Source organism: Nymphaea colorata, chromosome 6 (assembly GCF_008831285.2).
Source record: "Nymphaea colorata isolate Beijing-Zhang1983 chromosome 6, ASM883128v2, whole genome shotgun sequence".
NCBI lineage: Eukaryota > Viridiplantae > Streptophyta > Magnoliopsida > Nymphaeales > Nymphaeaceae > Nymphaea > Nymphaea colorata.
Window position 1 is genome coordinate 21,734,985 of NC_045143.1, and position 72,089 is coordinate 21,807,073.

The following is a 72,089-nucleotide window of genomic DNA, read 5'->3' on the forward strand; positions in this document are numbered from 1 at the left end:
TAGGCATTTTCATCATACGTGATGTAGCAAAATCACTTTCTCACCGTGGGATTCTCTCATGGTAGGGAGTTCAAAATGGTATTAAGTTGGTTCCTTTGAAAGGGACGTGGCCTTGGGGCCCATTTCGAAATTTGATACTTGGGTTCATATTTAAGAAAAACCGACATATGCATGCATTATGCATTAACATGTACATTGAAGCGTAGGTTTCCCTTAGCTGGACATCATTCCCAGCCGTAAGCAAATGAAAATAAACCCTCCCACGAATTGTTGGAATTAAAATAAATCAACAATAAGCTAAAGTAGAAGAGAAGTGAGTTAAGATCACCTACCTTGCGGTCGGTCTTGATGTTTGTCTTTCGTCTTCACTTGTTTTCTAACCCAAGCAATCCTAAGCAAGAATCCAACCGTGGATTCAAGCTTAGCAAAGCTAGAATAAGAAATAGCTTGCTTGCTGGAATTTGGAGTGGTAAAGAGGGCTTCTCACCACGAAAATCCTAAGTAAGGGTTCACTTAAGCACCCTAACTTAGCAAAATCAATGGGGAGAATAGAAGAAAGTGAAGAAGAGAATGGGAGAAAAAGGGGAAGGGGGCTTGGACGAACCTCTTCTCTCTTTCTTGGCTTCTCCCTCCTAGCTCCTTGGCTGCAGCAATTTGATAGAATGCTCCAAAATTTCGTCCTCCCCCTTAGTGGCCAAGGGGAGGTTTATATAGAGGAGGAGGTGGGTTCAACCACCTTCTTAACTCACCTTGGGAACTTACTTAAGACCTTGGGGACTTGTAAAATGAGTTAAATAGACTTTAAAGGCTCTAATTGACCATTTCTCAGCCCATTTCCACGAGCTAGGTGGGCTGGGCTAGGTTTGGTCAACTTGGGTTCAGACCTAGGTGACCATTTTGACCAAAATTTTGGACGAAAATGCCCTTACACAGGGTTTTGCCCTTATTTTATACTATTTATTTTTTTTTTGTTTGAAATCGAGCTTATAAGGTTAAAACCTAGTTACTAAGCTCCAAATGCCATTGAATTATGATAATTAAATTTAAATTTTAATAAAATTTAAAAATTTTATCAAATTTGGTTCGAAAAGGGTATTTTCGTCCAAAACTTGATTGAAAATGGATTTCAACTGAATCAAACTTTCACTTGAGAAATTCAATTTAAATTTGGTATTTGATTCAAGCATTTGACAAATTCAAATGTTTATTTGCCTTTCATAAACCATTTTAGGCTTTTTAATCTTAAGTTGACCGCAGAAGGGCAAAATTGTCCAAATTGATCAATTTCGATCAATTGACCAAAGTCAAAGCTCATTTGCAAGTAGTTTGACTTTATTTGAGGTAATTTGATAAATTTGGGTCAAGAAAGCTCTTAATTGAGCTAAATTGTACTTTGACTGAGTTTAGTCAAAGTGGGTTTGGTTCGGTCAAAGTCTATTTTCGTCCATTAATTGGATCATGAGACAGACTTACGTTTTGACTATGTTGAGCCCATTGTGACCGAACCTAGCTGGAATTGGCACCACATTTGAGTGCACCCGGGTCAAACCTACTTGGATTAAGTAGGTTAGGTGAGTTTGACCAGTCTAGTAATTGCTTCCTTGGAAATGATTTTTTTCTTTAAGGAGGATCTGGTTAAAGAAGAGAGAGAGACATAAATGTCTCTCTTTTCCTAGGTTTCTCCTTTATTTCTTCTTGAAAATGACTTTTCTTCAATTAATTTGAGAGAAAATATTTATTTATTATTTTTTTTTTGACATGGAGGGGGGCATGGCCCCTGGGGAGGGCTCTTGACCACACGGGCTAGGTGGGGCCCACACGTGGGTCCCACGTAGCATTTTAGACTGAATTAGATCCAATTCTTGGATCTAAGTCAAAATTTGCATTTTGCAATTGGATTTGGATTTCAAATGACATTTGCAATTGAATTTGGACTCGTAATCCTGCATTGGGATTCGTGTATCGGGTTAAATTCACGATTTGAATCTAATTGTTCTTTAGATTCGAAATTGGCTTTGAAATTGCAAATTTTCACAATTCTTTTGTGAAATTTTCACATTGCTTCAATTTTGATGTGGAAAAATTTGGGGTGTTAACAAAGAGTTTAAGCTAAGTCCCTAAGGCCATGTTAGAAGGTTCATTTTGAAAATGTTTTGAAAAATAGGATTTATATAAGCATAGAATGTTATTATTTAGTTTGTTGTAAGGGATATATTTCTTCCACCGTTGGGTATGGAAGAAAACAAGCAACATAACGAGACACTCGTTAGGGTTCCTAATGGGATGATTAAGAAGGAAACTAGTGCAAAATGACATGCAAATGCATATTAACATGTACATTTTCGTGAGGGTATATCCTGGGTTGAATAAATCCCAACCACAAAAATTAATATAAAAATAAAGAGTCCTCAAACCATACTCTCATTCCCACCATACATTCACATATAAGTAGCAAAACCAAGCAACTATGCATGGATAATATATAGACAACATTCAAGAAAGGAAAGAGAGAAAGAGGATGATGGAAAGTGTAAGGTTCAATTAGAAGGGAGGACATAATGTAACTATGAAATGATATGTCACCTCATTTTCTCATGTTCCCGGTGCACTTGAGTATAGCCTCTTGACTCTAAAATAGAGATTGAGAGCTATGTCCTTTGGCCATGGAGAAATAAGAAATAGAGGAAAATAAAAGAAAGCAAAATAACAACAAGAATGTATTCATGAAAAGAAAGAACATGATTAAAATGAAAGATCATCTCATCTTTCCATGCTCCCGGTACACTTGAGCATAGCCTTTTGTCTTTAAAAAGAGATTGAGTGCTACCTCCTTTAGTCATAGGGAGATGAAGATGATGAGAAAATGTAGAAAGAAAAACAATGCTATATTTAATAAAAGAGGAAACATGATTCAATCATGAAATGAAAGATCCTCTCATCTTTTCTGTTCCCAATGCACTTGAGCATAGCCTCTTGTCTCTAAAAAGAGATTGAGTGCTATCTCCTTTGGCCATGGGAAGAGGAGGAAGAGAGAAAAGAAAAATAACAAGAACAAGGCTATATTGAAGAAAGGAAATAACAATAACAACAATAATATATTCATGAAGGGAAAGAACAACAACAACAAGAATGCTTAAAAGAACATGATTTAATCATAAAATAAAATATCATCTCATCTTCTCATTGCTCCCGGTGCACTTGAGCATAGCCTCTTGTCTCTAAAAAGAGGTTGAGTGCTATATCTCCTTTGGCAATAGGGAGATGAAGATGAGAAGAGAAAATGAAAGAGAAATGAGAGGGATGATGGTTACATACCTCTAATGAGAAATAACCTAAGGAAGATGAGCACTTTCACTTGAAGATCCCCTTTGAGTGGAGCTCTAAGATGATGCCTCCAAGAGAGTTGTAGCTTGCTCCAAGTTGGAGAGAAAAATGGAGAATGGAAAAGAGGGAGAGAGAGAGCTCAAGAGAAACTCTAAGTCTTCAAGTGAGAATACACTAGAGTTTCTCCCAAGGACCAATCTTGCCCAAGAGGGGGGGGGAGGGGAATGAGAGGTATTTATAAAAGATTTTGGAGCCAAAACCCTAAATTTGAATTTTTTGACTCAAAAAGACTAAAATCACCCTCAGAAGGTTTTTGGTAAAAAGGAGGGGCAAATGAGTCTTGTTTACCCAAAAAGACTAAAATCACCCTCTAAAAGGAGGTTTTTGGTCAAAAAGAAGGGCAAATTGGTCTTGTTTACCCAAAAAAACTAAAATCACTCTCTAAAAGGAGGTTTTTGGTCAAAAGGAGGGGCAAATCGGTCTTGTTTATCCAAAAAGACTAAAATCACCCTCTAAAAGGAGGTTTTTTGTCAAAAAGAAGGGCAAATTGGTCTTGTTTACCCAAAAAGACTAAAATCACCCTCTAAGAGAAAGTTTTTGGCCAAAAAGAGGGGCAAATCAGTCTTGTTTATCCAAAAAGACTACAATCACCTTCTAAAAGGAGGTTTTTGGTCAAAAAGATGGGCAAATTGGTCTTAAATGCTTGATTTGGATCTGAACTTGGGTTTTGGATCTAATTTAGAACTGAAAGTTGTATTTTGAATTTCATTTGGATCTAAGAGTTGTATTTTGGATTTGAATCTTGTGCTTAAATTTGAGTTTCGCACTTGGATAAAACATCATAATATTTTAGAAAAAAATTTGGGGTGATTACAGACTGGCACATTGCGAATTTGGAGGTTTGTGGACTGGCACATTGCGAATTTGCCTGTTGCATTCTCAAATGTAAATATCTATTTTAAATGTAAATTATGATTTGTCTTTTTGACCTCGAGGTTTTCGCAACCTCAAATGTAAAAAATACAAGGTGACGTTGTTTGTGTTCATAGTCACCAAGATTCTGTTGATAAAAAATTGTGAAGAATTGCTCAAGAAATGAACGTATAGCGAAAACGTATAGGGAAACAATTTGACCGGCCCGGCTAAATGGGCCGGGCTGGGCCTCAGACATGGTGGACCTGGCCCGGAACCCGGCCCGGCCCGTCAATAATCGGGCCAGACCCTTACCAATGACTCTCCCAAAATTGCCCAGAATGTGAATGAATCTATCAGTAACACCATTATTGTGACCGCATTTTTTGGTCGTGTCATCTAAATTAATGAGTTAAGTTAGTTACTGTGGCGGTGAGACCGCAACTAGAAGCTGGACTTGAAAGGATTAGTAAATGCAGTGGCCGGATCTGATCTGCAGATTGAAGCAAGACGTTGCACTTTCTATGTCAGGTACAATCAACTCTAGAAATTTTGGGCAAACCTCACAAAATGTAATTTAACATCCATAAAGAGGGTTTGAAGCTTGGAGCTTTGGGCTTTGGCAGCAGAAAATCCAGGTGAGGTGTACAAGTTGTGGAGTTTTTTCCCACAGACATTTTGTGGAATCTCGTCTTCCTATTGTGGGTTCCTCATGTTATAGAAAAATTCAAACAGAAAAAAAAAAAGATTGTGAAGGATGGGGAGCATAAAAGAAAACAAAAGTATGTAAGTTCTTAAACATGATCAAACATGATTATCTTATTTTTAAAGAAAAATTCATCCCTGGCTTTGTCGCTGGTCTGTTGAGATTACACTGAATCAAACCTCCTGCTCTGCCCATTTTAGACTCTGAGGTAAGCCAGTGGCAGTGTCATCATAAAAGCATGGTGATCGTAGACCATGGCAGGTTGGTTTAACTCTGGCGCCTGTCTGTTTCAGACATTCTCTTGTCAGCATTTACCATTTTGGAGGAAAAAATAGTGATGGACGAGTGAAATAAAAAGGAAAAGTGCATTTTTTGTGTGGGGGCTAATGGGTTGAAACGACGATTTTGATGGAAAAATCATGTTCCACCATCCTTTGGCTTGGCTATTGTCTTCTCGAAAACATCTTTCTTCTCCCTTGCACATGCTGATGCGTTCTGTCTTCAATTTGTTTCAGCACACGGAGAAACAGGGGAGAACAAAGTTACTGCAGCATGAGAACAGAGTAATTAGGACACTTCATTACTTTCAATTCTTACAGAGCAAGTATTTACATGGAGTCTCAAAGCATTATTACAAGTTCACCGATGTAATCTAACTGAGCGCCCCTTATTTACAAAGCAAGAATCAATCAGATAAATAAATTGACAAAATGGTTCAGGTATCGAGTTTGGGTATTTTAACACTGCCCCTCAAACTGGTTGGTGCACATCATTCACGTGTAGTTTGGACTTCAGATAAACAAACTGTGGTTTATTGATACCTTTGGTAAAAATGTCTATCACCTGGTTCCTTGGGGGCAACAAGTAGACGATGAGTGGCATGACTGTCACAATAGTGTTGTAGGATTCATTGAAGCCCATGAGAAACTGAATTATTCTATTTTCTTGTTGCTTTTCTGCCAATAATTTCATAGCTTCAGATGTGCAAGTTCATATGTTGCCAATTCTTCCCATAGTGCCTTTAATTTGGTCTAATAGGATACTACCAAACTGATGCAGAGCAGGACCAAACCCGACACATTCCTGGTTCTAGTTCCCTGCCTCAGGTCCACCTCTGCGCTTCAGTACAGATCATGAGTCTTCAGCCATGGAATCACCTACAGATCTGGAGCATAGTTGTTATGAGGTGCCCCTGCGTAGACAATCGAGGCACACCAAGGGTTGAATTGTGATTTTGGTTTTTATATATATATATATATATATATATATATATATATTGTTTTGAGATTCATTTTGTAATTATGTTCAGTTTTTGTAATTATGTTCAGTTTGTATATGTGTAGATCCATTCAGATTCGGAGTACTTGTTTGGGACCCGACCCGTTACTTTCTCTCATCCATATAAATGGGCGATGACTTATTTTGTGAAGACTTTTGAAGTTATCGAAAAAGTAAATTGTTCCTTCATTGTTTCTCTTTTCTTTCACTTTGTTGCTTAGCATATTTACTTTTAGCTACCGTAAGTTCTCATTGTCGCTTTTGCAAGTTGAGCTTGCACCAGTTGGTATCAAAGCCAAATTTCATCATCGCTATGGTGTGTCCCTACTGTGCGCATGGCTGCAAGAGATGCATAAGACAAGGAAAAAGCAAAAGACTGTGCTGCTACCAAAAAAATTGCAGCATAGAATGCAAACAAGGAAAATCTAGCAAAAATCATGCAGTCTTAAAAAGAAAGTCAATAAAACTTACAACAGACGTGGCCAAGCACGATTCTGAGATCACATCAGACAGGATCTTGCTACTGCAATAAGGAAAGTCGAATTCGTCGCTCAAAGGTTCGATGAGTTTAGGGACGAGTTCAGAGGAATGCTCTGCTTGGATTTGCAGAATGCACAAAAAAATGCACAAAATGAGGCACTTCCTGCTATAAATGACTTTCCCAACATTTGCGCATTGGAAGCTGAAGGGGGTGACCAATTGTGGGATCACTCTGCGAGAGGCGCCAGGGCTTTGGGGGGATCTGGAATCATGATTATGCATCAATGGAAGGGATTCCCACCAAAGCTCCATTGCCAGCAGGCATACCAAATCCAGCGTCAAGGCTCCTCTCCAGAGTTCCCTTGCTTTCGTCCAGAGAAGGTGGAGAATATGCCACTGCGTCTTCCTCCCATCGTCAAGCGAAAGTTTCGGCTGTTGTTGGACTACCCACCGGTGAGTAGACGAAGGTGCCATGTCCAGCGAAGGGGAGCGTCGGTAGTGTCATGTCTTCCCGTCAGTTTGGGTGGGCATGGAAAAGCACGACATACATCACCGTTCCTGTCATTGGCCGGTAGCGGTGCAGGGAACACCGCCAGCAGCCACAAAACCCACGCTCCTTCTGCAATCGGCGGGCGAACTCAGGAGACACCACCGTCCGACTGGCCACTACCCGTGGCTCTGCCACCCGCTGTTTGCCCACCATCATTACGACTGGGAGGCGATGGGTGCCCCACCCTCCGCCGATGGTTTCCCTTCTCTGCCTCAGGCAGAAATAGGGAACCCTGACCCCAACCACTCGAATTCTTTTGAGAGGCTCGACGGTTCGGGCCGGTCTCTCATGAGATCCGTTCAAACCGAGTCAGGCTGTGGACCCAATTCAAATCTGTATTGCCCGATTCATGGTTATATAGGTTCGAATCGGGGTCCAACTACATAAATGTCCATTTTTAGCCCAGCTTGGATCCGTTGGTGTTGCCTAATTTGATCCAAACCTATATTTCTAGCCTCAAACCTATCCCAAGGCCTAACCTAGACCATAATCGGACCCGGAACCCACCCACATTGTTTCTTGGATCGGGTTAAAACCAGACCCATCCTCTTATGGATTCTGGATTGAGTTGAAATCTAGCCTACTATTCACAAAACCCGATCCAGAATCCAACCCAAACTACTCTGGGTCCAGTGAATAGTTTAGGAGCAAACCTGATCCAAAACCAAACCAGCCCGAACCCTTATCCAAACCCCTATCCAAATCCATCCCTAAACCATTATTCAAATCCTCACGTGAATCCTTATCACACCCTATGCCCATTCCCAAATCCATATCCATATCTTCATCCGATTGCTCGTGTGACCCAAGCCCCAGATCTAGTTCCATTTCATGTAGGTACAATTATGGAGAGGCCACCTCCTCAGGCTCCTCAGCAAAAGTATCAGCAAACGGGTCCCCTCATAGATCAGGCCCTCCCGAGGCCACCTCCAATTAAGCCACACCGATACTATGTGCAGGCCGTGAACGATAGTGACTCAGCCTATTAAGATAAACACGATGATGATGAGTTTTGGTGCGTGCACCCAGTAGGATCGATTGACCATCGACACAGACATACTACAGATCATCTAGATTGTCCCACCAGATATGGGGTGAAGCTGGACCTCCTAGAGTTTCTTGGGAAATTCGATGCACATGAGTAGTTTGACTAAGCGTATGCAGTCCAGTTCTTTTTCGACTATTATCTGGTGGAGGAGCGTCACAAGGTACCGCTAGCTGCGACCAGGTTGCATGAACTTGCTCAGACTTGGTGGTTGGAGCTATGGAAGTTCAAAGCATTATTACATGATCAAGAAATCAAGACCCTCCAATGAAAATTAACTAATCACCCTTATTTGCAAAGCAAGAATATATGAGATAAATAATTTGATTAAATGGATCAAATATTGAGTCTGGGTCTCTTAACACCTGCCAAAGAAAAATCATTTTGATTAGTGCTCTGAAAATACCTACTCAATGCTCTCTATCCTCTTTTCTCATGATTCATGACAAGACTTTCTTCACAAATATCTTATTATACTTTTTTTTTGTTTTTTATCAGTCTATTTTTTCAGACCCCTTTAGGATTACACCCTCAAAGGTTGTTTCGGAGGCACAATTACTTTCATTAGTGTTTGATGGCCCAGAAATCCACTCTAACCCAAGAAAAAAATTTCATATTTTCAAAATATTTTTGGTTTATCAAATGCTGAATTTTTTTTTTACCGTTAATGTCGAAACCGGAATTTTTTTTTATGAAAATATGTTTCCACCACCAGAGGTGGAAACATATTTCCGAGTATTTTTTTTGCCCGTTAGGGCACCCACGCATCGCCTCCCTCTGCCGCAGGCCCATAGCTGCCTCCCTTCGTCGCCCCTCCTGCCTTCTGCTCGCCGTCTCTGTCGCCCTCTCACTCTCCTCCCCTCGTCGTCTAGCTCATCCTCTCACTCTTCTAGCTCATCCTCTCACTCTTCTGCTCCCCTCGTCGTCTCCCTCGCCCTCTCACTCTCCTGCTCCCCTTGTCCTCTCTCTCGCCCTCTCACTCTCCCGCTCCCCTCGTCGTCTATCTCACCCTCTCACTCTCCTGCTCTCCTCGTCGTCCATCTTCGGTCTCTTCCTCTCTCGGTCGTGCAGCAAATCCGTGTGGGGAAACACTGATTTCGGCAATTTAAACCGATTCTGAAAGTATCTTGTGGCTCGCCTGTTACGGCAGGTCAGGAAAGAGAAAAGGAAATAGAAAGAGAGAGGACGACGATCCCGGAGGGAAGGAAAATCGCATGGCTTTCTCTCTAGGTGAGAGAAATTTTGAATTTCTTTTCCCTCTTGTGAATAATCTGGATTCATTTCCCTTTCCAAGTGAAAACCATTACTTGCTTTCCCAAAGTTTCCACTTTTGCTTCTATTAGCTTAGCGTTTCATTATCTGCAATAGCGGAACGATTGCTTGTTTCTGAGCATCTTCTTAGTCGATTTGAACTAACCGACAAGAAATTTAGGGATAGGTTCGATGTTCTCTTGACCTTCTTGTCTTGCTGTCGATCTGCTTATCGTTTAGTCGTTTGCGTTTTTTTCGCACTTTGTCATTCTCTGGAGCTTTCTTTGAAGGGTTCATATGGCTGCGAGGGATGGTCCATGGACTCGAGTTTTTTCTGGAGTTCTCTGTTGCATACATCTGTTAGTTGCTTTGTAATTGTAATTTCTGTGCGTCTTTTTGCACAAAACGTCTGGAAGTACTTCTAATAGCTTAGTGCTCTTGTAGAGCGTTTAGAATCAGGTGTTTCTGTAGTAACTGATGCTCGTTTCGGGGTTAGGATGATGGGTTATGCGGAGTATTTGGTGAAAGACAACCGGGATGTAGTAGAAGTAGGGAAAAGGTAACGATGCTTGGTTCCCTGTTATGATGATAGTGTATGAGGAGAATTTGGTAAGTAGACTACGTAATAGCAGCTCGATTGGCGGAGAGAGTGGAGAAAAGACAAACTCTATTTCGGTCGTTATCTTGTACTTAGGAGCATCTGTATTGTGTTTTTTGCTAGCTGTGTTTATCCTCAAGAATGTGATTGTATGATCACCTCTATGTGATAGAAACTGGGACTTTATTCAGTTCTTTTTAGGTTTGTACCTGTTCCTGATCTTTTAATACTCCCTCATAGATGTAATACTCCCTCATAGATGTACATTCTTTCCAGCAGAAAGAGTATTAAATGTAGCCTGATAAACAATCCGATTGTTCATTGGTTGAGAGTTTAAAAAAGAAAAATATATATCTGCAATCTTCATTTCCAATAGCTTACATAAGTGTATGTTTCTTTACTGTAAATGGAACATTAGAAGCACAAAAAGTTATACCGTTCACTGTTGGTTTCTAGAACTTTATAAAATCCTAGATGTAGAAATGAAAAATTATATTTTTGGTTATAATTTTCACATACGTTCAAGGAATTGTGTTTTGCAAAAGGCAGATTTGATGATGGCATTCGTGAGAATGAGTTACATCATAAGTAGATACTGGTACATGATCTTTTGTTTGTCTCTTTAGTCCATATTTCTAACAAAAGCAAATATCATTGGATTTTTCTGTCGTCAATGTCATTAGTTACTGATTTCTACTTCAGCAATTGCTATGCCCTTATGCTTGTTGATAGAAAAATCTGTTTGTTGATACGAAAATCTGCGTCAAAGTGGATATGGGCCAGTCACAGGATTATTATTGAGGGTTAATTGTGACTGGTGCACATTCTGGAAACAGCGATTCACATTAATTTGCCTACATGGAAGATTAGGGTAGACTGCTTTGCTCTCTGTTGGGATAGGAAGGCTTAAGTGGGAGACTGAGAATGCTCTGATGTGCTCTTTGTTCTTCTTTCATTCATTTCTTTCATGAAATATTCTCCCTTGTCATCTTCCTATTGAACTAATTAATGACATAGTGGCCATGCTTTTGTCTTGCCTTCATATGTCTGTTCCTGCACTCTTCCTCTTCAGCCTCCTCTCCATCAGCTTTTTTTCCTGCTTTACTTGTTTGCAATTATTGGTTCTATTATATTCTCAACAGCTATGTATTTCATGGAAATAAAAAGAAGGTTTGAAACTTTTCATGTTCTGCAATTTTTTCTTCATATGTAAATCTGGAAATATATTTCTCAGTTATCACACACACATCAAAATGGGAATCAGAAAGATTTTTCTCATTCCATTTTTTCAAGAAATATATTTTCAGAAATATATTTCCAATTCTAGATTTCCAGGCCATCTAACACTACCTTAGGTATTTCATGCCAAAATGATGCTTTGGCAACGAGGTGTCCTCGAGTTGAATATGGAGAGAATATAGATAGAGACGAAGATGTGGAGTCATGCTCTTTTGGTTGACCGGCACTCAAGTCACCGGCTCAGGTAGGTCTGATGTGGGCAACCTATGTAATTTTAATTCATCACAATGTCATGTTTAAATTTTAATTTTTCCAATTAAATTTTTGATAGGCACCAGCCCCCATGTATCCTTACCACTACGATGGGCCCCTAAGAAAACGTGGATGAACAACTTGGCAAAACTTACGGTGGATGTTGATGAGAAGTCTGATTAATGTGAAGCGAAGATCCATGTTGGTGGTGATGGACCATCAGCGCTTTCAGAGACCTCCAGCTGAGTAGACGATAGATTGGGGAAGCTTCCTTGGACAGGTTGGCTGGGGTTAGCAGCAGGATCTGCAGAGATGGAAAAAGGGAAAAGGAAGTGATGATTTTGAAAAAAAATAAACTGATAGACCACATTCTGGAGAATGAGAAGGCCTTGAAGTTGCATACCAAAAAATAACTTGATCGATGGCCGCTCTGTCGGGGTTTTTTCTTTATCTCTGCTGCATTGAAGAAACAAATTACATCGACAATGTAGAAAAATTTGTAGACATGAGAGAGAGAGAGAGAAAGAGAGAGAGAGAGAGAGAGAGAGAGAGGGATATTCAATTCCAGGCATCTCTTGATCATATGCTTATACTAATTGAGCCCATAAAATAACTTTCTCATAAAATGAACAAAACTAGTTTGGTACCCATTTTTAGTACCCGAAATGGTGTATTAAGTCAGAAGGTTGTCCTTATGACTGCCAACAACAACATGAAAAAGGAGGTGAAGAGACCAATCGCCAAACAAATGTCTTTCAACGGCAAAGAAAATGAAATTTCATAACAGCGTTACAGTATTCATTGATTACCTTCTGAAATATCAGCTGCAATTACAGCAACTTTAGCAAGTATTCATAAGGAGTAATTCACAAATCTTGCACTCATCCCTGCAATGCTCATCCAGTGCTTTGTCTTCATTGTTTAATTCACCAAAAAGCAGAAACATAAAGCAACCGACATTAGAAAATTTGATTGCAAGCCAAGGAGTGTGTTTGATCACTTCTTGGTACTCCTCCCCATCCCAACCACCCTCTGCACAGCAAAGATTGAGCCAATTCCTGAATGCCTTTAACTTTTAAGAAAAGAATACCAAAGTGCTGTTTGATTACCTCAGGTCTTAGATCGGAGGTGCTAAGACCTTAGAATCGTAGGCCTAAGATTTCAGATCCTTAATTATAGATAGAAAGTGCAAATCAGATCAGAACTATAGAGGATAAAGAATAGATATGGTAAATATTCATGACAAAGGATAAAAAACAGCCTGAACATATTAATCTCTATTACTTTATATGAGCATGTAGTTGCCCTTATGAGCGTTAAATTGTTTTGTCATTTTATAAGTCGTAAAAATCAAATTTCAGGCCAAAGCAGGACAACCTTTTATAAAACCTTCCTAATTTTGTCAACTTTGGGCCGAATGCATGAGATTATTGCAACCCTGGTAATCTTCCCAACCTTTTTTCTTTTTGGATGAAACAATAATAATCTCGTCGTTATATTTTCATATGTTTTCACTTTATAAAACGTTCAAGTATATTAAGAAACATTTCTGTTTCATTCAAAGGGAAAACACATACTTGAAATTAGACTAATACTTTTCTCATTTTGAACTTGCTCAAATTTCACAACCGGTGGATAAGTTGAAAGGTAGAACTGAAAAAAAAAAAAGAGAGAGAAACTGCAAACAGAAAGAGATATCAACCGACTGCGGAGAGAGAAAACCAAAGTATTCTCATCAGCAAATGCATAGTTTCTTAAAGGTCATCAGTAGTTTTTTACTAACTAATTAGTTCCTTCTCCTTTGGTCCAATGGACGGTAGGGAATAGCAAGGAAATCAATGTTTGTCTGGACATAGAGGCTGGGTTGCTCTATCACTTCAAAGCGTGGTACGATTTCTGCAGCTCCCCCATGCTGGATGCTTTCGTGGAAGAGACAGCACTAAGAACTCTATTGGAGAAAGTTCTGGAGTCTATGGCGAAGTCCTGTCTCAAAAAGCTTTTGCTAATTGATAGTAATCTAGCATTGAAGGCAATAATGCTGGAAGGCAATAGACATCTTAAATATTTGACTTCATGTCTCCTCTGTTAGGGGAGTGTCGACTTCATAATTTGTTGAAATCCTTTGGTTCTTTGCAATTTTTAGGTGTTGACTTTCACCGGAACTAATTAATTCCTTAGACAGAGGTTCAAATCTAACAAACTAATTAAACCCAACTTTTCCAACTTAAATTGCTTAGAAATGCTAAATCTACCTGAAATTAGGCGTGAAGAAACAGTTTCTATGGGAACAATCTAACCAACGAAGAAGAAGAAGAAGAAACAGATGAAGAAGAAGAAGAACCTGATCAACGATGCCAGCGGTATAATTGTTGCGCTTCTAGTTGGCATAGATGCTGGCGCCTTCCCCGTCGGTGCCCAGATTGAACCAGCACTTGGTTCTGAACCTGAAATTTGCACTCTTCACAAAACCGAAGTTCCTGAACCCCAATCCAAAGCTTGGCTTGGTCCGGGGAGAGGGTACAGAAGAAAGGGAAGAGGAAGGGAAGATGACGCAGAGTGCAAGGGTGATAAAGCCCATGAACCGCATTTTTAATGGAGTTACGAGGTGCCCTCTCTTTCATTTTCTTCAATGGCGTTTCCATGGTGCCCCAAAGATTACTCCTTTTCAATGGCGCGTGAGGAGCGTCAAGTGCTTCAACAACATCAGCCACTCAAACGGCAGATAACATTATCTACAATGGCACTTTGTCGCTCGCGTCATAAAAAGTAGCTCTTCAATGGCTTCCCTGCTTTGCCGCGTCACAGAACACCAAATATGTATAGTGGTGGGCCTGGTGGCACAATTATGAGATCTTCCACTATAGACATATTCTCATATATTAGAGGCACTGGTTCTGTTGTTGAAGAGAGAGTTCTGAAATTTGAAGAAAGGCTCAATGTCAGTTATAGAATATATAGGCCGCATGAAACGGATCGCAAACCAGTTGATCATCATAGGAAGTGTCATTACCAATAAAGATAAAGTGCAGCAACTCATCAATGGTTTAGAGCTTGAGTTTGATATGCTAACTACAATGCTGCAATGCCTTTCGAAGGTGCCCTATTTTGAAGAACTAAAGGCAAAGCTCCTCCAACATGAAAACAATATAGAACAAAGGGCAGAAGGGAATGAAGTTGTCAATTCTCATTTAGTTCTTGCTACAGAGACTTCCTCAGGCTTTGGGCGATGGAGTGGTGGAAATCAGGGAGGCCGAGGCCCTGATCGATTTGTGCAGAGAGGACGTAGAATTCTTTCTACACCCAACATATTAGGATCCAATCCAATAGTACATGGCATCAAAGAAGAGTAGCAGTACATGGCATCAAAGAAGAGTAGCTATTTCTTTCCACTGCAACAAACAGGGACATGTTAAGGCTGATTGTTGGCTCAATCCTCAAAACAAAGCAAAAGTAAATAAGGTAGAGAGTAAATCAGCCAGTCTTCAAGCTGTCAAAACGCCACTTGCAGAAGTACACCAATTCCTATTGTCAGCTTTATCAAAAAGGACCATTTGCAGAAATACAAGAGCTCTTATTGTTCGGCTTTATTGCAAATGATGATCAAGCAAGGTGAACAGAAAGAGTGGTATGTTGATTCAGGTCACACTTATTTTCATATTCTAAAAGGAGTAGTATTGTTACAGGAGATGGGAGCCCACCACCGTGTTGGTTGTGCCTATATTCCAATGTCCAAGTCTTCACTTCCTTTATCTAATGTCCTTGCTCCTAATATTAACAAGAATATTGTTTCTATTGCTAAACTTGTTAGTGATATGCATTATTTTATCAAATTCACTCATTTTTTTGTTTATGTTAAGGATCTTCAAACGAAGGAGACGTTCATTGAGGGAGGGCAACGAGGAAACATGGACGTCTTCAAGGAAACTTCATCTTCAATTGGAGCTGTCTAAGTAGCCATTAGTGTCTTCGTCTTGAGAATCTTTGTCATGCAACCCTTGTTCTTCTTCAAACTCATTTCATTGTAATAAGCCAAACGTTTCACACAGTCTTTTAGGTCATTGTAGTCGGGAATTCATTGAAAAACTCGTGTTCAATGGTCTTATCCCAAAATCTAGTTTGAATTTTCCTCCTAAGAATAAGGAGTGTTCAAGTTGTGAACTATGCAAGTCACATACTTTCCAAACCATTTGAAATCATATATTCTGATGTTTGGGGCGTGCCCCTGTTCCTCTTTATTTGGGAGTCGGTACTATGTGGTTTTCATTGATTCTGATTCTTACTATACATGGATATATTTCATGAAGCATAAGCATGAGGCATTTCAGATTTTTCGAGCCTTCTATTTTATGTTCAAGACCAAGTTTTCTTGTAACATTGTGCACTTGCAATGTGATGGTGTTGGAGAGTTCTCGTCGCATGTCTTTATTTCCTTTCTTCGGGATAATGAGGTAAGTAGAGAAGTTTCTTGCCTGCATACTTCACAAGAAAATAGGGTTACAGAGAGGAAACATAGGCATATTATAGAGAGCGCTATGACATGTTACATGATAGCCATGTACCTTTGGTTCTTTGCACAAAGGCTTTTCATACCTTGGTTCATGTTATAAATCGCTTGCCTGTGTCAAGTTAGGATCATAAAGCCCCTTATTATATTTTATTTAGAGAACATCCATCTTATGATGAATTCTGTGTTTTTTGTTGTGTTTGCTATGTGCATATTGATTTGTCATTGAGGAATAAATTTCTCAGGATAAGATTGCAAAATGCAAGTTTGTAGGATATGTTGGTGACTATAAAGGATATAAATGATATAATTTGGCTACCAGGTGCATCAAGACTTCGAGAAATGCTATTTTTAATGAGAATAATTTTGAGATGAATGCATCCTTTAGTATAATAGAATTGTATGACCCATGGATGAGTGCTGATCTTTTTGCTGGAATAGGGGCAGAATGTCATAAGACTTTTGATGATTTCAATGATAACATGGATGAGGGTGACAACCAATTAAATGAATCACCACACTAAATATAACACTTTTCTAGACAGGTATACACTAGGAGAGGCAATGATGGAAAGCAGGCAAATACAAAGACTACAACTAGTGATTCTTCTCGGAGATCAGTGTAGGTTAAACAACCTATTCAATGATGGGTGAGTTATGATGTTTTTTCTCTTGACTTCAAGCTATTCATGTCTTAACTCATAAAGCAGAGTGAGCCCACTTACTTCAATCAAGATGATCAATCCAACTGTTGGATTGAAAGAATGAATGATGAAATAGAAGCTCTTCATGAGGCACTTGGGAAGTTGTTCCATGCCCCAAATGGAAGAATGTTGTTGCTCTAAATGGGTTTATAAAATAAGGTATAAACCCGACAGTAGTATTGACAAATGTAAGGCTCGTCTTGTGGCTCTTAAATTCACCCAATAGTATGGTAAAAGCTATGATGAAACTTTTAGTTCAATGGTGAAGATGGCTATCATTCATGTGATTATATCTTTGATAGTCAATCATGGATAAAAACTTAGTTAAATGGATATTAAAAATGCTTTTTTACATGGAGATTTAAAAGAGGAAGTCTATATGAAACAACTCCTTGGATGTATTGAAAACGATCCTAAAGCTTGAGCATGGAAATGGAGAGTTTTTGTATGGATTAAAATAGGCATGCCATTCTTGGTTTTGGAGCTTCTCCTCACAAGTTTAGAGTCATAGCTTTAGAAGGCTCTCTCTAGTTCATTCTCTTTTCGTTTATTAGAAGGCCAACATTCTTACTTTTCTCCTCATACATGTGGATGATATAGTAATCACTGGGAGTTCTAATGACCATGTGCATAAAGTTGAACAATTATTAATAAATACTTTCAAAATGAAGGATCTAAGAGACTTAAGGTTTTTTTGTGGTGTGAAAGTTGATAGGCAATGGGAGACATGGATTCTTGGACAACAAAAGTATACTCTGGACCTCTTAGAGAAAATAGGAATGTCTAATTGTGAACCAGTTAACACCCTGAGCATATTGCATCAGAGGTTGAGTTCAAAAGATGGAGAGCTTTGTACCAATCCTACACGATATCACAGTATGGTTGGCATGTAGTACCTGACTTTCACTAGACCCAATATTGTTTATATTGTGAATCAGGTCTTAGTTTATGCATGTTGGGCGGGCTACATGGAGGTATTGTTTATATTGTGAATCAGGTCTTAGTTTATGCATGTTGGGCGGGCTACATGGAGGTTGTGAAGCATATTTTATGTTATTTAAAAAGAATCGCAAGAGTTGATGGTTAGATCAAGGTCATGAACTCCTTACCTATACAAATGTAGATCGGGTTGGAGGTCATGATGAGAAACGATTTGTATCTGGTTATTGTGTTTTCATTAGAAATAATTTAGTATCTTGGAGTAGTAGGAAGCAAACGGTAGTTGCATCAAATATAGAGGGAGAGTATAGATCATTGGTAGCAGGAACAACAGAAGCAACTTGGATTAGGCATTTATTGAATGATTTAGGAGAAGCTATAGCTCAGTCTACACTCCTATGTGAGTGCGATGAATATTGCCTTCAATCCTATCCAACGCAGCACAATGAAACATATTGAGATTGAGCAGGGATCAACATTTTGTTCGTCAAAATGGTGAATTAAAAGAGAGAGAACTCTGTCACCTGAAGAAAGAAGATCAAACAACAAATGTATTTATAAAAGGACTGATAGAGCGACAATTTTAGTTATTGAAGAGCAAGTTGTATATGCTCAAAGACCCTATACAACTTGAGAGAGCGTATTAAAATAGACAGCATTTTGGATCTGGGTCTGATCCAAAACATGTGCCGAAACACTTATTAACGGCATACACTGTAATTTTTCTATTGTGTTATTATACTTTAATCATCAATGTATTTTTTATGGTTCTTAATACAAGTTTAGGGGCAGCAGGCATGCCCTAAGTACAGCCTCATATTATCGTGCGCTTTCTTCTCCCTTATTCTGTATTTTCTGCACAAGTTGAACTGTGGTGAAATCAACGAGTGGCTCATACCAGAATTCTCACACATGGAAGGGCAACCAAATATGATTGTTTTCACGGTTATGTGCCAGCTGCAACACGATCCTAAAAATACGAATACTCTACCGTTGATGTGCCTAAGTCAGAAAACCTCAACATCAAATGGCACGAAATCATAAACAAGATCAATACCCGCAATATCTAGAGAACTAGTTGAATCAAGTATAATCACGACCACAACCTGTTCACCGTCAATCAAAATAGAAGCAAATCTATGTGGGGAATCACACCCGACTTATAGGAATACACAATGAGTAAGCTGAGCTCGAGCTGGACTCATACTTGAGTCGAGCTTTTTGAGGTGAGCTCAAGCTTGACTCAGCAAACCGAGTCTTCACTCGCACTCAACTAGTTTAAGCTCGTGTCACATGATTCATGTATACTTTTTTTCTTTAAATGAAAGTGAATACTTTTTTTCTTCATGGTAGTATGTGCCATGCAAAATCATACACTATGATGAGAAGACACCACGCAAAACGTAGTCTATCATTACAAGTTTAAAAAAGGGTAAACAAATTGCCTTGGGGTTTGCTCAAGAAAATGAATGCTCTCTAGCTTGACCTGCAACATCACCTCTCGATAGAACTTATTGAAGTATCCTCCCTGCACCGGTCTCCATGAAAGATCGTGGGGTCTTGGGTGAAGAGGAAATAATGAAAGAGAATGGGGTCTCCTTCTCCAAAGAGGGAAAACAAGGAATCACTCCACAGGCCTTCAAGATCAAGAGCATGAAATGTTACAAGAATCCCCAAGATACAGCCCAAACCCTGGGCTTTATACCCGGAAGAGGCTGAAGACCCTCCTCCTTTCCCGCTGCTATGGGATCCAGGGCTGCTCTGTTCTGAGACCTAGGTGAGGAGCGTAGGCTTGGGCCCTTGAAACTTGGATCCGAGTTAGATCCAAGTTAAGGATCAAATTTGCGGCAAAATCCAAGCTTGGTTATAAATGAAAATGATTATTTTGCTACCATGACTATCTTTTCATTCTATTTCACCTGTTCGAGCCCCATTTTGGGGCAAAGTTGGACCAAAATTTCATGAGGACTATTTCAACATATTATTGGAAGTTTAAACAATAAAAACAAAAGTACATGAAAAAGAAGTTAAAATAATAATGCATTTCATGCTTTATCAACGAATATCCAATTGAGACCCAGTAAAGATATGACCTGATTAAATATGGATGATGGGTCTTATGTTAGTTGGGTGTGAAGCAAGCTTTAAAAAATAGAGTTCCTCATCCAAGATATAATGATGCAAAAATAAAATCTGATTAAGTCAAATTTGGTAAAAACTAAACCCAACCTGAACCTGAACCTTTCATTTATATCGCCACCTCCACTCTACCAAGCTGGATTAAGCATATGTTGGTCAACATAACTAATTTGAAAAGAAGAAAAGTAATTGAAACTCAATACTTGTCTGAAATATGACCACAGCTTGGATAACATTTTCAATTTGGATCGCATAGTTCTTTCATCTATACTTGCTTCTATACATGCTTCCAAGTCTGGCGCCGAAAACCCTTCACGTTTACCTTTTCTTGCAAAACTAGGACCAAACTATGTAAGCCCCGGAACAATATGACTTTTCCCCATAACTTCAAGGCCATGAATAGAATAAAGCCGTCTGTTCTGCGAAGATCCAATTATTCCAGCCAAATGTATAAAAAGTGCAGTCGAAGATTATTAAAAAATGACAAAATACTCTAAATACCAAATTCTACTGGCGTTTAGTTCTGTCCATTACTTCTTTTTGTTTTAAAAGCATATCCACTTTCCAGAAATTTGCCACATAGTTGATCAGACTGACAGGCTAGGAAAAGTTCGATTGTTAGTTCGATTCTTGTGGGTGCTATTTTAACACAAAAAATGATGGATGAATAACACTTTAGTTGATGAGTGTTTCAATCTCCACCCAGCTTTCAAAACAGCTCACTTCATGACATTGGCCTTTTTGGGGTATTATCTCCCCCTTCCTTTGACATATATGAAGCAGAGTCCAAAGCAATGATTGGCCTCCTAAAACCCTTAACTATTCGAGATTCACAACAGCTCAGCTCAAGGAGAAGATAAGTTCTGCACACCTTCCACATCATTCTTCCCATCAACTCTTTTTTTTTTTTAGTAGTTGGCAGCCAGTCTTAACTAACGAGCCATTGGTTTCGTTAAGTAGGTAGCTTAGGCAAGCATGCATGCACGCACTTACAAATGACGTCTGCCTCCGTCATGTAAAGGGAAAGATCACAAACAGAGGAAAACTGAATGGGGCCAAGTTTTGAGAAAGCTCGCATATGGTGCTACCGATAACGATGCTTTTACGGCAATCAGAAGTCAAACATGTTTGGCAAATGCTGGCACGATATAATCCGCAAAGTTAGACTCACAGGTCCAACCCTAGCATGCATCCTTAACAAGGTGCTCTTCTTTAGTACTAAATCAACGGCGGCACAAAGGATCAGAAGACGATCTTGGCAGAATCACCAAATAAACAAACAAATGAAGTACAAAACTTCTCAACTTCACTGCAGGCCAACCTCGATCGCCGGTTCATGTGCTCATGGAACAGAATTGGAGAGACACCTGCACCGGAGATTGGACACCTTAGAACCCTCGTCGGCCACAGCCAAGGGTTTTTCACTTGGTTAACTGAGCAGGCTGTGCAGTGTGTATTACTTGCATCCTTGGTTGATTATCTGGATCACTGTAACCACAACCGTCCTTGACATTAATGTGGCTGCCCAACATACCACTCTCTCACTCTCTCTCTCTCGCTCTCTGAGGAGGCAAGCAGGCGATTCAGCTGGTTCCCACTAGCTGTACCGCCCTCCTAAAACCATTGAGTTTTCCCTTTTGAAGATTCCAAAGCCATGGTTTTAAAATCCAAAATTTCCTAAAATCCTGGATTTATCAGCAAATCTAACCGCCCCTGCCTTAAATCCACGGCTACTAAACGCAGTCATAATGATATCCAGAGAACTCACATTATAACTTTTCTATTTCACATTTAATCTTTTATAATCCTGTATATACCACGAAACTACATTAAAAGAGCAACGCCATATTCCATCCACTACAGGAGTTACATAATCAAAACATCTGACTGGAAGTATTCATGCACAAGCGCATCATGAAACAGAGATGATCATCAAGGATTATAGTTCCAAAGGCGGTGGGAATCAACTCCAGAGCTGTAATGAATTTTCAAGTTCCTGTCGTAGAGAGAGTAGGAAGAAAAGAACATTTCAAATGAATTGGATATTCTAGGACTCCCATTTCCAGAAATGGCCTACAGCAGAACTCAATATGCACTCAATCCCTAAAACAAGCAAATTTATTTCAATAATAAAGGAAATCAAAGCGAAGAGAAGCAGAACTCTGTCGAGTATTACTAAATCCCAGTCTTCCTAACACTAGCAGCAACAACTAAGACATTCACATAGGACCATCACAAACCATATGAACTAAAAGGCAACGTTAATTTGGCATGGGGAATAAAGTCTTCCAAGATGGGAGGGAAGTTGATTTCTTTGACGAAGAATTTGGCTTCTACTTTAGCCACCAACCGTTCACTCGATCTACATCTCAATTCTATGCAGTATGCAGTATGCAACAAGTACATGCAGAGGACAGGGTTAAGGACAAACAGCAGAAAACACAATAGCAGACGGCAGAAAGCACAACGGCAGATGCAGAGAGAGAAAGGGTCAACGTTAGCTCTTTCATAAGAGGGTGATCAAACTACACATAACCTACATTCCAAATTTTTACAATTTCTCCCTATCCCAAAACAAGCAAGAGAAATCCTAATACTTCTTCTGTTTCAGGAGAAGTGGGGTGTGATTTCCATGTTTCCTCCTAATCACAGACCACACCTCGCTTACAAAGTTGCGTGAAATGGAAAACGGGAAATTTAGCCTTCCGCCGTCGCCTCTAGAAGGAATTCATCTCCAAGCAATAGGTCCGGCGTTTTGCCAAGGAGGCGGCCGCAGTCCGGAACGGCTCCTCGAACGCCATGGATATCCAACCATCGCTCTCCTTCCCAACATGGTCGCTCGGACGGATGGCCATAAGAGTCGCTCCTTTCAACACCATTCCACCGGCCAATTCCACATAGGGGGCGTACCAGAGCTTCATGTTCAACGCAGGGACCTGCGTGCGGTTAGAAGACGCAGAGACGTTCAGCGGCTTCACCCTCAATTCCTGCATCTGCTCCTTGTTCATGCAGAGAACCCCCTGCCCGTCGGAGTCCGTCAGGACCAGCCGCTCCAGAGTAGGGTGCTGGCAGATGATCTGTTGGAGAAGAAAATGCCTGGCAGAGGCGGCGATTAGGGCACTAATCGTCCATACGACCCTCAATTTAAGCCCGCCATTAGTGAAGAAACTCTCTGGGATGCTGCCACCATCGTCGGAAGACGGCACCGGCGATTCGCCCGAGTCGTCTTGCGGGACAACCCTGCTGGTCAGTTTCTTGGAGGAGGATGATGAGAAGGAGGAAGCTCCGAGGATGACACAGCTGTCAAGGGTGGAGCCGAAATCAGCCTTCCATTTGAGGAGGACGCCATCCTCGACGCCCAATTCGCCGCCAGGGAGGACGATACTGAGGGACTGGATCTCGTTAAAGTTCTTGAGCACCTCCGTCGGAGAGTGGTGGGAGATCTCGGATAGGCTGCCAGCAGCGCTTGTGGCGGAAGAGGGCTTCTTTGGAGAGGAGGAAGAGGCGAGGATCTGAGTGAAGGTCTGGAAGGGCTTGAGGAAGAGAGGAACGAGGAGGAACTTTATCAAGTTGGAGAGCACGCCTTTGCCTTTGGGAGAGATGCAGGAGGAGTCATCGTCGGAGATCACGCAGTCGACCTTTATGAGGACGTTGTCGACCTGGCAGGCGAGAAGTTGGAAGCGCTTAGAGACGACGCAGCAGCGACCGAGGGCCTTGACATCGCCGATCTTGTTGAAGATGAGGAGGAGAAGCGAGTCTGGAAGGCGGTCGAAGTGGTCGGTGGCGTCGCCGCTACTGGAGTAGGCGGCCGCCTTCCCCAATTGGTGTTTCCCGCCCGAGACGGGCAGATCTGCTCGGTAAGACATCTGCGGACGAGGTGGGTGCTGCTCAAAACCCCCTCTGTAGGTAACAGCAGTGATGCTGGTGGTAGAAACCAGAGGGAGAGAGAGAGATCCGCAATCTAGGGTTTGGAAGGATGTGGGAATCGAAATATGGAAGAGGTTTTCTGATCTTTTTCCCTTGTCCAGTTGCTTTTCTTCAGAAAATTGAGAGAGAGAGAGAAAGGGGCAGAAAGGGGGAGGAAGAGGGCTGGTGAGACGATTCTCTCTAGGGTTTCTTATACGTAAAGGAGAATAAATAAGAAAAAGTGGTTTTTAAAGGGGTGAAAGGGAGAACCACAAAGGAGTCTTCATTTTCCTTTTAATTTCCTTATCCCCAGTTCCTTCTTTTCGCGTGTTGTGCAATAGGAAAGGAAGGACATAGGGACATCGGACACGCATCATATTGATCACTTGCTGGATCTGAAGATAAAAGACACGGTGATCATTGGCGATCCCCTTTTGCTATAAATTAAACATCTTTTTTAGAGAGAGGGAGAGAGAGAATGGCAGTCCACTGCAAAAGTCAAGCTTGATCTGGTGGTGTATAAGACAAACATTTATACACCGTTCTGTCATAAATAAGGTTCTTGGAAACATCACAACTAAGAAATCTTTTGATATCTTTTTCAAAACAGTATTTTTCCTTAGAAATACTTGGAATATGATTGCATGAAGATCCTAAGAACATATATAGAGGTAAAAAGGGACATCTACCATTTGGTGATTTAATTAGGTTCAAGGTCTTCCAGCTAGGAAAACTTCGAGTGCGAAGTTAAGTAGATGGGACGTTATCAGATATCACACTAAATTTTAAATTAGATTTCTAGGCGATAAAAGAAATTCATGAATAGTTTAGTAAACAAATTTAATTTCAGGGCTGAATCTTCTTCCCAACAAATTTGATAGATATTTGTATTTGATTGCACGTAAAAATTTGAATTAGTATTTCGTATCTCAACAACTGAATTCGAACGACTCTCAACACGATATCCGGTATACGAGTTTGATATGATTGTACCAGAATCCAATTCATTTACATTCCCTAGGTCCAATGCTAGAGAATATATCTCTTGGCATAATTGGCAGAGAATCTACCAGAGCCAGCCCATGCGAAAAAAAAAACTATGAAATTCATAAAACAATTTACACATTAGAAGCCTCTTTCGTTGCAAATCCAGAAAAATATTTTTCTGATTTTTTAGTTCCTCAGTTTTCAAAAAGCTGATTTTCCATTTTTCAGGAAAGTGTAGTGTTCGATAAATCTTGAAAATCTAGAAAATAAAATCTGACTTTTATTTTCCTTCTATTTGGATGAACCTATGGAATTTGAAAATAAATCTCACTCTATCTCTCCCTCTCTCTCCAAATAATAAGACGAGACTTGAGATGCATTTCTTCTTCCTTCACAAAAGCCAAAATCCATGAAAAAAGACAACAAACAATAAAACATATAACCACACATCCACATGGCACCAAATCCTGCGACGAGCGATCTTAATAGAGGGCGAGCACCAAATTTTGCATGATGCCCACATTTCAAACTATGACGTGATTTCTTGACTTTATTGAATCACATGTAACACAGAACTCTGGTAGCATAAAAAAGAAAACCATCAAAGTGGAATACTCAGATGGCACTGTTTGCTAAATCTCAATTTCAAACTAAACCATGCTAATATGCTACAGCTTGCACAGAAAAATGCCATCATCATCGCTAGCTTCTGCTCAATAATGAAAATATGGAACCAACATGCAAGTCATAACAGTAAAAAGATTGTAGTAATGTCATCATAACAGTAACAGTAAGGCAGCATATAGATTTGCATTAATTGTAATCGTTTCATCAACAAGACTTCTTTCAAATGGAACTGTAACAGTCAATTACTGCTAGAAGGCACAATCTTCTGCGCATCAAAATGGAGGTCACAAAAGGAAAAACAAAATATCCATCGGAACTACTGGTTCGAGAGAAAGAAAGCCAGAGTTTCATCACAGAATGAATCTCTACCTGCAAAGTATGGAAAAATGATTTAGTCTCATACCAAATAAGAACAAAAAAATAAAGAATTGAAAGTATGCTTGACTCAGTTGCAGCAACACCAAAAATTCAAATTTCAAAAAAGTCAAGAATAGACCATAATTAAGAATTTTGACAGAAAAAGGATCCCTGGAAACTGTTAGCCATTTTCGTGCGCTTATGGAATATTATATCATGACTATTCAAACTTTAAACAAGAAAGTGCCTGTGTTGTTTGTTAAAATCACTTGAAGCAATAACTTGCCTCGCAGCAATATATTGACTTAAAAATGAATGTTTATCGAGTTTTTTTTTTTTTTTTAAGTCCCTTTGGATCAGCGGTGAAGGAAAAACAATGCACTTTGATGCAGAAGACAGAAGGTACATTCAATTTCAGGCCACAACAGCTCCTACAAATTGTGGTTAGGTACAATATTTACCTCTTGAACCCTTGCCTGTTACAACATAAATTCCACCATAAATTCTTGTTAAAAATGCAGATTTGGGTTAAATGGTGTTAATGTGTTGGAGAATGCGACCTATGCTAGATCTTATGATACTGATCATCAATCAAGGCTTCTTACAAAAGCAACCACAGCGACGGCAGAAATCAGGTGATACCAGCCACTGTTAGGAGTAGAGTGAACATTGAACTACATGTAAATTAGGACAATTCATTTTACATGTATGAACAGAAAAATGAAGGTTGACAGCTGCATGGCCTTAGCCTATGTCACATGGGTGCGGGTACGGTACTGATTCGGACACGGTAATTTTGAAAATTGTGAGTACGCGGGTACGGCAAATTTTATATTCTCAAAAATGATAAAATGAAAAAAAAAAAGAATTAATGGTTCACACTTATAATGCCATAAGAAAGTCTCATACAAAACACAAACAAAACATTGTTTATCATAAAATGGGGAGAAAATATAGAATCTCAGTGGAAGGGAAATATAAAAGAAGGGAAAAATCAAAATTAGAGACAAAATTAAGTTTGAAAATATGATTCTAAATGTTTCAAAATGCAGCCGTACCCACGCACCCATGTCGCCGTACCCACGTACCAACACCGGTACCTAGGCAAATTACATGTACCCATGTCACATAGACCTTAGCATGGTGATCAATTTACTGACTCCAGCTTGTGCTGATTAAGTTCGTAAAAAAAACAGACGTGTCATATAAAGACTTTGATACGGGCCTACATCCTACCAGACTTCCTGATCCAATCCAAGTAGAAATAGTGCCGGTATTGATTAGCAACTGGTGGAGCAGAGCTGATTTTGCTTGACGAAATAAACAATTAAGTCCATGGTCCAATTGATTCATTGACATAAAAAGATGCCTGGCATGGTCTGCAAGGTCCTCAGTCTGTAATTCTTACTGCTCCTTTCTGTCTTCAATTCTTTTCGCTGGAAGTATGAACATGCTAGTCTTGCTTGTGATTGCAGACTTATACCACAATACATTTGATCACATAAAAGTTGCTATATGGAATGCCACTCACGCTGTCGATTCCTTGTGTTACTTTCATTATCTCTAACCACAAGCCTATCTTTGAACTAACTTGTTAAGCAGGTGCATTCCCACTTGGCTCAGTGTAATGCTCGACTATATGATGAACTTGGGATGAAATGTGCAAATATATCTTCTCATCGTCTAAACTGAGCCACAGAGCTTGACATCCTGAGGACCTGAAATGCTCATGAGCTTTCCACATCGTATCAGTGAACTCAGGAAGCAGACATAGTTCCTTCTACCAAGACCTAGTTATGAAGTTATAGTGCAACGATGCTGAATATCTCTTGCAACTTTTCTTGGCTATAGTTTGGTGTAGCAGTCATGCTAAACTAATCAGTTTTTTGCACAGGTCTCTCTTAAAAGCCTTTATATTATGAAATATATTATGGCAAGGTTCAAATGAGTAAATGAGTTACCTCGCCTAAGCACGCATATTCAGAATTTATTGAAACAAGGTAACAGATGGGGAAAAATCATAGCAACAGAGAAAGTAACACAAATATTTCTTAATAGCTCCTGGTCAAATTAACATCGTAAATTTTAGTCACAGTGGAAACTAAATGCATTCATGTTGGAACCTGATTCCTTCCTTGACACTGCAAAATTCTGCAGAAACAACCTCAAAAATAAAAAAAGGCTCATCTAATATTAGCACAAATTTCTGTTCAAGCTTCGTATATAATATCATCAAATCATGACTATTGAAACCATTTTAAACAAAAGGAAGACTCAAACACATGCACAGGAATTAGATGCGTTTTTTAAAAAAAAACGCCAGAAAATAAAAAACGTGAAAAAAAAGGTATTATATGCTTTTTTTTGCATTTTTATTAATTTTTATACGGGTATTATATGCGTATTATATGCATATTTTCATATTTTTATTAATTTTTATTTTTTTATAATTTTCAGGATTTTTTATCCAAAGATTTTCCCAAATAGCACTACCCATGACTGCACTTCTGAAGAAGGGAATAAAATTTGAACAGGGAGAAAAATGTAAACAAGGTTTTCAAACTTTAAAACAAGAGCTAACTACAGCACCAGTTTTTTTACTATCCCATCTGGAAAGAAGGGTTTGCTGTTTATATTGATGCTTCTAAGTATGGGTATGGAGCAGTCTTAATGCAAAATGGGCGAGTCATCACTTATGTGTCACGAAAACTTTGTCCACATGAGTGTAATTACCTGACCCACGACTTAGAACTTGGTGCAGTGGTTCATGCCTTGAAGATGTGGCGACACTACTTATATGGAGCACAATTTGAACTATTTACAGATCATAAGTCATTTATCTGTTTTCACAAAAAACTTGAACCTTCAACAGCGTCGTTGGGTGGAGTATCTAATAGACTATGATTTTAAGATGTCATACGGTCATACCACCCTCGTATGTTGTAGCAGATGCCCTTAGTCGCAAGGGTACTGTGACTGCAGGAAGTTTGATAGCTCAAAGATAGAAACTAATTGAGGAATTAACTTCCTTGAACCCCTTCCAACCCACTCCCAAAAATACTTACCTTTGTGCAATAACACCAAGTGATTTAATTGAAATGATTAGACAGAAACAAAAGAATAATCCTAATTACAGATTTTTTTTGTTGGACAGTAATGACAGTGTTAAGGCTGGTTATGGATACCAAAGGGAACAAAAGTAAGAAAGAAACTCTTGGATGAATTACATGGTTCTAACTTCTAAGTATACAATCCATCCAGGAGCAAATAAAATGTATCAAGATGCTCAACAAAAATTTTGGTGGCCAGGAATGAAATCCGATATTGTTGAACATGTGGCAAGGTGTCTTACTTGTCAACAAGTTAAGGCAGAACATCAAAAACCTGAAGGACTATCACAACCACTTGAGATTCCTCTATGGAAATGGGAGGACATAACGATGAACTTTATTATGGGATTGCCAAGGACTCGAAAACAACATGAAGTCATTTGAGTCATTGTCGATTGATTAACGAAGTCCACTCACTTCCTTCCAAGTTCCAATAAGAGAGAATCAATCATTAGAAACTTTAGCCGAATTGTACGTTGATGAGATAGTTTGATTACATGGTGTACCTCGTACAATTATTTCAAACAGAGATCCTAGATTCACCTCACGTTTTTGGAAAGCATTCAGCTTGCTTTAGGAACTAAGCTACATATGAGTTCAGCATTTCACCCCCAGTCAGACGGACGAACAGAGAGGACAATTTTAACCTTAGAGGATATGCTACGAGCATATTCTCTAGAATGAAAAGGCGAATGGGATAAACATGTAAGACTAGCTGAATTTGCCTACAACAATAGCTACCATTCTAGCATTGGCATGAGATTTTTTGAAGCTTTATATGGACGTCCATGCTGATCACCTGCATATTGGGATGAAATTGGTGATAAAAAAATAGAACATCCTTTGGTTTTACAACATTATGTAGACCAAATCAAGATGATGCAGAATAAATTATCAGCTGCACAAGATCGTCAGAAAAGTTATGCTGATAAGAGACGACGAGCGATGAACTTTGAAGTTGGAGACCATGTATTCTTACATGTGCCCCCATTAAAGGAATTTTCAGATTTGGTAAGCGGGGCAAATTGAATCCCCGATTTATTGGACCATTTGAAATCCTTGAAAGAATTAGTGAGACGACATATCGACTGGCAAGCAATGCCACCACAATATTCACAGGTTCACAATGTCTTCCATGTGTCAATATTGAAAAAGTATGTACCAGATCCCTAAGGAAGCGCGACCATGTTTATCCCAACATTGGACTTCAAGATGCCCCTGTATGCCACGACAAGAGCATAGGAGATGTCCACAGCCTCCACCACCATGACCATGACCTCTATCTCTAGGGGGTGCACTAAATCCACGACCATGACCTCCCGTAACTACTAGGCCAGTGGAAGTTCAATTGTCCGGGGGTTGAGAAATTGACACAACAAGGCGATTCAATTATTATAAGCATTCACCAAACTAGGAATATCACTGGCTGCGAGCATCAGGACCTTGGAAACTGAATAATCTGGAGAGAGCCCAGAAAGAAACAGAGCCACCATCACCTATTTCTAGTAAGTTTTATGGTTATCTTGAGTCTCTCATAGGCATATTTCATTGACACTAAAAGACCTATTTGATGTGCAACTCCCAATGGAATAAATTAGAGTTATCGGCAAGATCAGAAACTTTACAACACAGCAACAACTTCATCATGAATTATGGCAACAACTTCAGCAGCATTAACAGCAAGTTACCAGACCAAACAATGATGTCCAGTAGGTCTGAACAAAAATACGAATTCAACAACTAGTTCTGATATGCACAATGTCTCTTCAACTTTAGGCCTATGTCACATGAGTGCGGAGTGCGGGTACGGATGTAGATGCCGGTGAGACGTATCCCAAAAAATTTGGGTGCGAGGGTTCGGCGAGGGTGTATATATATAATATATTTATTTTATATATATAAATGCATGTATTCATAATATATATAATTTTAGCTTGTTTCTTAGCTTAATTTGTTCTTTACTTTTACTTCTATTACTATACATAAAGAAAGAAAGGGATAGAGAGAAGAAAAAAAATGGAAAATATTTTGAACTTGCACAAGAAAGGATGCGGTTGGGGTGCGTGTCAGAGCAGCACCAGCACTTGCACCAGCGTCATGTCAACATGGGTGCGGCCCCTTTTTTGAAGAGTCCGTGTGACATAGCTTTAGGGCCTTAGGCATGAATCTAATTCACTCAACGTCCTTCTGTCAACATCCTCAGGCTGTCAACATCCACACACTCTTGAGGCTCTACATGTCACATGGATTCACCTAACAGGCCATTGCACCCACACCGAAGCGGGTGGGCAGACGGGTGCAGCCCAACACGGCACAGGACACGGTCAACGCGTGTCCAGTGCAGTCTGCCGCACCCGTTGAAATAGATGGCATGTCAAAGCCGTACTCGACTCGAGTCAATGATGAGTTGGGTGCGCTCAAGACACGCGGAGGACAAAGATGTTCTCTTTTTAACGATTTTTTTTTTTTCAACTTGAAAATCATAAGCTCTTGTCGAACAAGAGTTTTATTTGTTTGGAGTTTTAAACGGTGAGGTTTTTCTCAGGTATAATATGGCGAGCTTGAAAAAAAGGGCAAAAATACGGTAAATTCTCAAAAAATTAAAAAAAACTAAAATGAGGAGAAAATAAAATAAATGAGAAACTAATAGATCACACAACAAAAAATAAGTAGATTTGCAACAAATAAAAAATAGAAATAAAGAAAAAAGCTGTTCGACATTAAAAAAATGAAAGAAAGGAAAAAAAAACTTCGTGTTTTTTCCTTTCTAATTTTTTTTTTCCAAAAAAAATGCGTTTTTTTTAAGTTTTAAATGGATTTCTATTTATCGTGTTTTTTTCCCAAGAAAACGTTTTTTTTTACTATGATTTCCATGTAACATGCAAGAAGTGATCAACAAGATCTACACTTTTCCAGCAATTGCACAGTTTGTTTTGGTTAACCATGTTCATGCCAGAAATTAGTATTGTGCTTTTACATAAGTATGCTGTAAGCATATCTATGAAATTTGAGATATTTTAGATTTAATAGATGAAGATAACTTTCAGTATAACAAATAAATCTACATAGACAAACTAAAACTAGATTGTTCACATCTCAAGAAATTGATTAAGCATGTGACTCTTTTAACACCTATTCTATAAGTTATTTTTAAGGCCTATTATATTTTATAAACTATAATATTCTATCAAAATTTTTTGGATCCTCTTTTATACTTTGTGAAAATTTTAGGAGTTTCACCGACAAGTTTGAAGTATGGATCTTTGGTTTTCAAGATTTGATGAAGGGCCAAAGGAAGATGAGTTTTATTACATATGTATATTTTACAAAGCATGAAATGGTCGAACCTAATATCAACCCTGCCAAGATCCTTTTCTGTTTTTAAAAATAGGTCACTTCATTTGTGAAATATCCATCTGAAATGTGCATGATGGAGACCTGTTTTACTCTTTTTTTATTGGATCTCTAGTAATGACATTGCTGAAAATAACTTAAAAAGCTAAATTGGCATGCTACTTAATTGCTATTTTTCAAAGTGTGTAGCAGACTTTCTTGTTGAAGAGTCCTTTTATCATCCCATGCTCGTTATCAGAATTCAGAATGTCATTACTATCCATTAGACATGTTAGTGTAATAACTAATCACTGACAAGAAAGCAACCATGTTCTGTTAAATTGGTTAAATAAATTGAGTTTTTTAAGTTAACTTTGTCACATTATTTTTGTGGGAGGAAAGTGAACGCCTATCACCAGAATACTAAGTGTTGACATTGGAGGGAAACACAAGGCCTGGTCAAGGTGAAGAAGGAGAAACATAGAGATGTTAGCAGTTGAAATTGACAGAGTCAAGTTGGGATGGTAGATGGAGTGGATGTGGACAGGGAAGCTACAAGTACCGGCTAGAAGAGTTAAATGGCTACATACATGCCACTATATCATTTGACCATATGATGGAGAAGCAAGTCAAAGAGCAACAAGCTTGCATCGGTTAAGAGGTAATCGATCTAAATTAACTTCAGACAACGTCAAAGCAACAACCAATAAAGAAATGGAATCGATTAAAAATAGCACAAGTTCTCTGATATGTCAAGGCATTCGAGCTACCATTCATCTTTCTGTTTAAAATTTCACAAACTTTGGCATGCATACAGGATAGACATTGACTCATTGACAGAAGCAATCAAACAGACATTGACTCATTGACAGAAGCAATCAAACAAAAAACCTAAGGATGCACCAAGTAGTTAAAGCTCTCGTCGAACACCGAATACATGACAACCCCAAACCACTTGCCTAGGGTTCACTCATGAATTAATCCAATTAACAATAGTAGATCGGATCATGGACCAATCAAAGAGAACTCACCTTTTATTCGGGGATGAATTGCTCGAGATAGACAATCGCCGGTGCAGATTCAGTTGCTATTAGAAGCCGCTGCGGCCATCCCACTGGTGAGTGACGAACAAGCTTGTACCGATGGCTGGCTGGTAGATAAAGTTTCCGTCGACCACCGACAGGTTATTCTAAGCCCGCGTCTCCTGTGTCGCCTTGGTCAGATCTCTCCCAGTCTAGATTCAGATGAAAAGGGGAGTGTGCCGTAGGATGCTTTCATCTCGCTTGCAGTTCAAATTGGGTTAGAGAGAGAGAGAGAGAGAGAGAGGTGAAAGCCCCCATAGACACGAGGGAAGAGAGAGGCGGGAGAGAAAGAGAGAGAGGCCAAGTCATCCAAGTGCTAAGGGAATGAGGAGTTGGCGGAGAGCTGAAGGAAGAGAGAGTAGCGCAGAAGCTGAAGGGAAGATTGAGGCCTGAGGAGGGATTGGACCGTCGAAGAGGGAAGGGGAAGAGAGAGAGGAGAGGACGAATGAGGAACCACCCCAACGCTTTCGTTTAAGTTTAAAATCACTTGTTGGCCACTATTCGGCGGTATTTTAAGTCGCGTTTCACTATCATAGATCTCAACGGTGACATCAGATCACCGGAAGTCTCATATTCATGATTTGAGGTTCGACCCCTCCCTTCATTTGATCTCAAATCCACGCCTGTTACAGTATAATATAGATTTGAAATTTAAGAAATTTACGGTTTGATAAAACTGTGGACGCTGAAATCCACAATTTGATAAGATTTCGGTTTTCATCTCTTGTGGATTTCAGATCCCCTGGAATTTGAGATCCGCGGGGAATCAAACGTATTAGTGATTCGAAAAAATGTTCAGTTTAGACTTTTTATTTTTTCATTTCCCTTTCTTTAGTTCTTGTAAGAACCTCCTTTTTACTAACTATGGGTATTCTGGTCATTTTGTGTTGCCATATACAACCTGTTCGGGCATAAGACTACCGGCTATTCAACACCCTATGTCGCCATAATTTCTGTTTAATAAGAGCACTTAGCGTCGGATAACATGTCATACTTTGCATGTGGTGTCAAATACTATCATTTGAGTTCACGAACAAAATTTTGTCATTCTTTGAGTCCTGCCACAGTAAAATACTGGCGTTTTTCAATGTCAATGTCTGTAGTGTGATCAAAGCTATCATTTTGATTTCCATTTTATGGCTACCGTTATTATTATTTATAATGACTTACAATGTTTCGCTAAAAGGAGGCCTATAGATGGAATCACGATTGTTGATGATAATGAGGATGAAGACAAAAGACATGGTAGTTGAAAAGAGTATAAGCAATGAATTGTGTTTGAAGATGACGTTGATGAGGGAAAAAATGATGCATCCGTATTCAAATAGCGGAGCAATCATCATGTGCAGATAGAGAAGATGAAAGTGTTTCGCAATGGTGAGTTTGATGTACACAATACCAAAAAACAAGGAATCACCCATGCATGGACAACTGGCGGTCAGTAAACTTCATTTTTTATCAATGTCTAACTTGAAGTGTTGGTGAAAATGGGCTTTCACCGACATTCAATGAAGGGTGTTGATGAACATTGGCCTTCACTGACATGTTTGGACTACATGTCGGTGAAAGTTCATTTTTACCAATGGTTAGAATGTGGTTGTTAGTAAAAATAATGATTTTACTAACACTTAAGTCTCCTCAAGTTTGAGAAGCTGCTATTCCAGCGACAAATGACTAGCGTCTAGAGGTTGCATCAGTATAATGTGTCTCTTCATCGACGCCTTGTGCTTCGACATTGACAACTTTCACTGACGTTCAGCACGAATCGTTGAAAGTTCTGCGCTCGCCGATGTTTTTAAGTTACACCTTTACCAACATCTGCCAGATGTCGATAAAGGCTTTCCCGATGTTTAAGTTTGCCTGAACCCTTCTTCCCCCCTCTTCTCCTTTCTTCTCTCTCTTCTTTTCACCAGTGATTACCACTGAGTTTTGGCACATATACTGTTTTTTCCTTTGATTTTTGGCATTCAGACAATTACTAGTAGATTCTTTAACCTTCATTTTGTTATTTATCCATTTGTAAATTATTTTACGGTATATTATTGTTTTAGGGCATGCATCCAAAATTTTCTGGCGAGATTTTATCGTTTTTTTGTGGGGTTTGGCTGTAAAAATTTCTAGTTACCTTTGTTGAGCTTGGTACTATCTCAAATACACTATCTCAAATACACAACCCACTTTTGCCTCAATTTTTTACCTCACTAGAATCTGGCCGCACCTTTCTGGATTCCGACACTGGCCAACCGAATTATAATGAGATACTATGCACGTCTAATTCTCCTATACATGAACTTAGTGATAAAATATTACGTTGATTGGATGTTTTTCTAAAGTGTTTTTTGATATTTAAATGTTTCTAGTCCTTAGCCTTTTATCCACCAAGCTTTACACGATTGCCACCTCACTGATGATATTTTGTGGTGCAATTTTTGTTTTTGTTTTAGAATATAAGAACATGGATATGTACCTAACCTCATTTAATACGTCGTTGTAACCTTGAACTTTGATGATTGAGTTTTGGTGTTGTAAATTCGAGTTGTGGTTATTGAGTTTTGGTATTGTGTTATACAACTATGAGCATTGGTTATATGTAGATTTGTTTAATTATGGACATGTAATTGTTCTTATGGTTTAATTGTAAGCAAATTTCTGTTTGCAGATGTATTTTAGATTTTCAAAACTTGTTTCAATCATCAATTGAAGAAAAGATATTTACAACTCTTTACTAGCATCCAGAGGTTGCATAAGTATAATGTGCCCCTTCACCGATGCCTTGTGATTGGGCATCGACAACTTTCACTGACGTTCAGCACGCATCGATTAAAGTTCTGCGCGAATTTCACCAATATTTCTAAGTTACACCTTTACCAATGTTTGCCTCACATCAGTAAAGTTTTTCTCGACGTTTAAGTTTGTCTGAACCCTTCTTCCCTCCTCTTCTTCTTTCTTCTCCCTCCAGCAATTACCACTGATTTTTCACATATATACCATTTTTCCTGCGATTTTTAGCATTCAGACAATTACTGGTAGATTCTTTAACCATCATATTTGTTTTTTATCCATTTGTAAATGATTTTATGGTATATTATTGTTTTAGGGCATGCATCCAAAATTTTCTGGCGAGATTTTATCGTTTTTTGGTGGGGTTTGGCTGTAAAACTTTCTAGTTACCTTTGTTGAGCTTGGTACTATCTCAAATACACAACCCACTTTTGCTTCAAGTAGGTTAGGAGGGCCTTAATGATGTCTTTGTCTTCAACTAGGGGTGAAGATTCATACATGCTAATGACTTTTCACACAATTTGTGGGTGTGAACTATGCATACTTAGTGTTAGTGGTGCTTTTTTCTTTTTATTAACAAGCTCTTAAACAAACTGATGGATCATAGACAACAACAGAAAAGAAAAATGACAAAGAAAATACAAAAGACAGTTTTAATGTGGCTCTAGAATGACCTCTAAGTCCACAAGGAGTACTCCACCACACTCGACAATCAGGGGTGGGGAGTTTCCATTATATGCAAATCAGGTTACACGTGATCATGGAAGGAGATGATTCTCTATCCTTCATATTTCTGCATGTTGCAAATATACATATTTTCATGCGTAGCACTTCTTTTCTTTCAGTATCATGATATGCTCATCTCTCTCCTTCGTTCTTATGTTATCATCTTTTTATGTTGATGAGGTTGACCTAGAGAGCGAATGAGTCATAACAACTATTTGGATACACTTAACTCAATAGTCCTGGAAGGACCTTGAGCTTGGTTCATGATAGAATAAATGTGGACTCAAGAAGGGCTTTGGTAAGTATATCAACAAGCTAGTGAAAAGTAGGGAGACATCAAACCTCAAGCTGCCATTTGGTGACTTGGTGTTTGATAAATTAGACATTTATTTCAATATGCTTGCTCTTTTGGTGAAAAACTAGATTAGCTATCATAAAGATAGCATTGACATCGTGACACTAGATTACTAGTGAGGAAGACCAACAAAAATGAAGATCCTTAAGAAGATATTGAAGCTAGAGGAGTTCAACACCTGTATTAGCAGCATAACGAAACCTAGCCCCAGTGGATAACCATGCAACCATATTTTCCTTTTGAGACTTAGATGACAAGATTAGAACCAAGAAATATGGTGTATGCTCTCATAGATTTGCATTTGTCAAGACCTGAAGCCCAATTTGCATCATAGTAAGCATGAAGCTGAAGATTAGGGCTCAGTTGGAGGAGTCCATGATAAACTGTATTCTTAACATACCATAGAACATGTTTGACTACACCCCCAATGATTTGTGGTAGGTGCTTGCATAAATTGACAAGCTTTATTAACAACTAACAATGGTTAAGTATTACAACATGTTCACAGTTTGCCAACATAAAGTAATATCTTGAAATGGCATATGATGATGCATAAAATGCACCATCTTTTAAACATGTTTTCATATATTTATCCACAAAATTAGTGCTTAAATCCCATGTGTGCTGTCTCTAGTGTTAATAACTGATGCCATGAATTTTATGTCAAGTTTAAAATGGAGAAGATCTGGAATCATGGTGTTTTGGAGCAAATCTATAAAAGATTCAGATCCAAATCCAAGGAGCAGAAAGGACCAATTTTAGGATCCAAATCTGAAATTCCAATCCAAGAAAAGGATCCAATTAAAAAATGTGAAAAAAATACAAAAACACCCTTAAAGGGGAGGGGGGAGGACCGCCATGTTCCTTTTTTTTGGAAAACATAATAATGTGGCCTAAAACTCTTAAGTTTCATATTCAAGCAAAATGAATAAAACGTGGGTTTATTCCCCACGTTGCACTACAAAAAAACATAGGTTCATCAACCCATGAATAAATGGCTGTCAGTGAAAGTTCACTTTTACCAACATTCAAGAGGTAACATCGGTGAAGATGGACTTTCATCAATGTTCGTAGGTTGATGTCGATGAACATTGGATACATGTCATTGAAAATATGCTTTTACCGATGGCTTGACAAGTGGACGTCGGTAAAAATGAATTTTTCAATAACACACACTATAGCTTGTGTCAATGTAAGTATTTTTTGGTGACACATTACTGACATTCAATGTGTGCATCAGTATAAGCATCAGTATAAGTTGCTCTTTCATCGATGTTGCATTCATGGACATCAGTAATGATAGTTTTACCAGCATCCTCCATGCATCAGTGAAAGTTTTCCCAATACTTTCAGTGATGTTTTTAAGTTATATCTTTACCAACATCCTCCTTGCATCAATCAAGGCTTCTGTAACTTTTTATATATGCCTAGATCCTTCTTCCCCTTTCTTCTTCTTCTCTCTTTTCCTTTCTCCTCCTTGTTCTTCCCACTAATGATCACAGACATTTCTGATGATTCCAACAATTTTTCATCAATTTTTGGTGTGTAAATGACAAAAATGTAGGTTCTTTCATTTTTATGTTAAGTTTTTTTTTTCATTTTAAATGAGGTATAATATTGTTTTAGGGGATGTATCCGAAATTAGTCAGTGAGATTTTGCCATTTTTTGGTGGGATTCGACTTGAAATTTCTAGTAACCTTTATTGAGCTTAGTACTATCGATTTGATTAATTGCATGAAATATCCACACATGAACAAAACCCTCAATTTTTGACATCGCCGGATCCCGACACATGCCGGTTGGATTCTGGCATCATCCTACGAACATTTTTAATTCTTATACATGTGAACTTAGTTACAAAATATTATGTTGAATAGAGGTTCTTTTAAAGTGTTTTGTGATGTTTGAATGTTTTTGGTTCTTAGCCTTTTACCCACCCACTAAGTGTTCCATAAATTGTTTGAACGGTTTAGGACTTAGGATCTTCTCGAACTGCTTGAACTATAGCTTCAATTAGATATCATGTAGCATGTTTCATCATTAAATGGTGCAATGAGTCATTTGTTAATGGTCTTTGAGTTAGGAATAACATGATATTTGTGTTGCATATATGTTCAAAGTGTCTTCTTATGACATTCATTGAAAGACACAGGATTATCAAAAAAGAATGTTTAGGTACTTGTTGGAAAGATTGCATGACAATCTATCCAAAGAGTATTAGTGTGCATGAATCAAAAAGCAAATGCTTAAAATATAGCATTCACAATATTGTGGGTTGATTATATTAGTTGCCTATATAGACCCATTAGAGGATGGATAATCAAAGTTGGACTACAAAAAAAAGAGACAATTTAGAATATGTAACTAATGTGAAAAATTTTCAACTTTACTATCACACATAACACAATAGTAAATAGAAGAATGGGATGTCCTTATATAAGATGCAATAATGTCATCGCTCAGGCAGCTGAAGGACACCAATGAAGACTCTATAATATTTTCCTCTTACTGCATGGTTGAAGAGAATGTTCACAATGACTGAAGTTGAAAAACATATGACATGACATAATAACCAATATGTAAAGGATGGAGTCCTAAGACACCCAACTGATAGTGCAGCATGAAAGAATTTTAATGAGATGTACCCATCATTTGCATTAGAAGAAAATGTACACTTTGCTTTAGCTAGTAATGGTTTCAACCCATTTGAAAATTCGAGTTCAACCTACAACATATGACTTGTTTTGCTGGTGATGTACAATTTGCCACACTGGATGTGCATGAAGCAACTCTATAATCATCTCATGACCAATAGCTCCAAACACAACTGACATAGATGTTTGCCTACAACTGTTGTCTGATGAATAAATCTGTTATGGGCTGAAGGAATACGTGTATTTGACTTTTATAGATGACAATATTTTCAAATGCATGCAACTTTATTGTGGACCATACATGATTTTGATGAAGATTCATCCTCTCGCTTTGCGTCGATATGATTAGTGAATGATCAATGATTGATAATGCTCTTCAACCGAACATTTCCATTTCTTCATCATCTTCCTCCCTCTTGAAGTGTAAGACATGTCTTGTTTTGATTTGTAGAGATGAAAATAGCCTTAATAGGAAAAGATGGTGGAAGTAGGGGTGAAATGGTCATTTTTTGTGGCAACAACTTGGGTGATATGGGTCCTCCTGTCAGATACCTAAATCACTATGACTTCATATAGTGTGATTCACAACTCTTACATTTGAAATTTTGTCAGAAAGCTAGCTCAAAATCCTCTTTGTGAGGAGTGAAATGGTTAATTTTGCTTGTGAAAATTTAGGGTGTTTATAGATGTCCCCTCTTCGTTACTAAACCTGTATAAAGCCATACTTGGGGGCAATGACAAGACACACCAAATAAAGAAAATAAAATGCCCATTACGAGGGAAATTTCTCGGTTTACAAAAACCACAAATTGATGTTCTTAAAAGCTCATGGTTTTAGGAAACCACTTATGATTTGTGAAAGTCAGAGGATAAAAATCTCTAGTGCTTTTGAACAATGAAGATGTCCCAGTTAGAAAACTAAGAAAACATTGTGAAAAGTTTCTTGTTCAAGACATTGTGTGCTCGTGAGAGCGAGTTCTAACATTGTATGTCCATGAAGGACAAGTTATGAACATTGTGTCTCCATAACGAACAAGTTCATGTGACAATATTTCGTATAAAATGATGCTCCCTTTTGAATTTAGTATCCATTCAACAACTTGTTATGATCCTTTAACATCTTTGAGAGTTAGAACTCTCTTTAATCATGGTTTCTGGTTCTCTAGAGCAAGTCCTTCTTCATTGTCACTGCATGATTTTTTGGAACATACTCCCTCAACTGCTTGGAGAGCCTTATAAAGGAGAAATCATTGGCCTAACAGCTTCCAAACCATGAGGAGTTTCATGTCATATGCATAAGAACTTATGATTTGAGTTGTTCTTGCCATTCGAGTAGGCACTCTTTATGTCTTATCTTTTCTTGTTTCTTTTATTCGCTTTGGCCACTTTGGTTCTTGCTTTTCTTTTGTTTTCTTTCACTCTTTTGCACTTTTCTTTTCTTTTTTTTTATTAGGATGACCTTCACTTGGGAGGAAAATACCTCATCACCCTATAGGCTATTGCAGAACCCTACCGCTTGGTGATCACATATGGTTCTATCTTATGTAATATCATGCCTATCAGGCTTTTTTACTAAACCCATGTAGTGAGCTTTCAGGCCAGTAACTCCCAAACTAGTTGGTCTTAAGGTACCAAGTGTACAACAACTCTCATACGTGTTTGAATTCAAAAGGCTTTAGGAGATATATCTAGAAAGAAGTTCAAGGGTCACATAACTTCGTAAAGTACAGACCCAGAGGAATGGCTATACGTGCTCCAACTCCATCTCTCAACACTCATTTTGCAGTGTCCTTGCTTGATTGGCTCGCACCAATTCAGGATATTGTTCTTGTACAAATTTCACTAGATTTTCACAACCTTTCAACCATCTATATTAACAATATTTCTTTGGTTCTCTTCATGTCATCGACCTTCTCTTTCTTGGTTCGTGTCATGATGCTATTGAAGTTCTTGTTCTTTGAGTTCCTTCAAATAGTGATTAGAAATTGCTCTTTTTTTGAAAATGTGAACATCTCACAAACAAGTCTTGTTTGTGATATTTAGTTCAAAATTTTCCATGATGCTTTCCTATTAAATGCTGGGTATTCTTATGTGTACCAAAGCATGAGTTCTATGCACTAAAGTGTGAGTTCCAATGTGCTCATATGTTCCTGTATGCATGCGAGTACAAATTCCAAAGGTTGTGATCATGGGTTCCTATATGCCCATGAACACAAGTTCAAAGGTTTGTAAACACATGTTCTTGTATGCACGTAAGCAGGAATTCTAACCTACAAAGGTTGGGTTCATTGTGAGGCAAGTTCTAGGGGCTGCATTGAAGACACAAGTTCATGACACTAGACTGCGAATGGGGCCACACCATGGGAGTTTTAATCAATTCAATACTAGTTTCAGGGGTGCATCAAAGATGCAAATTCAGGTATACACTACACAAGTTCAATGCTATCATGTGTTCTTGTAAGCGCATGAGTGCAGCATGCAAGTGTACTAGTTTTGGATATTGCAAAGGTTGTTCAAGGCATGACAGCACAAGTTCATTGTATTCTCATATTCCTATATGCACATGACTACGAGTTCTAGGGTGCCAAAGCACGTGTTCAAAAGAGTTGTATTCATGTATTCCTATATGCACATCAGTATGAGTTCAATGTGTATCATATGAGTTTGGTTTCACAGGGTTGTTCCAAAGGTTGCACTGAAGCAATAAGTGCAGGTATTCATATAGGAAAGCGCAAGTTCCACACATTAGGTATAAGTGTTTTGGTGTTCATGCACCAGCACATGAGGTCTGTGCACTAGGTGCAAGAGTTTGTGTGCAATAGTGCGAGGCCAACACATTGGGTGCAGGTGTTCATGCACCAAAGCACAAGGTTCATACACTAGGAATAGGTGTTCATGCACAACACTGCGATATCCACGCATTGGGTGCATGTGCTCAAGCGCTATAGAGTGAGGTCCATACACTTGGTGCTGGTACCCATGCACAACACTGCAAAGTCGACACATTTGGTGCAAGTGTTTGGGTGTGTAATGATATTAGGCTTTGACAAAATATTGTAATTTGGAAAACTTTAAGAATTTCTAGTTATTGGACCAAGAGTTTGAGAACTTGAAGGCTTTTGATTCTTTTTGAAAAAGGATTTGCTTTTGTGAATTCATTTCAAAATTTTCTTTTGGAATCCAAGTCTGTTAGTAGCGTTTGATTATCATGCTTAAGGAAAGAGAACAATTGCCCAAGTTCAGGGAGACATTGAAAATGCTAGTATCATGAAATCAAAGAAGACAAGTCTGACCATTAGAAAAGATTATCTATTTTTATGAGGAACTGAATACATCTTGTGTAAAGTCTCTTCACATGTAGGTCACAGACAAGATCATGTAACTCGATGCCATCTACATCAATCAAATGATAAGAATTACTAGAAAGGACTTCCTTCACTATGTATGGCCCATCCCAATGTGCCCACTTCCCACATTGATGATTTCTCCATATAATGGTTGATCTAAGGACTAGCTCATTTACTTTGAACTTCCACTCAATGACTAATTTGGCATAATGTGGAGCAACCCTCTGGTGATATGCTTTGGTGTGTTCTGCTACTTGTAGTCTTTTTTCATCTAAAAGATCTAGCTGCAACATTCTTTGTTGTTGATATTTATCTATAGGCATTCTGTTTTCTATCATTACAACAAATATATAAGCTAGCTTTTGAATATATCACAGCAATACCACATCCTTTTGCACTCCAAATCAATGGGACTTGCATTGGTTAGTGTTTAATAGTTGTTCCGTAAGCCAAAAGTGCATCATAGACCTTTTCATGCCAACCATGGCTGGTCTCTGCTGTTCTTTTCAAGATTTTGGTTAGAATCTTGTTTGTGGCTTCAGCTTGACCATTGTTTGTGGATAATAGGGTGCAAAGGATTGGTGTTTGATCATGAATTTAGCACAAAAGTTACACATCCTCTCATTCTTAAAGTGAGCACCATTATATGATACAATGTCATGTGGTAGTCAAAGCTGCATAGGATGTTCTTGAGAGTGACAACCTTCACCAATTTAGTGAAGTATCTTGTAAATATTAGGAAGTATTTATGACTATTGGATGTAGAAGGATTGATGGGGCCTGCCACATTAAAGGCTCACATAGAGAAAGGTCATGGAGATACCACAGAATGTAAATATGTCGTAGGGTTATTGATGGAGTCAGCATGCACTTGACATTTGGCACATCCTTTTACATGCTTTTAACAGTCTTGCTGCATGGTGAGCCAATAAGAGCATGCTTTCACCAGCTGTTTAACTTACGTTTGGTAATCAACATCACCACCACAAATACCTTCATGGGTCTCTTCGATCACCTCTTGTGCCTCATCTTTGTTTAGGCGCTTGAAATATTTTAAGCAGAAGCCTCTCTTGTACAAGACTCATGTGAGGACAGAGTATCAGCCAAATATTCTTTGTATAGCTCGCTGCTTTTAGGCATACCGGATGGAAATTCTTTTGTCTCTAGGTAATCCTTGATATTTCACTTCTTTGGATTCCACCTGATTAACTTGCTCTAGTAGTTCATAAGTCAGTTTTGTGAGTCTTCTAACTTTGAAATCTCTACATGGCTCTGCTTTCTTGAATGTGATGGTTGATCTCAGACTAGCCAAATTGTCTGCAAACTGATGGAACTTTCTTCTGACATGTAAGAGTTGAAATTATTCAAATTGCTTTATCATTGCTCTGGAGGCTTCATGATATGACATTAATTTCGGATCTTTGACGCTCCATGTTTTTTCATCTGGTTAACAATGAAAAGAGAGTCACATAGGCATGAACCCTCTTTACTTTCAATTTGAGCAGCGTTCTGAGCCTACGAATTAAAGCCTCATATTCTACCATATTATGAGTATAAGTGAATTCCAACCTAAAGGAGTAGGGATCATCTCATTCTTTAGTGAAAGTAAGAGAATCCGAATCCCAAATTTAACCATATCCTTGGACCCATCAAAGAAGAGTGTCCACATAGGTGCAGGAGCTACATGTTGCACTTGTTCATTGGAAAAATTATCGTCAGCTTTTAATTTTTATGTCGAAGAGAAGACTCCTAACTAACCTGCCAGTGGTTTTCCCTTCATCGATTTTTAGGAGACATATTTCAGATCATACTGCATGAGAATTATATGCCACTTGGTGACTCTGCTGCTAAGGAATGGCTATTTTAGGATGTATTTGAGAGGGGTTAGTCTAGAATTGACCGACCTCCTAAGGTAGCAGGTAATGCTTGAGTTTCTAACACATCCAAATGAGTGCCAGGCACATCTTTTGCGTAGCTAAAAATCTCTTTTCATACAGAATGAATGTATTATTGACGCAATAAATTGCCTATTCAATATTGCAACCTTCTTCATGTAGTGCTAGGAATCCACAATCCACCATATGCTGCATCACATACTGAGATATATTATAGGAAGGGTCTTCCCAAAAGTGGTGGTTGAAGAATGGAAGGATTGAACATCTATTACATGGTCTGATCTAGAGATTCTTGACATCATAGATCTCATTCAAATTTAACACCTTTCTTGAGAAGATGATTAAATGGCTTGTATCTAAGGGCCATATTAGAAATGTACCTTGCCTTGATTCTGCTTTGTAAGTTGTGTAGCTCCTTCAGATTCTTTTGAGTAGGCATGTGGATAATGACTTTGGCTTTAGTTGGGTCTACCTTGATCCCTTGATTGCTAACCATATAACTAAGACATGCCTCTATGGATTCAGCCTTAACTTATACTGAATTAACCTATCAAATACATATATAAGGACATTGATGTGCTCCTTTTGGTTTTTTGGCTTGACCAGAACATCAACTACATAGTTATCCATGAATTAGTGTATCTGATCATGGAAGATAGTAGACATTGCTCTCCAATAGGTTACTCCTACATTCTTCAACCTGTACGGTATCATTGTGTAAAAAAAAGTTCTCCAAAACATGGCAAAAGAGGTCTTTGTTTGATCACTGATGGACGATTTGGTCTGATTATAACTTGAGTAGCCATCTATAAAAGAAAACAATTCATGACCCGTTGAACAGCCAACCAGCATGTCTATGTTGGAAGGTGGGTAATCATCCTTTAGAGTCGACTTTTTGAGATCTTTGAAATTGATGCAAATCCTAACTTTTCCAATTCATCTTGGGCACCATGACAATATTGGCGAATCAAACCAGGTAGTCAATTTGCTAATAAACTTACCCTTCAAGAGATCTTCCAAGTCTTCCTTGAGTTTATATGCAATTTCTATTTTACTAGTTGACATCTTGATCTTAAGGTCAATCTGTGTTCAACCAATTTAGGATCTAGGTGAATACTTCCTTGTAATGCTTGAGGAAATTGATCAACATGCGTTCTTCTTCCATGCTCAAGTTAGCACTGATATGTGCAATCCTTGGTTCTTGATTCGTACTGATATTGATATCATTTGTAGGATCATTCAACATGGTGGGAGGTTGATCTTACTTGTTGAATTGTTTTAGCTCTTGAATTTCTAATGGTTCTAGCTTCTGTTCTTCCTGCATTTGTTCAACACATTCTACTTGTTCGGCTGACTCCTTCCACATAGCCGGTGCTACTTCTCTCTTTGGTGCAATGCATGTGTATTGCTTTCTTTGTTCAAAGATCATGGGATTGTGTACCAACTTTCGAATTGGGCGAGATGCCATAGTGGTTCCTGTAAAATGTTATTAGAACAGAAAACACATAAGAATAGAGAGGAGAAATTGATGACAAGAGAAGAAGAAGAGACATTTTGAAGAAAGAAAACCTTGACTGTATTAATGAAAGAAGAAAGTGGGAACCTCCATTGTCCCTACAAGCTCATGGGGCAAAAAAAAATAAAAATAAAAACCAAATAGGGAAAACATTTAGTGACAAATTTTCATTCTAAACCTCCTGCTTTTTCTTGTTTTTTTAGACTTTGTCAGAAGCCTTCTTTTTGTAGCCAAGCTAGGTAGTAACACATTGACCAAACCAACTGCTGACAGTCTCTATTGGACCAACTTCATTGGCTCCAAGGACTTCCTAGGGCTTGCGGCCTATGTGGATCATCATGCAAAAACATTCAAGATTTCTGTGAATCTATCATATAAATAATGATCTTTAAAGAAATCCGTGCAAATCCATCCTCCAGTCTTGAAGAAGTTTGAGCATTTCATTCAATGTCATTTACTTCATCGATAGGTTCCTCCAATCTGAGATATTTCAAACTGTCCTTCAGATTGTTTTCTTCGTTTTGACAAACATTGGAAACTTGAACTGTATATGTTGGTTCAGGAATCATGGGTTCAGGTAGCCTCTCTTCTAGATCTTCTGCCCAATACGGTAGTGATTGATCCTCAATGACTCCATGTTACGTATTGGCTTAGAAGCAGATTATAGGTTGGATGGACATCCACAACATAAAACTAAGCCTGGCCTAGCTGGGTACCCAACGACTACCCAATACCCAGCCCAACTTGGACCTGGGCCTAGGCCCATAAATTGAGCATCAGGTCTGCACAGGTGGGCCTGACTCAGTCTGATGATTTATATTTAATAATTTATTATTATTATTATTATATATATATATATAATTATATATATAGTAGTAAGATTAAATTATATTTGTATATTATGTGATATTAAAAATATATATTTTTAATCTTAATTGGGCGCGCTTGGCTCAGGCCGGAGCTCGGGTTTGGATTGTTGGGCCAGGCTCGAGCCGCAATTATAGGTTGCGGCCAGGGCGGGGCCGGCCTGCTGCCCAGGCTTGCATAAAATTGGACCACATGAACCATATAGTTGACAGAATAGTCCAAATTGATGCGTACCCTAATAGACTAACGACTTTGGTCAAACCCAAAAATGGTCATATTGTCTAGCCTCTAGTCCTCATTTTTGGTTCCTAGTTCTTTTGTTATCAGATTTGGGCAGACATATAAACTGTTACCCTCATCTATCAACACGTGTGAGATCTTCAACTCACAAGCTTGTACCACAATATATAAAGCATTATTATGAATCTGGCACGGTTTAGTCAAGTCATTCTAAGAAGGTGGTAGGTGCATTGGCCATTACCAAATTCATTGTTTGTCCAATGTCTGTGAAGTAGTGCTAGAATTGATTTTTTTTTTTTCTGCTCAAAACCTCCTTCATGGCCTGATGGCATGTCTGAGTCATTGATCAGGACAAGAAGATTGACACTTTCAAAGGGATGTTGAAGGACTTACTCATCACCCTCTCCTCAACTGTATCTAAGCACTCTAGTTGCTCTTCTACTTTCCTAGTTGTCTCCCTTGCTGACACTCCTTCTTGATTTGTGTGGTTTGCACATCGATCTATTGAGGCTTATACACTGGTTTCTTGACAGTTGTCACTCCTCTGACTGAATTTTTAGAACGACCATCTTTCTATTGATCACCTGCACATATCGACTGAAAGCCATTATATCAATCTCTTCTTGTGTACATGTCCGAATGTGATTCTGGAGAAATGAATGGTGATATATTCACCATGTTTGTAGAGTTCTCACTGTGATTTGTGAATGGGTCCTTCATCATTTGTGGTTTATCTCCCTCTACTAGAATCCCCTTTTCGATACAATCCTGAATTATGTGTTTTAGGGTAACACAGTTGTTTGTACCATGTCCCGAAACTCGATGGAACTTGTAAAACTAGTTACAGTTCTTCCCTTTCGTTCTAGTGGATCTGCCACTCTAAGGAGCTTACACAGGTTCAAAGATAGTAGTAGTTCCAATAGCTTCTCCTTGTCTTGTTCAATAGGGATAAACCTTCTGTTTCTCATCCATCCCATATATTCTCATAATTCTTGTTGGATGACAAAGACTTGTTCTTTAGATCCCCCTCATTTTGTTCCTTGATATTTGGCTGCTTTGTTTGTGGCTTTACAACCCCATTGTTCAATGCAGAACTAGTGTTTACAGTGAATGTGGCATGGGCTTGAGATTTTCCATCCTTCTTGTCTTCTTTCCGAGTCTCCGACTGTGGTTATGTCCAATTTCTAAGGTATCCCATATTAAAATCTCTCAATATCCTTTCAACATTTTTGGCCAAGTCATAAAAGGTCTTGTACTCATGTTACACGAGGTGATGCTAGAAGTGCTCTTAAAAACCCCCAAGAATCATGGTGAGAGTGTGATCTTCAACTATGAGGGTTTTCATCTTACTGCTCATGGACTTCCAATGTTGAACATAATCTCCACAATATTCACCTAGCTTCTGATGAATCCCCACAAATGTATCAATGGTGGGGACCACTAAGCAATTGGACTCGAACTTGTCTATAAAAGCATTCATGACTTCATCGAACTCCTTCATCATGAAGATGTCTATGTGTTCTATGTACCATTGGGTGGTTTCACCGTTGAAACTTCTCGAAAAATAGATAAATAGGGCCCTAACATTATCCCTATACTTGCCACATTCTTCAAAGAAGATTCTCATGTGTACATGTGGATGTGGCATGGGCTCTTCCAAATCTTCATCATCAAAGCCCTCACAAAAGTCCCTTTACATGTATTGCTGCTTGCCTTTACTCTACATGTGGTGCACTGTCTTTTTCATCTACTCGATGTGGGACTGTATAGTCTCGACATGCTTGCATGAGCCTCTTTTGCTTGAGGCCTCCTTAGTCTTACTGCTTGACACTTCTGCACCACCGTTGTTTTTCATCAACAACTGCAACATTTTCTAAACCTGACGATAGTTCTGGATCCACCTCAGCCCTCGTTCTCATTCTTTCTTCCCCATGATTTTCTTCTTTTGAACTAGAGGACTCATGAATCTCAGCATCGATATCTACTTCAATGCCTTCTTCACCATGCTTTTTAGATCAAGTGTAGAGAACTATTGTGATTGGTAACTTAGTCTATTTTTACATATTGTCATGACAAAGTTAACTTTTAAATCTAAAATAGGAAGATTTTGAAAATGTTCCTTTGAGACATTAGAGTCGTTGAACAAGATGGTTCATTTGGAGACAAGGAAGGTAATATGAAACTATGTTCAATTTATTAAGATGAAATGAATGTTTGCATACAAGACCAGACTTAACAAAAGTATGGGGATTGGTTGACAGACTCCTACCACTCCATGTACGACCTTGACCTTGCAGGTCAACCATAGACACTGGTTTGGTTCCCCATGCCTAACCATATGGCGCAGGCCAAGCTGCTGACATTTTCCTATTCTTTAGTTCCTAATTTGTAGTTTGTGATCATACCATGCTCCTTTATAACAAAATAATTAAACATTTGGATTCTGAAAAACTGCACTATACACATCTCTAGATGGCACAACACTACAAAGGATGGCCCCAATAGCAAGACATCGGTCCTCGAGTAATGATAAGTGAAGCACGCCAGCCACTCCCAAATCGCTTTCTCCTAGAACATGTCGTCGAGCTGTTGTCGGTACATAAGCCAACAGAGGGTATAATCTCTAAAGGGTCTCAAGGCTCGACCTTCTTGCACATTGTGTTTGCAAAACCATTCCTGAAGAAACCAATTGCTTCCCTTGATGACTGGTGACTCCTACATAACGAACCTAGTGAGTCCTCTGCATAGCAATGCTATGACGGCCACAGAAACTAATAATCTTTGGGACCTCAGGGTTCCCCACATTTTGCAAATTTGGATGGTACATAGATCCATGGTTCCTTGTCCATTCATGAATATGAGTAATCTATCGGTGTAGATGAGCACTGTCCTAGTCTTCTCCTATGTGGATTTTTGAACACTCCATCATCTCCTAAGATGTGCTGCATAGGTGAGCATGGAAATCCACCTGACTGACGTGTTGGCTGTTGCCCTTCTTCTAAAGATCCCGTGTCTAGAATCATGTGAACTTGTCAAGAAGCTCCTTAAGATTGGGAGAAACTGCTTGTTCATGGGATCTCTGAGATGGCTTGCTGGATTGGGAGGCCAAGAATATTTGAGAATTCGTCTACATGCATAGTCATCTCTCCTTAAGGAGAAACCAAAAGGTTGTAGTAGGTAGGTTCCATTACTCAGCTAAAGCCTAAATCAACCCTCTATTCACCTCCTTGCAGCATGCAAGAGCTACTATCTCCAATCTGCACTCTTCCAAGTAATAGGGATAGGTTTCCTAAAATTGCTCCAACCACCGCAAGTAGCAATCTAATGCCCTCTGATCCGTGCAATAAAGGTAGTGTCTTGGTCCCCTTGAAAGATAATAGTATACAATATGGCATGAGAATTTATGAAGGCATGAGGCACAACAAACATAGATCACACAAAGACACACACACAACACAGTCTAGAGACACAACTCTATGATTTATATTTAAAAAATTTCTTGGAGTCCTAATCTAGATCTTATAGATTTCATGATTAGCAACAGTTCCATGTCAAGTTATGCCTATATACGTGGATGAAATCCAATGTACGTGCCATATACGGCTTGATTTCTAATGTTCGAGGCTCCCAATTCTCCTTGGACCTTACCGACGTTCGAGACTGTTGTCTTAGTATATGGTAAGGGAAGGGCCAATATCTATCTCCAGCAGGTTGGTTATGAACACTCAAAATTTTCACAAGCACAAATGACCATTTTACCCTTCACCATGAAATTTCTAAGTTGGTTTTCAAAAACTAAAATTTAAGAATAAGGGTTGTTTCTAGATCAAACGAGTACTTTTTACTCCAGCATTAAGAGCACTAGACCCTAGTTCACGTAGGTTACTTAATCATCCTACTGGGAAAACCAGAGTTTCTATTAAATTTCCATGAATTGCCTAACATCTGAGCAATTAGGTCATTTCTCAACTTTACATGACTACCAAGTCATCAAAGTCAACACACTAAGATTATCCCAACCAGCACTAAGCTCCCCTATAGCTCAAATAAGCTCACTACAACTTAAAATTGTGATTTTTAGCTCAACTAATTTCAAAACAAGTTTTCTTTAATTGAGAAAAAGTTTTATTTCACTTTCTTTGAGTCACTTAGCCCAAGTTTCAATCCTATACTAGCCTGCAAATAGCCACTGGATCCTTCTCTCTTCTATTTTCAAGGGTTTGAGCTGAATCTGAGCTCAACCTCATAGAATGAGCTAAAACTCAGCTGAGATTATGTTTATCATGTTTAAGTCAATACTCCATTAGTTTCGTTTGAGGTCATTCGATCCAGTTTAAATTCAATTTGGTTGTGAAAGCCTTGGAGCTCATTCCTAGTACTTGCTACACTCTATAAACTACTGTCGAGCTCAATTTTGCAGAATTAAATCAAAATATTAGATCATTCAGCATATCCTTACTAGTAAGTAGCTTATCCAAGTACTCTCAGCTCCACTCGTGAAAATTCCAATAAAAATTAGATTTTTATGGTCTTCCTTGATTGTCATTTATAAACATGACATATACGACTTCGTGATAATTTATTTATTATTTTTAGAGCAATCAGAGACCAATTTTTTGACAAGATTTTAATAAGAACCTATTTAGGAGTCTGCTCATAGGCTGGTTCAATCAGATCAAGTAAACTCATTCAGAACTCTAGAAATACACATAGGGATAAAATAGTAATTTTCATTTTGAGCCATATTCTTATACATAAACATAGGGTTTAAGTAACAAATGCCCTAGTCTATGACTTTCCTAATTCCTAGAACTTTAGTTCAAGCCAATCCCCTTATTTGAACCCATTTCAGCCCAAAATCACACATAAGGATATTTTGGTCATTTGCCACCATGTAATTATTTTTCATAAAAACCTAACTTAGGAGCTACATTAACCTAAGTTAGCCTTTTATCTACATTCATATGAATTTGGGAGGCCTGAGCCCAGGTTCATCCCACCTCCATTTTTCATTAAACGAGGTTTTTTTTTTAATAGCACTTAGGCCATGCCTAGCAAACCTGCACCATACATAGGTCTGAACCTAGTTTTTTCAAAATTGAACTCAGTCCAAGTCCAGTTCATGTCATGCAGCCTGAACCCAGCTAGCCCAGGTCGAGCCAAGTGCAGGTTCAAGCCATTTCAAATTTCAATTTCTTAATTCAGGTTTCATATCTAAGTCCAATTTATTTGTCTAGATCTCATCGAAAGCCCACACCTAACTTGACCGCAGATGAGGATGTGTCATGCTCTGCACATGGCTGGTAGATGCTTTTGGTGAAGGGTGTAAACATGTGAACTAGCCCCAATAATATGTCTCAATCAGTCCATATGTTGTCTTCGAGCCCATTAAATCCAACATATGCCATAACACGTTCATGGGTCATGCCAATAGCAGAGTGACCCTCCATGTTTTCTACACCTAAGCATGCAGCAGCTAAGCTTGCACCTAAAAACTCTGGCATGCTTAAATGGCAGCCCTCATAGCAGCAAGCACCAATTATGCAGGAATAAAGGTCAAACCTATCCTTGCAGCTGGAAAAGGCCCCAGACCCACCAATTCAATCTCCTTGACAAGAATCAGACTCATTTGGCAGCAAAATGTGTCTAAATTCAATGAAGATTCATAGGACGCAGCCTAGATCACATGTTGCACACCTAACGATTGATGGGATTCCCTTAGATGAACTGCAAAGATCAAGTGGATAAATCACTTAATGGGGAAGTACATTGTGATTTTGAACCACTGGCATCTTGCACAAAAGATGTTATGGCAACAAACATGAAGTAGATACAGAACCAATTGACTAGAAATAAAAAACATAAGCTCTTCTCCTTTGTGGTTTTAGGTGAAGTTGAACCCCACTATGTCACTTGAGAGTGACTCTAATTCGGGTTTGGATACCACATTAAACTGCAACTAAAGGCCCAGATTCAGATCCAAAGTCTCAGATCTAATATATTTTTAAAGATCCAGATCTATTATTCCCATTTCAAATCTCAAACATCAAATCATGATCTAAGTTTTCATATCATATCCATATCCATCTTCTAGAATTTTCCTTGAATTTGGAACCAGATCAAGTTACTAGTATCAAACCCAGATCCAGGATTGACAAGTGAGCTTAATGCAAAATATATTTCAAAAATGCATCGGGGTTTTCTCACTCCAAGCTTAATGTCAATCTGCACACAAGTACTTAAAACGTGCAGAATTTTTTGCTGAGCATTTTGGCGTAGACAAAATCAGAATTAGTATCTGTATGTGGTCGGAACGAACCTTTTCTTGTGTCATATCAGGTTCTAAACTATGGTTTCAAAAGTGTATTTTTTCCTCTTCATATTCTTGCGTCATTCATTCTCCATACTCGATGTCAACTTGAATCTTTTATCAAGAATTGATCAGCACTGCTATCAAGAATCAATCAGCACTTCATATTTGGCTATTCACATAATCGAATTCGGAGTAGGGACAAGATCACAATGAGCAAAATTCAGATGAAAATGCCATTTTAACATATACAGATCTGATTTCAAATTTGTTTGCACTCGAGCGCTTGGCAAAGAATTCTGCATGTTTCTAGTGCTTACGTGTGAATGTATATTAAGTGTGGAGTGAGAAAATCATGATACATTTTTTAGATATAATGTGCATGAAACTCACATGTGGATCCTGCATCTAGGTTTGATGTTGAGACCCAAATCTAGGTCCAGATCCAAGAAAAATTCTAGAAAATGGATCCAGATATGGTATTGAAATTTGGATTATGATTCAATATCCATGATCTGAAAGGATAATAATGGAACTGAATCTATAAAAATAGTTCTGATCTAAGACTTGGATATGAAATCTATCATAAAAATAAGACTCAGATATATGATCTGGATCAGAAGTTTGAAATAGAGATTTGAAAATAGCAAGGATTGGGACCTGGATAAAGCTAGGCTAGGTGGGTTCAAGCTGCATGATATGGGCTGGCCCTGGGTCAGGTTCAATTTCTGAAAATAACTGGGTTTAGACCTTGGCTGGAAGTGTAGTCTTTGGAAAAAAATTCAGTTTTGATGAAGAAATGGGATAGGCTAAGCCTGGGCTTAGGCCTACCAAATCCATGAAATGTTTATGAAAGGCTATCTTAGGTTCATGTGACTCCTAAGTTAGGTTTTATGAAAAATATGTGCACAGTAAAAAATGACCTAAATACCCTTGTGTGTGATTGTGGCCTGAAGTGGGTTCAGATGACGAGATGAGCTTGAACTAAGTTTTTGGAATCATAGAAAATCATAAACCAAAGTATATGTGACCTATACTCTATGGTTAAGAATATGACTCAAAAAATAACCATTTTACCCCTATGTGTATTTTCAGAGTTTTGGATACATTTTCTCAATCTGAATCCACCAACTTGTGGCTAGGTTCCTAAATCGACTCTAGTTAAAATCTTGCTAAAATTTTCCTCCTACATTGCTCTAAAGATCAAAAACAAATTTTTCCAAGCCATACTTCATTTATAAGGGAAATCAAGGAAGGCAAAAAAAAAAAAACAGATTTTCATTGAAATTTTTACAGGTGGAACTGAGAGTACTTCGAAAAGCTATTTACTTACAAGGACATGTTGAAAGATTGAAGAAATTCACTTTAGTTTTGTAAAATTGAGTTTGACAGCAGTTTAAAGAGTATAGCAAGTACCCAAAAGAAGCTCCATGGTTTTCATAACTGAATTGAACTCAAACCAAAAGGAAAAAGCTCAAACCAAACTAAAGGAGTATTGATTTACTCATGATAAATACACTTCCAATTCAACTTTCAGCTCATTCTATCAAGTTGATCTCAAATTCAACTCAAATCCCTAAAAATAGGAGAGAAAGCACTTGGAATTGAGTTGAACTCATCCAACTCAAACCAAACTAAGGAAAGCTTGATTTATACATGATAAACATGGCCCTCACTCAGTTTTAGCTCAACCTTCTGGGTTGAGCTCAAATCCAACTCAAATACCTGAAAACATGAAAAAGAAATACTCAATAGAAATCTACAAGTTAGTATATAACAAACTGAGGTTAGGGTACCCAAAATTAGTGAAATAAAACTTTCTCTCCATTAAGGTAAACTTGTTCTGACTTAATTGAGCTAAAGATCACGATTTTAAGTTTCAAGAACTGTTTTGAGGTACAAGGAAGCTAGCTTCAGATTGGAATAACTCTAGTGAGCTAACTCTAGTGACTCTTAGGTTCATGTAAAATTGAGAAATTGCCTAATTGCTCAAATGTCAAGAAATTCTTAAAAATTTGATGAAGAATTCCTAATTTCTAGGTACAATGTTGGGAGGCAAGGGAAAAAAAGTAATTTCTAGCTTGGATGACCTATGTGATCTTGGTCTAGGTGTTCAATGCTAGCGTGAAAAGTGATTGTTTGACTCAAAAATGACCCACTATTCTTGAAATTTGGTGATTGAAAATCCATTTGGAATTCGCATGGTGAAGGGTAAAATTATCATTTGGACTTGTCAAAATTTTGGATGTTCACACGATGTCATTATGGCTAAAGACTTTTAATGGCAGCTAGGAATGTTAATATTTCTTATTTGAATCAGACATTTGACTGAACCATTCTAAAAAAATTAGATATAAAAAAAATTAACAACTGATTAACAAATTGCATCAGATTTAGAGTTAAAATATGACATCCATCAGATTTAGACTCAAATATACATAAATATCTGATCAGATTCAAATAGAATTAAATTTTACATAAACATCTTATATCCAATGCTCCTATATTTTGAAAATCAGCCAGATTCGGTCCAATGTTCAGATTCAAGTATGAATGTAAAAACTGGACTCAAATATGACTTTTATTCATCTATATCGAATTCAAATTCATACCTAAGGATATGAAAATCCGAAAAATGGATATGGTTAATATTATATCCCATTCGAATCCAATCCATTGCATCCCTAGTAGTAGCAAACTTTAAAATTTTTAACTATCAGATAACACTCTTTACCTGTCTGATTTCTATTTCCCTGATAATTTAAAAAGCACTTTCTAGTTATTAGTAATCAAAAGGCCTACATCTTTTAAGTGGTTTAATGTGGCCCCCACCTAAAGCCCTTGAAGAGCTTTGAGAATAAAGCAAGAGTCTGGTCAAGTTCTCTCGCTCCACCTACCACGGCCGCAATGGAAGTGTAGTCAAAGCACTTGGTCTTCTCTCTATATGACCTACCTGGAGATCATCAGCCTTCACTTGCCTTTAAGTTATTAACCTCAATGTATAGCAAGGTAATAAGGCACAACTCTACTCATTGTTTTCCTCCACTATTTCATCCCAAGAGTGATGCTGATTTTCCTCTTTGATGCCTCTTTTTTTTGTTGGATAAGGTTGTGATTGGACAAGCCCATGCCCTTGCCAACATGGAACCTTAAGCCCCTCCTTGGATTCTCTCAGTTTGGTTACAAATCTATTGGCAATGTGTCCCTTTATTTCTTAGGTAGTTATACCTTGAAGCCCTATGTATTAAGCGAAAGAGATTAAAAACTTTCACTGGTTCACTCACCTTGAGCAGTCTCTTGAATTAATATAGATATCATTCCATGAGCAATTACATAGTTATCATAACTGATACAAGAAAAGCTTACCTGAGTGCTCCAAAAAAATGAGGTTTTATTTTGAAATAAGAGAGAAATGGACTTGCCCGTCGGTACAAGGATTGACCATTCCCTACTCATTTACGGGGGTAACTAATCCAAGGGTTATATTTATTCTTGATGTATTTCATTTTGACTTAAACATTTTTTTTATTTTAAATGCGATGTAGTGCTTGCGAAAATGTCGAAGATTTAATATTTCAAGATTTTGAGAAAATTTGGAAGAATCATTTGAGAGTGTAAAACATTTTTATTTGAGAAATTTTGAATTAAGATATCTTTACAAATATCATTTAGAAAACTTTGGAGATCACTTTTTGAAGTCACTTTAGTGTTCTTTTAAGACTTTAAGTAGGTTTGAGATTTTGCTCTAATTTGGTTACTACCTAGTTAGAGTTTCATCTCATCTTGCATAAGTTCTTTTAGAGATGTGCTTGTAATCATTCGTGATGTTAAGTGAAAGTGAATGTATAAATGTATTGATCCTACATGATTAGAATGAAATCATTCATTCCTATCATGACATTCATCTAAAAGCATTCTTACCATCACAAATGCCTAAGTTTTTTATTTTTATTTATAAAATTGTCATAAGTATTTTTATGAAAAGAGAAAAGTTTTTGAAAATGGAATTGAGTTGCAGACCATAAAACATGATTCCAATATTGGGCTATTACTTGAGTTTTGGTCTTAGTAAAGTCGGCAAATGAGAAATTAAAATCTTAGATCTTGGGAGAAAAATATCCAAAAGAATGAAAAAAAAAGATACTTTAATCCGAGAGGAATAGGGAAAAAGAGAAAGAGATCTTAAAATGACAAAATAAAATATTTTTTTTAAAGGAAAGAGAGAGAGGTACGTGTATATATATATATATATATATATTAGCATGTGAAAAGAAAGTATTAACTCAAATGGAGAGGGAGAAGAAGATTTTAGAAAAAGAAAGAAAGAGGGATTTTAGAGAAAAAGAGATTTTTAAAGAAAAAGAAACTCTAGAGAGAGATACACGTATATATATTTATATGTATATGAATGAGAATTTGTAAAAAAATATGTTAAATCATAAAAATAGAGGAGCAAAGAGAGATAGTCATGTGCATGTATATGCATATAACATGTGTATACGTGTATGCTTTCTTGAGAGTTGAAATTAAGAAATAACCTCAAAATGTCCAACTTCAGTTTTTCTATGTAGGCCAGAGAGGAACTTGGGCTCATGTAAGAGCCTAGGCTAACTCTCCAAGGCCTCATTAGAGAGGGTTCTTGTTTTTAAAAATCTTTTGATAAACATGATTCCAATATCTTTATATGTAAACATAAAACCATAATAATTTTGTTTGTTATAAGTGAATATATTTCTCCCACCATGGGGTATGGAAGAAAACCAAATACTTATGAAATGGGGAATAACGTGACAAAGCACTCATTAGGGTTCCTAATCGAGTGATTAAGAAAGAAATTAAATATGAGAATGACATGATGATGTATTTTAACATGTACATATTTGTGAAGGGTTTTTCCAGGTTGAACAAATTCCAACCTCAAAAATCAACATAACAATAAAAAAATCTCAACCCAAACACTCATTCTCGCCGTGCATTTGCTCATTCATTAATTAAGGAAAATTAATATGTCATGCATAAGCATAATCTCAAGTATAAACAATGAGTAAAGCAACATAACAAATATATTTTAAAAATAAATAAAGAAATGAACTTTATTTCGCCTCACTCATACTCCTGGTGCACTCAAGATGTAGCTCTCAACTCTAGATAGGAAAATCTTTAGAGCTTTCTTGCACAACCATGAGAAGGTGGTAAGAGGAAATAAAAAAAATGAAAGGAGAACTACATACCTCGAATATAGATGATATTATGAAGATACATCTCTCACTTTGGATGATCCCAAAGCTTCCTCAAATAGGGGTTGCTCCTTTGAAGGGTTGGAACTTGGAGAAGAAGAGGAAAAAAAGGGAGAAAAAGAGATAGAGAGCTAAGGAAAACTCTGAATCCTCAAGTGAAGAAGTGCTAGAGGTTCCCCAAGAGTTAGCTCATGTCCAAGAGGGAGGATTGTGGGGTATTTATAGAGAGTTTTGAAGCCAAAAATCCAAATTTGATTTTTTTTAATATAACAAGATTTGCATTCGAATTTCAAGTATTTTTGAATAATTTTTAGTTTTTTTTTTTTAAAAATTGGCTTTAACTAAGTGAGATTGGCCACTAGCCCTGCAAATACCCCTTTGGGGTGTGGGTAGGGCTATTGCCCACCCAACATGATCAAATTTGCGGCCCAAGGGGCAGTTTTAACACAAAAATCGGGGCATGCGCACCCTGGTTCGGTGCATCTGTGGCCGAAATTGGCCGTGCACATCGCTGTTGCGTGCGGCGTTGCATCGTGTGGGCATGAGTGCATGCCATTGTGCACAGCATCGTGCATGAGCGCACGCCATTGCGTGCAGTGTGGCTGATTTTTTTATGGAAAAATAAAATAAAATAGAATAAATAATTAAAAAATATGTTTTAATAAGAAGGTATAAAACCAATTTTTTGAATGTGTATAAAAATGGTTTTTGTTACAAATGGGGAGGCCGATTCCATTTTGAGTGACTTCGAAATCGTTTTAAATCTAGATTGGGTTCAACTGGTCGCCGACACATTCTACTGAGTGGTTTAAGTTCAAAAACACAATTTGGTGCGAAAACAAAATATAAAACAAAAGGAAGGTGCGTGCATGTGCGCAGGGCAGGCATAACATCAATTTTTGTTGTTTGGGTTCAAGAGATGGATGTTAAAACCCCAATTTTTTTTAAAATTAGAATTGAAGCAATGTCAAAATTTTACAAAATAATTATGAAAAATTGCAATTTCAAAGCCAATTTCGAATTTAAAAAACACTTTAGATTCAAATCATGAATTTGACTCGTGACACAAATCTCAAAGCATGATTACGAGTCCAAACGGGATGCAAATTAGGATTTGGAATCCAAATCCAATTACAAATGTCATTTGGAATCCAAATCCAATTACAAATGTCATTTGAAATCCATATTTGATTACAAAATTTAAATTTTGATTTAAATCCAAGAATATCTAATTCGGTCTAGAATGCTATGTGGGATCCACATGTGGGCCCCACCAAGCTCGTACGGTCAAAAGCCGCAAAGAGGTCACACACCTCTCCTTTCAAATATCTCCTCACAATTACTTCAAAAAATCATTTTTCATGAGAAATGAATGAGGTCATAACTAGAACCCTAGAAAAAGAGGGACATTTATGCCTTTCTCTCTTCCTTAACTAGATCTTCTGCATCGGTGGATGAAGAATCGCGAACATCAGAATTTATGGTTAATGAGGGGTCAACCTCCAAGAAGCAATAACTAAGCTGACCAAACCTACTTAATTCATGTAGGTTCAACCCTAGTGCACCCAAATGTGGCGCCAAATTTAGCTAGACTCAATCAACATGAGCTCAGCTTGGCCAAAATTGTAGGTATATCTCACGACCCAATTAGTGGACAGAAATAGACCTTGATCGGATCAAATCCACTTTGACTAAACTCATTAAAAGTACAATTTAGCTCAATTAAGAGCTTTCTTAGCTCAAATTCTTCGAATTACCTCAAGCAAAGTCAAACTATTTGCAAATGAACTTTGGATTTGGTCAATTGGTCGAATTTGACCAATATGGATATTGTGCCATTCTATGATCAAATTGAGATTACAGAACCCAAATTCGGATTCTATGAAAAGAAAAAATACATTTGGAATTATCAAATGCATAAATCAAATATCAAATTGAAATTCAATTTTTCAAACCAAAGTTTGATTCAATTGAAATCCATCTTCAATTAAGTTATAGACTAAAATACATTTTTCAAGCCAAATTTGCTAGAACTTTCAAAATTTATTCAAGTTTTAATTGAATTGTCATAATTCAATAATTAGAACTTAATGACTGAGTTTTAACCTAACAAGCTCAATTTCAAACAAAAAAAAAAATAAAATAGAATAAAGCAAAAGCCTATGCAAGGGCATTTTTGTTCAAAATTTCGGTCAAAATTGAGCAATTCGATCTAAACCAAGGTTGACCATGCCTAGCCCAGCCCACCTAGCTCATGTAAATGAGCTAGGTGTGGTCAGTTAGAGCTTTTAAAAAGCCATTTAATCTATTTTACAACTTCCTAAGCCTTGAGTAAACTTCCAAGGCAAATTAATGAAGGTGGTTGCACCCATCTCTTCCTCTATATAAACTCCCCCTTGGCAACCATGGAGGGGGACAAATTTCTGATGTCTTCATCAAATTGCTGCAGCCAAGGAGCTAGGAGGAAAAAGCCAAGGAGGAGATGAAAATTCATCCAAGCGCTCTTCCCTCTCTCCCATTTCCTTCTTCATTTTCCCCTATTATCTCTATTGATTCTGCTAACCTAGGGTGCTTAAGTGAACCCTTAGAAATTTCATGGCCAGAAGCTCTCTCTTCTCCACTGCAAATTCCAGCAAGTAAGTCATTCTTCTTCTTACTTTGTTAAGCTAGAATCCAAGCTTGGGTTGTTGCTTAGGATTGCTTGATTTAGAAAACAAGCAAGGAAGAAGATCAAACATCAAGACCGACCACAAGGTAGGTGACTCTAATCTATTTTTCATCTATTTCAATTTCTTGCTATTATTTTAATTTAAGCACTCATGGGAAGAGTTTACTTTCATTTATTTCATGTCTAGGAATGATGTCCAGGTAGGAGAAAAGTCATGATCAAATGTACATGATAATGCATGATGCATGCCTGAGTCAATTTTTCCAAAATGAACCTATGAATTAAATTTTTGAAAAGGACCCCAAGGCCACAATCTTTTCAAAATCAATCAGCCTAAACCAATTTTTGAACTCCCTACCATGAGTGAATCCCACGGTGAGAGAGAGGTGTGCTGCAACATATATAATGTAAATGCCTATTAAGGATGGACACCTTCTTATGAATGTGATCCACCCTTGCATGGCAAAATTAAAGATGAACCGACTTAAATGTTTTCTTGTTTCCTTTCATTTAAACTCATTTTGATTTATGGTTATTTTGTTTCAATTGATCAAGGGTGGTAGAGAGGATTAGAAACCATTTTTCAATCTCCTTATGCAAAAAATCCAGCCATGAATCATCATGATTCATAGGCTATGTAGTCCCTCATCAAAATATTCCTTTGGAGTGGTAACGTATACATATATATGTTGTTATATATATGCACGTGTGACATTTTGTTAAGAGTCATGTTTCTCTTTTAAAATAAGGCTGGAACTTGTTTCCAAGTTGGTTTAAAGAAAAGGAGATCAATTTGTTGATTTTCGTGGTGTAAAGTTATGAAATCGATTTCATTGCATCTTAAAGTTTGTTTAATTCCAGCAGCTCATACGTAAAGTGTATGCCAGTTGCTGAAATTAGATCATACTTTACAAGAATTAGTTTAAGGATTTCGAAGTTCACATGTTTGAAATACCAATGTTCAGCCACAAAGTGGTTATGTCTTGTAGGACAATAAAAAGTTATAATCCTACCTAATTGGCTTCCTAAAAAAGCCTTTTAGGAATTGTTGAATGCATTTATCAATTTCCAGACTTACATGTGATTGATTAAGTTTCAAGAACAATGTAGAATTATGCTTAAGATTCTAATCTTTATATTCCCTAAAGGATAAGATCAAAAGTGTTTAAATAGTCCAAAAAATGGATGGATGTTTTAACATAAGAATCTGAAATTTAATTTGATTTTGGGAGAAAGAAAGGTTCTTAAAACTTCATGACATGAATGAAGGCAGGCATGTAGCATATACTTTTGGAGTCAAACCGAATTTAATCATTTTCTAAGAGTCAAACATTCTTAGAATCAACATTTTAATTTTAAACCATTTAAATCAGAATAAATTCTGATTTTTATGGTAATTTGAGGGAAATGGATGATATCCACGTTTTCCCTATGTTTTAAATATTGATGTCATCTTCATTTGCCTAATTTTTAATCATTTTGAGATTCTCATCCATGATTCAAGCTTATGGACTGGATCTCTAACACTTGTGCTTAAAAATATGATAAACACACTTAAAGAAAGTCTAACATTTTAATTAAAATCAATCTTTATGTGTAGATTGTATGATGTGAATGGTATTCGAGAGATTATGAGAGAAAGAAGCATGATCACTCCAAATGAATGAATTTTGAGAGATTATGAGAGAGTGAAGAATGTATGTCTCATGTAGTTTCTCTTCTTATTTCACACATTCACACTCACTCAAATACAATAGCATCACATGCACCTTCTCAAGAAATTATGATCCAAATTTGAGTTGCAAAAGGTGACCAAGTTATATTGTAACAATAATTTGTAAACTTCACTTAACTTCAAAAAAAAAAAACGCAAGTAACTCATTCATAATCTTGGCCAAAACATGTTTAGAAAACAATATGTTTTCTAACAATTTGGAACCCACGTTTTATCAAAAGAATGAACTCTACTTCATCAAATCCAAAGATTCTTTTTTTAGACCAAATCACGTGATTTGGCAAAAGAGAATTCAAAATCAACTTAGCTTGCTAAAGTGACTTGGCCATTTTCTAAAAAATTGATCATAAGATGATTACGATTTCAACCAAAAAATCATCTTGAGTTCACAACAAGGAACTCAATTTCAATCTTCAAAATCCCCAATTAAAACCACTTTTAAGAATTATGGATTTCAAAAAAAAATGATGAACCAGATGTTTTCAAATCAATTCGAAAACTCTCCATTCTTAAAATAAATTTTCAAATCATTTTTCAAGGAATTTATTTTCATAAACAAGTTATTTATTCAATATGAACTTTAATTCTTGAATCCAAAACCTCAATGCACAAGCATATAGTATTTGCATCAATAACTTTTACATAATCTAAATAATCATTAGTCCTTGGCCTACTTCCCCTTATTAAAGGCAGCAGGAACGGTTGGACCTCGTACCGATAGGTAAATCCCTTTTTCTTGAAAAATTTCTCCAAAACCAATTTAAAAATAATCTTTGCTGATTTGCATTCGATGCCCCCGAGAATGGGGTGGGGTGCGAACAATGGATTTTGAATTTGAATCTTGCATTCAAATTTGAATCTTGCATTTGGACGCAGACATGGGTCTGGAGATTCATTTTGAATCAAATAGTCATGAATTGGACTTAGGAAAGGATATGGAAGTTTGTTTTGGGTCTAAGGTCGGTGATGCAAGATGAAAGCATAACCAAATCTTGTAATTGGATCTAGTTAGATTTTTAGTACTTGTAAATGGATCCAGATCCGCAATGCATCCATTTTCTCTATATAAAGGGACGTTGGTTCATTTTGTAGGTAGTCAATCAGTTGAAAGAATGAAATGCAAGCTTTTTGTTAGTTTAAGTTTAGTTTTAGTTTAGTTGTCAGTGCAGACAGGTTAAGATTCATTGGTCTTCATCCTTTTTGCATCAGTCGGGCTCAAGGCCTAGGAATTAAATCCAGATGAAATAGTTGACATTGGCATGAAAATGAAATACACCCTTTTTTGGAAAAATTTGGGGTGATAACATCTAGTTACAATAACTGAGATAGAATGAGTTAACAGGAATAGTCACAAGAACATAATTTCTTAATTAAACGTAATTTGGATCATCCTTCTTAGGACCTTCCTTAACATGCCCCACAATCTATGTGTAGGTTCTCTTACGCCTAGATTGTCTCTGAACACTCAAAATAAATTGAAATTGGATGTTACCTCTGACATGGTCTCTTGCAAAATGAAAATTGGTCTCTATATGTTTTGTCCTTGTGTGTTGCACTGTATTTCATGCTAGGTAGAGTGCTCTTATGTTGTCACCCCATAGATTTGGGGTCTCTTCTAAACAGAAACCGAGTTCTTTAATCAATGATTGCGACCACAGTAATTCAGCTACTCCTTCTACTAATGCCTTGTATTGAACATAACTATGTTGATCCAGATAGAGATCATCTCCTCTATAGGTGGCTTTCAATCCAAGAAAATATGACATCCATCATAAATCCTTTAAAGAAATATTTCTTTAGCCTTTGTATCAATGAATGAATAGCGTTCTTGTAAGTTCCAGTGACAAGGATGCTGTCAACATACACTAGAACATAAATTTGCACAGTCTTGCATTTTAAAGTGATGCATTAGATTGAGAAGTCAAGATTCCAACACCTTCTAAACGTCTACTCAACCTCTTGTACTAGGCGTAAGGCATTTGTTTCAATCCATAGATGGCCTTATCTAGTTTGCATACATGATTTGGACATTTTGATATTCGAACCCCTGTGGCTGCCTCATAAAAACATTTTTGTCTAGAACTCCATTAAGGATCACATTGTCGAAGTCCAGCTGATGAATGATCCATTTGTGTTGAGTTGCTAACTCAAGCAAGTCTCTTATAGTAGTTGGCTTTACCAATGGTCTAACATTTCATTGTAGTCCATTCCCGCCTCTTGGAGATGTTATTTTGCCACCATTGTCGCCTTGTCGCAAGCTATAGAGCCATCTGGTTTACATTTTATTTTGTAAACCCATTTGGAACCTATGACATTCATACCTTGGTTGAAAGGGACTAGTTGCCATGTCTTGTTTCTTTCAAGAGCTTGGTATTCGCATCTCATGGCACACAATTTTTGTTTTTTTAAGGCTTCTGCATAGTTTGGAAGTTCATAATTTTTCCAGTCACTTGAATTCCTTGTTAGAAAAGTCTTGGGCTTTAATGAACCTGTCATTGATCTTGTTACCATGTGATGAATGTAATCTTGAAGTGATAGAAATAAAATTTTGGTATCTTGAGTTTGATCACCACCTGTAAGATCAATAGGAAGATTAGCATCAGTAGATGGAATGGGAAGATTGATCTATCTCAGCCTTGGTCTGCTCCTGATTAGTAGGCATTTGGATTGTAATTCCTTGATTTTGATGCTCAACTTGAGTTCCTATAATGTCGGGCTCTCTTCCTCTAACTTCTGATTGAGTACTCAATTTGATTTGAGTTAATAAAATCAAGGCTCCGCCTATGTGGCAAAATGTCCTTGGCATCATCATAATTTCCTGTTTTTGTTTCATCAACATAGACATGTTGTGATACATAGGTATGCCTTGTAGTATGGTCATAACATAAGTGACCTTTGTCATGGCCTATAAAAACACACGGTCTGGTCTTAGGCTGCATTTTATGAGTGTTGTAATCTGTGAGAGCCGGATAGCATTTTGAGCCGAAAGCCCCTTAGCATATTATAATTGGGAGGTTGATGAAATAGAAGTTTATAGGTGGATTTTCTTTCTAGACTGAGCATGACAGTCTATTGACAGCATAGGTTGCTATTTGAAAAGCATCAGTCCAGAAGTTCAAAGGCATTTGTGCTTGATTGAGGAGTGTAAGCACAACCTCAACTACATGCTGCTGTTTCCATTCTACTAAACCATTCTGCTGAGATGTGTGGGAGCAGGACACACGATGAAAAATACCATTGTGTAGAAAGAAATTGTCAAATTGATCATTCATGAATTCGCCCCCATTGCCAGTTTGGAATATAGAGAGTTTTTCATGCAACTGATTGTCTATGATTGCCTTTAAATTAACAAAACATGCAAAGGTTTCAGATTTGAACTTCAAAGGACACATCCAATAAAATCTAGTAAAATCGTCTACTAGTAATAGATAATATCTGAATCCTTCTCGAGATGTGATCGGAGCTTGCCCTCTTATATCTCCATGAAATATTTTCAAAGGACGCTTGGTTGAGTGATGAGGAGTCTTAAACGAAAGTTTGTGAGCCTTTCCGATCAGACGGAGTTCGTACACAAAGTATCCCTTATTTTTGTTAGTAATCTGAATATGATGACTAGAATTAACAAAATCTACTTTCTTCTTGTTGGCATGACCAAGTCTCTTGTGCCAAAGGTTAAATGATCCTCCCTTTGCTCCTTTGTATGCCATCATCGCTTATGGTCCATTCAACTTATAGAGCATGCCTTCGCTTTCGTTCCTTGAAGTTGAACTTGTCAAGTGTCAAAATCTTTAATACAAAAAACGTAAGGAGAAACTTCAAATAGACAATGTTATCTCTTGTGAACTGCCTAACGGATAAGGGATTTTTCATCACATGTGGAGCATGGAGAGCTCCGTTTAGCGTAAATGACCTCTGCCTTGTATTCAATTTAATATTACCAATTTGAGATATATGAAAGGAAGATCTGTTTGTGCAAGAATACATTCTTCTCCTTTGTATGCCTCTTTATTACTCATTTGAGAATCGTCATTGGTGATTTGGTTTGTAGTTCCGATATCTAGGTACCAAACTTTGTCCTTGCTTTCATCATGTGTCGTAGCTGAGAAGGCATGTGGGATGGCCCAGCAACTTCGGGCTGGTGTGACCTTTCCTGCCATAGTATTGACACTCCACTGGTGGACCTTGGCTGGAAGGTTTGTTGTTAGTATTTGCAAAATTATAATTATTATTGTTTACCTCGTTCTGGTCAAAGAGATTGCACTGCTTTGATGCCATGTAAAAGTGATGAAAAACTTTCACTGGTTCACTCACACCATGACCAGTCTCTTGAATTAATATAGATGTCATTCCATGAGCAGTCACATGGTTTACCATAACTGATACAGGCAAAACATACATAGTTACAATAACTGAGATAGAAAGAGTTTACAGGAATAGACAGAATTTCTTAATTAGACATTAATTTGGATCCTTCTCCTCAGCACTTCCCTTGACATATTATTAGTTAGTAGGGAAATAAAACAATGGTCAAACACCTAAAGCTTTCCTTGTGTAACTGGTTGTTGCTTTGTCATTAGTAATATAATTAATATTTTCCATAGTTGGAAACAAACGGATTTCTAGAATACAAACTCTGGATGCCTACTTCTAGAGGCTATTGGTGATTTATTATTAGTATTATATGGTACAACCTAGAATGACATTTCTATAGTTGGTAGGAAATAGCTGTCATTTCTATATTAGCACTCCTTATGAAGGCAAAATTAGTTGACATTTCAGTGGAATCCATATTACAGTAAGTGTCACAAAACCATAAAGACAATTTTCCGACGTATCATTGTTCCTGAAGTAATGACTAGTGAATACCTAGTTGCCCAATATTCTAAAGAAACAATTACAAAGTGCCGCTTAAGGTTTCAGCGATTCACAAATCACCATTCAACGTTTAACTTCAACAAACGCCAGCCCACTTTTTTACCAAACCTCTCATAGAGCCCTTGGTAGATGGCAAGAGATGAAAACGTAAGTATACAACTCAATTTGCAGAATCACCCAGTGAAACAGTGATTGTTTGCTGTCAAATGATTTTACATCTCGAGCATCATTAGGTTAAGTGGTTAAGCTAACATACATTTCAACTTAAGAACTAAGGAATATCGTAGCCATGGATCTGCTTGCCTCGAGGAGCAACTCTCTAAGGTCGATGCCCTAGTTTAGGTACGATAAGACTTGCCACAACTTGGTAGCGAGCCATCATGGCTGATCACGACACAACGTTTTGCTCAGGCTTGTCAACAAACGTTTTGGGGGCATCTTCCCTTGAATCAGATTGGCCATTTCATCCTAGAGGTCAGCCACCATGATGTGGGCATCGACGGCTTCACTTGAGTTCTGCACGATGGCCTCTCACAAGAAAGATGAGGCGATCCATAAAGGCGGTCATCGGTAGATGGCAATGTGGATGAGTCGTCGGAAGGAAAAAGGGCGGTTGCTTCCAGAGGCCAAGTTCTACCACTGTTGGTGTTGGGTGGTGATTTTAGCAATATTTTTGGCAGAACGATGCGCACATATGCCTAAAAGAGGGAGTGTGGTATTTTGGTAAATTTTTAGAAAAAAAGAATTGTCCGATAGTCATCTTACTTTTTTGGATTTCCACTCTTATCTTTACAACAAGTTTTCTTTTTGTGTGTAAAAAGAGATATTTTATTCATTAATCATACTGACGTGCACCAACTTAATAACATTTGCTGGCATTTAACCATAGTTATGTTAACTGTGGTGAGTGAGCACGTCTTTCTGAGAACTTGGGTAGTTCATAACAAATAACCTTGATTTGTTTCGAATAAGCAGGAGATTAACAAATTACAGAAAAAAGAAAAATTTGAGACCTAAGGTTTTGAGTTGCATTGGGAATCTGAGTTGAGTGCAGTAAAGAAGTGTCACAATCCTATCATTTACGTGGAATAACACACACAAAAATCAAAACCATGTTCTATGTTTAATGTGCTGCCAACCTAACCAACTATACTAAGCCTATTGAATGAGAAATTGGAGAATCACACATTGAAACTCAAACGTTGGGCAGTGATTTGGGAGTCCCTCAAACATTGTGGTCGCTTGGCAACTTTTCAATTGTTAATCACGATGGATGGAAAAGGACCGTCAGTTATTTTGTCAATTCCACGAATGCAGCTTTAGCAAAAAGAATGGGAAAGGTTTTGGCAATGCCACTATACTCACTACATGTTTCTTGACGATGAAGATGGGCGCTACTGATTACTAAAGCTAACGAGGACAACGCAAAGGGAAGCTCAAGCGACGTAGGGACTTGTTCAAAGCGTTCAAAAGGACACTCTTCACATTCCTCACATACCATTCACCCAGGGTAGATCGGTGGCAACTTCTGAAATCACATTGTCATGTAATAAATAAGATCAGAGCTTTTCTCTAACATAATTAACAGAGCATGATCTATATATATATATATTATAGTGGATTTTTTGCTTTTTCCTAATTATAAGCACCCTTACTTAATAATAGCTTGAAATATGTACACGCAATTTCACTAAAAAATTAGCATCCCTTGATGATTCTGAATTTAATGCAAAAAATAGCTTTTCAAGATGGTTTTCGTTCACTTCCCTTCGGTTGTAGAGTCGATAATCGTGACAATGGGCAGCTCCCTATATCACTTAATTCCCTAGCATGATTAATAGCATATTAATAGGAAAACAAACTTCAAGCACATCATAAAGTTCTTTTTATATAATGATGATCCATGTGGCTCAACCATCAGTAAATTTTTTATTCACCTGATCAATTTGTTGTGTTGACAGTGCAGAAGGAAATAAATTTTATATTTTCCTCATTAATGACCAACAGAAATAACGTCAATCACGAAAGCCAACTGCATACGTTGCAGTTGCCTTAAAATGCGCTCCTCTATCTATACATGCAAGTGTCACAAATATAACGGACCTTTTATATCAGTTAATGTCTTCATTGAACTGTCCGTAAAGTTCTAGGAACCAAACTCAGCACTATTTTTTGGATATATATGCCAGCAGAACCAGAAATTTTGGCTGGAAGAACACTAATTCAATAACTCTAATGCTTTTAGGAGCACCTATATATACAAACAAACAAATTATTAACATAAAAAGAAATGAACTTTGTAAAGTTGTTGTTGGCAGCTGCCTGCGCGGCTGCGCCAGCCACCATATATATATATATATATGAATTTTGGCTGGAAGGAACACTAATTCAATGACTCTAGCACTTATATATACAAACAAACAAATTATTAACATAAAAATAAATAAATTTTGTGAGACTGTTGTGGGCAACTGCCTACACCAGCCACCATGTATATATATATATATATATATATATGAATTTTGGCTGGAAGGAACACTAATTCAATGACTCTAATAAGAGTACCTATATATACAAACAAACAAATTATTAACATAAAAATAAATAAATTTTGTGAGACTGTTGTGGGCAACTGCATGCACCAGCCATGTGGCTCCACCCTATATATATATATAAAGTATTATCTGTGAACATACGCTTACGTCAATTCCTGTGTACCAGCTGAACCAGACGCAGGAAGATGCCAGTCTACATTTCAACTTGAGAGGCTACTCTTGTCATCCCTTGTGGACTATAAAAATTTCTCTTACGAATCATAGTCCTTTCATTTTAAAATCAGTATCCCTCTAGTACATTAAAACCCAGCGCCTCTTGTTTGGCTCTAAGAATATAACAAATTAGATGGAACAAATAACTCCTCTTGTTTAGCCTATGTTATCAAAAGTTCTATTTATAGCCTAGGCAGTGGATTGAGCCCACGCAAGGCCGGAATAAGCAGGACTAGATCCATTAAAGAGTCCAAAAAGAAAAAAAAAAGACCAATAATTGCATTATTAGTTGTGAAACATGATAATAAAATTGAAAGACTTTCAATAAAAAAAAGTACGGCTATCAAATTATAACTAACGAACAATTAAAATGCATGATAATATTAAAACGTTAAAGCATTCAATAACTTGATAAGAAACAATAACTAAAAGTTTGAAATATCAAACCTAATAAACAATTAAAGTGAAAGTTATATAACATAAGAAAAGCCAATTTACAATATGTTATGTTCTAGAGCATGCAAAATAGCATGGGACGAGAGTCTACTTTCAACAAACCTAAACGATTAAAAAAGCCCTACAATTGCTAATTTGAAGTAGAAGAAACAGATGAACGCTCTACACAAAGCAAAATTTTTATATTAACAATGTTTGACAGGAAACTATCTAAATATTATAATTCAAATCACCAAAATAAGCACTGGAAAAAATTTTATATATATATATATATATATATATATATATATATATATATATATATATATATATATATATATATATATATATATATA

At 37.7% G+C, this 72,089-nt stretch overlaps 2 protein-coding genes and 3 long non-coding RNA genes across 8 annotated transcripts; 1 reads left to right on the forward strand and 4 right to left on the reverse strand.

The window, feature by feature from the left end:
- Positions 1-4,862: 4,862 nt before the first annotated feature.
- LOC116256504 (uncharacterized) lies at positions 4,863-7,462 on the reverse strand. The gene is made up of 2 exons (XM_031632884.2): positions 6,692-7,462; positions 4,863-5,487 (listed from the first exon to the last, which is right to left on the reverse strand). The coding sequence occupies exons 1-2, from the start codon at positions 7,172-7,174 to the stop codon at positions 5,485-5,487; spliced, it is 486 nt and encodes a 161-aa protein (XP_031488744.1). The 5' UTR covers positions 7,175-7,462; the 3' UTR covers positions 4,863-5,484.
- Positions 7,463-9,032: 1,570 nt separating this feature from the next.
- Positions 9,033-12,231, forward strand: LOC116256738 (uncharacterized). The gene is made up of 3 exons (XR_004173191.2): positions 9,033-9,525; positions 11,500-11,627; positions 11,715-12,231. It is a non-coding gene; the product is annotated as an uncharacterized LOC116256738 (long non-coding RNA).
- Positions 12,039-14,382, reverse strand: LOC126410177 (uncharacterized). 4 transcript variants are annotated; one of them, XR_007573715.1, is made up of 4 exons: positions 13,977-14,113; positions 12,745-12,803; positions 12,445-12,667; positions 12,039-12,091 (listed from the first exon to the last, which is right to left on the reverse strand). It is a non-coding gene; the product is annotated as an uncharacterized LOC126410177 (long non-coding RNA). The 4 variants fall into 4 exon arrangements; XR_007573712.1 differs by lacking the exon at positions 12,745-12,803 and having other exon boundaries at positions 13,977-14,382; XR_007573714.1 differs by having other exon boundaries at positions 12,445-12,803.
- Positions 14,383-22,395: 8,013 nt separating this feature from the next.
- Positions 22,396-24,042, reverse strand: LOC116256920 (F-box protein At5g46170-like). The gene has a single exon (XM_031633490.2). It carries the CDS (start codon positions 23,785-23,787, stop codon positions 22,639-22,641), a length of 1,149 nt encoding a protein of 382 aa, XP_031489350.1. The 5' UTR covers positions 23,788-24,042; the 3' UTR covers positions 22,396-22,638.
- A 1,563-nt stretch (positions 24,043-25,605) lies between these two features.
- On the reverse strand, positions 25,606-33,787 carry LOC126410125 (uncharacterized). Its single transcript, XR_007573525.1, has 2 exons — positions 33,273-33,787; positions 25,606-25,810 (listed from the first exon to the last, which is right to left on the reverse strand). It is a non-coding gene; the product is annotated as an uncharacterized LOC126410125 (long non-coding RNA).
- Positions 33,788-72,089: the final 38,302 nt, after the last annotated feature.

Bases quoted from the DNA above. Each gene is read 5' to 3' on its own strand.
- LOC116256504 (XM_031632884.2), bottom strand. From the start codon at position 7,174: ATGGCACCTTCGTCTACTCACCGGTGGGTAGTCCAACAACAGCCGAAA.
- LOC116256920 (XM_031633490.2), bottom strand. From the start codon at position 23,787: ATGTCTTACCGAGCAGATCTGCCCGTCTCGGGCGGGAAACACCAATTG.